The 71,396-nt window shown below is 41.7% G+C and overlaps 4 protein-coding genes across 5 annotated transcripts; 2 read left to right on the top strand and 2 right to left on the bottom strand.

Annotated features, from left to right (window-relative positions):
• The first annotated feature begins 15,544 nt into the window (after window positions 1–15,544).
• Window positions 15,545–25,602, top strand: tbx20 (T-box transcription factor 20). Of its 2 annotated transcripts, none has more exons than XM_044033294.1 (8): window positions 15,545–16,026; window positions 17,144–17,381; window positions 18,108–18,272; window positions 18,511–18,619; window positions 21,158–21,316; window positions 21,823–21,899; window positions 23,843–23,955; window positions 24,167–25,602. In XM_044033294.1, exons 1-8 carry the CDS (start codon window positions 15,897–15,899, stop codon window positions 24,493–24,495), a joined length of 1,320 nt encoding a protein of 439 aa, XP_043889229.1. In that variant the 5' UTR covers window positions 15,545–15,896; the 3' UTR covers window positions 24,496–25,602. The 2 variants fall into 2 exon arrangements, with proteins under 2 accessions (XP_043889229.1, XP_043889228.1); XM_044033293.1 differs by having other exon boundaries at window positions 23,840–23,955.
• A 10,404-nt stretch (window positions 25,603–36,006) lies between these two features.
• herpud2 (HERPUD family member 2) lies at window positions 36,007–44,379 on the bottom strand. The gene is made up of 9 exons (XM_044034562.1): window positions 44,270–44,379; window positions 42,493–42,873; window positions 42,018–42,095; window positions 41,201–41,314; window positions 40,053–40,228; window positions 38,778–38,903; window positions 38,083–38,418; window positions 37,846–37,960; window positions 36,007–36,917 (listed from the first exon to the last, which is right to left on the bottom strand). Exons 2-9 carry the CDS (start codon window positions 42,637–42,639, stop codon window positions 36,687–36,689), a joined length of 1,323 nt encoding a protein of 440 aa, XP_043890497.1. The 5' UTR covers window positions 42,640–42,873; window positions 44,270–44,379; the 3' UTR covers window positions 36,007–36,686.
• Window positions 44,380–45,241: 862 nt separating this feature from the next.
• On the bottom strand, window positions 45,242–47,964 carry pkdc (protein kinase-like domain containing). Its single transcript, XM_044033357.1, has 3 exons — window positions 47,783–47,964; window positions 46,598–46,985; window positions 45,242–45,899 (listed from the first exon to the last, which is right to left on the bottom strand). The coding sequence occupies exons 2-3, from the start codon at window positions 46,966–46,968 to the stop codon at window positions 45,308–45,310; spliced, it is 963 nt and encodes a 320-aa protein (XP_043889292.1). The 5' UTR covers window positions 46,969–46,985; window positions 47,783–47,964; the 3' UTR covers window positions 45,242–45,307.
• A 16,175-nt stretch (window positions 47,965–64,139) lies between these two features.
• LOC122774639 (globoside alpha-1,3-N-acetylgalactosaminyltransferase 1-like) lies at window positions 64,140–69,705 on the top strand. The gene is made up of 10 exons (XM_044034097.1): window positions 64,140–64,683; window positions 65,295–65,321; window positions 66,224–66,268; window positions 67,186–67,242; window positions 67,527–67,559; window positions 67,638–67,772; window positions 67,871–68,003; window positions 68,078–68,273; window positions 68,453–68,672; window positions 68,976–69,705. Exons 1-10 carry the CDS (start codon window positions 64,535–64,537, stop codon window positions 69,115–69,117), a joined length of 1,137 nt encoding a protein of 378 aa, XP_043890032.1. The 5' UTR covers window positions 64,140–64,534; the 3' UTR covers window positions 69,118–69,705.
• The last annotated feature ends 1,691 nt before the right edge of the window (window positions 69,706–71,396 follow it).

Genomic DNA, 71,396 nt, shown 5'->3' with positions numbered 1-71,396 from the left:
ACACAGTTCAGTTATTTATGCACTTGTATTTTTTTCCACGAGGAATTCATTCTGTGTTTGTTTTTTTTTACAAGTTTTAACACACAGATGAAGCGAATGTAAACACACAAACACACACGCATGGGCATTATCTTTTTTCTCCTTGGCTGCATCTTGACACGCTAACCATGTACAAATATGGATAGACCAAAGCTCTGTCAACACCATCCCAATATCAACCAGAGCACCACCAGTCCACACACACACGCACTGATCCAGACCTGTCCGGTCGGTCCACCACCACCACCACCACCCGTCCTCCTCCTCCTCCTCCTCCCTGGGAAAGGGTGAGAGGACAGCAGGCCGTCACTGTTAGCGTTACATAGCACTCAGAGCGCGCTCAGATAAGACAAGCAGAGGAGCCGACTCCTTCAAAAGACCACGTCCAGATCCTGACCGAGCCTCTGACACTGCTGACAACATTTCAGAAATGTGTGGGGTTTTCACTCCTGAGGGCCGTGTCCTTATTTTCCCATACTCCACACCAAATTTGACCTAATAATCGCAGACAGTATCACTTTACAGATTGGTCTCCAGATTATCTGCATTATTTATCAAAAAAAAAAAAATGAAATCTCTTGCATCTAAAGCCATCATGGCAAAACAGAGCCAACAACACAATGGGATTGGCTGAAAATTGTGAGTGAAAATGTTGACTGAAATGGAAAAAATGTAATTTTATTACCGAAACACTGAAGTCATGGAAAAAAACATGTTTTACAGTATATGTTTTTTTTTGTTGATGCAGTTTGCAAAAATAACGATGAATAAAGTTAAAAAAAAAAACAGTAGTCGTATAAATCAGAAGTTGTGTAAACACCACGGATTACATTACCTCATTGTGAAGGAACTGATGCAACTGGGACTTATTTCACAACGTCTGAATAATTAAAAGTAAGCAAAAGTGTCAGACTTTGTTATTTCAAAAAAATATAAGTTAAACAGCTTACACACACATTTATGTATATATATATATATATATATATATATATATATAAATCAATGTCAATCAATTCATTGTTTTACTAACCAATGATTAGTCCACTGTGAAAATGTGAAAAGTTGCAGCTTAAGACGACAAACTCAGCTTCTGAATTTTGTTTGTATAAAAAATACAAAAGTATAACTTAACGTGTGCCTTCATGGACTCGTGGATGAGCGCGGGACTGAAGAGTGAGGAGCTGATAAAGGAAAGAGGACGTGTTGTGTTCACGTGTTCACTAATTTAAGAGCTTCTCTAATTGTGGCGCACTAATGGACGATGAAGGATCGGTGAGATAGTTTATCTGTGGACGGACCTGATACACAGAGTCACACACAGAAACACCCGGACAACTTTAAAAAGAAGTCATTTCAGCTGTTTTATTTCATGGTAGAATCCTGTTTTACTTAAACATTCTTTTTACTCCGTGAACTTTATTTATTTAGTGCTTTTTCTTTGTATAGATTTCTTTCCAGTTCTCTTTTAGCACCTTGAATCTGTCTTCATGTATGACATGTGCTCTTTAAAATAAAAACTGCGGCCGGCCTCGAGCATCGATCCACTTTACCTCGCAGGTTCACTTGTTCGATCAGCATCCAAAGTAAAAAGACAGAGTGGACAATAACGTAGATTTGAGTATAATTTGCTCTCTTTCAGCTCTCTCTTGTAAATCGTACGTCGTGGAAAATTTGATTGGACTGGACTGGAAAGGAGAACGCAAAGACACACAAAGAAAAGTTAGTGTGCCAGATTACCAGCATGAGAGGATGACTGACGACTGTGTGTGTGAGTGGGTAAAGTGGGAGGGGCCAAATACATGTGGCCCCTCCCGCTTTAATATCACTTTATAAGCTATCACCTTCTTTTAAACACAGTGTGTAGCTGAGATGATAGAATATAGACAGAATATGATATAATATACAGTATGTTTGCTATAACAGTAATAAGATATTCTGTAATTATAACGATCACATTATTAAAGTGTATTACATACAACATTCAATTACATATATAAATAAGCTTGTTAGGGACCTATTGTTAATCCTCTAGATTATCATTATGGATGGCTTTCCAGCCACGTAAATGAGCGGCAACCCTCGGCTTTTTGACGTATTTCGACCATGCGTCACGAAACAGGAAGTAGAACTAATGCAGTTACAGTCAATATTTGAAAATATCCCCCCCCCAACACTGTTACCACGCTGTAGAAACTGGACAGTCTGTCGACGAGTGGTTGGAAATCCAGAGGCTTTAAGGGGCGGGTCTGATTGTGGAAAATGACTTTCACCTGGTGCTGCCTTCAAGAGCGAGTTAGCCACGCCCACACAGAGCACACAGACAGGGGGAACAGACAGACAGACATGGGAGGAGAAGGAGGGGCTGAATTTCCCAAAACTTGGCGGGAAGATGTTATAGAGCATGGGTGTCAAACTCAAATGACCTGGGGGCCAATGAGCATCTAATCTGGTCAAGCGGGGGCCGGCATAGAGGGAAAAAAGTGAAAAAACAACTATTTATAGCCGGTGGTCCATATAAGATATTCATTATGATATTAGACACTATTGCAAAGTAAAAGTGCTTGTTTTGATATAAAATGATTCACAATAAAAACATATTTATGATGCACAAAAACAGAGAATTAAATTGAAAATTTAGCAAATAATGACGAGGATAAATGGGATTAAAACAGCTTAAATATATGTCATTTCATGTTGAGTGTAATACATTTAATAAAGCAATGATTACAATCGAATGTCTTATTACTATTATAAAACATATTGCCGGCAAATACATTTAGTCTTATATTCTGTCTCTATTCCATCACTTCACACAGTGGTGGGCTGGCCGCATGTGATCGATTGGAGGGCCACATGCGGCCCCTGGGCCACCAGTTTGAGAGCAAGACCAACAAAAAAGTGGACAGTAACCATGGCCTCAAGTCAACAGGAAGTCAGCCTTTTTGGACCCCTGGAGAGTTATAGGGCCTGTATTTGCCCGCGTTGTCGTCGCAGAGTCAATCCTCTGTCATTGCAGTCATTAAACCGCTGCTGCTGCTGCTGCTGCTGCTGCTGGTAAACTCCTACAGACAGGGAGGCAGCACTGGGGTCAGAGGTCACTCAGAAACAGAAGCCCCCCGGTCACATCTATCTCTCATCACTCCGCCGTTCTCCACCTCCTCTTTCACAGCGGTGTGGAGCGATTGTCAGCAAAGTAACGACAGAGCTATTAACACGTCATTTTGAGAAAAAAATGACTCGAGCTGATTTGTTTACGTCTCGAAAAGTGAAACTGAAAACATTTTCCATCTTATGAGAGTTTGTGGAAAACAGTTATTTTATAATGTCATTTATTATCTTCTTTTTTTTTAAATCTCTCGTTTTATTTTATTTAATTCACAGGTGATTTCCTTGGTTTACACTAAAAAAAACCTTAAAGGATTAATCATAGATCAGACTGAACTGGAACTTTCTCTTTAAAGTATTACAGTATTTTTCTTGAGGAGAGTGATGCTGGTTAATGAGTAAACAAATTAAAATGGTCTATTTCAGAGGTTCGATACAGAGAATCAGACATTCTAAAGTCATTTTAAAGACACATTTCTACAAGTGCAAGCTTTTACTAGGACCTATTTTCCTTTTTAATGTCCAGGTTTTCGTCGCGACGCTTGTCCGATCATCACATCTGCTTTTCATTGACTTTATCTTTCATTTATTTGTTCTGACAACTCACCAAAGACTGTACTGAAGCTTCTTTATTTTCTATATTCTATTCAAACTTTCGACCTGCAGGCGAGTTCATGATCATTTCTGGCTCTTGAGGCTGAAGAAGGTGTTTTATTTTGTTCAGAAACGACCTTGTGAAGTCGCTGGTATACCTGTCACTAACTGACCTTTTGACCCTTTATGATAAAGTGTTTTCTTAGAGTCTCGCATGTCACTCTCGCAGTCGTCAGACAGGCGATGCTTTTGACTTTTCAGTTCAAATATTTAAACGTGAGTGAAGCAAATAATGCAAACTTTCTGGAATTTGCGTCACATTCACTGTGGAAGCGATCGTATGACTTCAGTGTTAGTCACTGGATTTAAATGCAGTATCTCTACAGACTGGATGTTTTCGGTGAGACTCAGGTCCACGCTCCTGGGACTGCGGCGGGTTCTTTTTGCAGCTGCAGCTCGGTGTTGATGTGACACCCTCTTCAGGAGTGCTAATGCTGAGAGAGCCGTTTGACAGCCAAAAAGGCCGTTTCACAGCCTCCCTGCTGCCGGGACACAGTAATGGACGGATGGATCGTGACCGAGTAGTGTGATGGAGAGAGGAGGAGGAGGAGGAGGAGAAGGGGGCGAGAGAGAGTGAGAGAAGATGTTGTTGTGGTGGCGGTGAGGTTTCCCTTGTCCCGATCCCATGGAGGCTTCCCTGCCGTGCTGTATGAAAGCTCCCCGACCAGCCGTCGTCGCGGTAACTAATTTGCTGAGATTTTCTGCTCGACTGGAGGCACGAGAAAGAGGCCCCGCCACACACACACGTCTTCTCCCCATCCCACCCCTTCATCTCTCCCTCAACACTTTCAATCGCTCCCTCTCTTTCCTCCCGTGACTGCAGTTTTTTAACCAAAAACTTTCAAACCTTTAGTTTGTTGAGATCAATAACTCGCACAGTAGTAGTGTAACCTCTCGCTTCTCCTCCCTCTGTGCCACAGACATGTCACTGTGATAATATTCCCTAATCACCACTGTGGCACCCCCACAGGGTTCAAACGGGTCATTGGCAAGAAGACTTAATCCTCCTCCTGAACTCTCACCCGCAACGGCCATTTTAATGGGGTCAAATAGTGGAAGTGGTTTACATCCCATCCTGACCACAGCCTCAACGTCTGGTACGCCGACAACTGATGAGCCGATATGACACTGAGTATCGGTATCGGTCTGATACTTCCGAGACCTGGGCTTTGCGTATCGACCGATACCTGATACCGATCCTATACACGACCTCTTTGCCGTGGCATTCTTGGAAGGAGCTTGGTTGATATCGTAGTGTTGTACGTTGTCGCTATTACCGCAGCCTCTTTGCAGATTTTGCAAAACATAGAAAAGGAAAGGAGTTGGGCTTGTAACCGGGAAGGTCACTGGTTCAATCCCGGGACAGGCTAAGGGCTGGGGGTGCCCGTGAGCAATTCCCCTGGGCACAGAAAAGTGTCCTACTGGTCTGAAAAAGGGAAAAGGTTAAATGCAGAGGTCAATCACTAATTGGCCGTGTGTGCAAAAACTACAAAAACAAACTCTTTAACTCATAAATCAGCCCCATCATCCAATAACTGATCTGATTATTTAGTCAACATCGTGATATCAGATCATCATCCCTATCTGATACCGGCCAAAATCACTCTTATGGATAATGGGGGTAAAAGAAGAAGTAAATTAAAATATGTGGCTTTGAAGGTTCTCACTCAACTAGGTCATTGCAATGTTCAGGGGTTTCCTACAGGCAACTGGGCTTGGCTGCAAAAGATATGTATAGTAACGAAGTAGAACTACTTCACGACTGTGGAGGCCCACAGCGGTCCTGACGTGCAAACCGGCCGTCCGACCTAGGTATAGGGGCGTAAGAACAATCCAACCATCTAGTAGCTTGTTCCCTCTGGACAGCTGGCGTTCAACTCACAACTGCAGTTTTAACTGGTAAATCGAATGATTAGAGGCCTCGGGGCCGGAAGGATCGCAACCTATTCTCAAACTTTAAAATGGTAAAGCACTACATAACCCAGTACTGCTACTTTTACTTTCACTACCTGAGTGGTACATTTTAAAATAAACTACTTAAGTACAAAAAAATGTTGAATACTTGAGTACTTGCACTTAAGTGCGGTGCTTAAAGAACACTTCAACCTCTACTGAAGTCATTTTTGATCGCGTACTTGTACTTTTACTCAAGTCTTGGTCTCTAGTACTTATACATCGCTGCATAAATGTGTCACTAAACATATACAATGTACCACCATGTGACAAAGGCAAATGTCTACCATGCATGTGGAGCATTTAAAAATAAATAAAGAAAGAAAATGGCTGATTGCATCAAGCACAAAATGTCTTTTTAACATCTAAGTTGTTGAAACGATGTAGAAAGACATGATGATATTGTTGGATATTGGGATTGGTATTGAGCCGACAGGAGGACACGCAGCTCTTTACATCACCCTCAAGGAATCCAGCAGTTATGGATTGATGATATCGACTGAGATGCAGCGGGAGAGACAATGACTCGTCATCAGTTTATGTGCTGTGTGAAATACGCCTCTCGTGGGAGGCAACACCTGCACGTGTGTGTAGATTGTTAACATATGCACGGGAACTGTGTGTGTGTGTGTGTGTGTGTGTGAGTGAAATATGGTGTAACTATAATCGCAGATAATTCCAGGCACTAACGACAGGAGAGCAACAATAGACCTATTCTCGGTGCTGTTTGGCTCAACTCCCGTTGTTATTGTAGCAGTGACTCTCTAATCCCACTTCTCGCAGAGTTCAGGCCATGCAGTGGCCAGTGCCAGCATAAGATTATAGTCCATAGATTCATGTTTTTAGAGTTCCGTGTGTAGCTCATGGAACTTTTAGATCTAGATCATTATTTAAAGGTATAGCCTTCGTATTGGTCGTTGTTATTGTCATCATGATCATTATTCCAGGCCTCGCGGTTGTTATCGTGATTCGCAACCCGGTGGAAACGAGGGCCTTTCTGCGCGGAGTTTGCAATGTTCTCCCCTGTGTGTTTGTGGGTATTTTCCAGGAGTTCTCCGCTCCAAAAACATGCCAATTTGGGGATTAGGCAAGTTGGACACTCCACATGGACTGAATTAGCTTAACACAACTAGCCAAAAGTTATACTTGGAGAAGTCAGCTAGCTAGCAAGCTAACATTACAACAGATAATAAATAAATAAAAATATAAGATATATGAAGATGTAAATAGGACATTTAGAAGAGAAGTAACAAGCCAAGAATGGAAAAGAGGCGGGGTCGAGGACAGACAGTATTAAGTATGCATCTGCCCTAAATCCACTGTAGGTGGTGAATGTTAGCTGTAAGGAATCTATATCTACGTACATATCTATATATACATATATAGAGATATAAATAGTGGAGTTGAAAGTGTGAGTTTCTGAAATCCAGGTCAAACTAACAAAAAGGACACGGAGGTGAAGTCCACAGTCTAATGTGCAGGGGCAACTCCCCCGTTCACCACAGCCATATTTAGAGATGTGACACTTGGCACATCTCAGAAACAGCCTCCCCTCGGGGGGGGGGGCTCAACAGGGTCAATCCGGTCTGCAGAATCACAACACAATTACAGCACTCCTTCTTAAAGAGATGTCCAAGAAGGCTGACAGTATTCCTGATGTCCCACTGTTAGCTTTTAGCACCACGTTCCCCGTCGCTAAAATCTCACGGTTGTTCCCGCTATGCTGCAAAAAGGGTTCCTGTGTCGCGGCACAAGCGCGTTATTAGCCGCCAGTGTCTGTCACGCTCTCTCTCACCCACTCTGAGGACATGACGGCCCGTGCCCGTCAATTATTCAGAAGCATGGTGGAGTCAAACATTCCCATTTAAACATCGAACACTTGTTTGACCAGCGAAATGTCCGATAGTCATGTCGAGACAGAGCAGAGCAGACGGCGGGACGAGGAGGACCACGGAGGAGACATCAGCATCACTGTGTGTTTAAAGATATACACATTATTCTTTTGATTTACTTTTCCATTCAACAAAAACCCTTTTAACCCTTAAAATTATATTGATATCACTGTTATTTATATTGTGATTGCAATACCCTGGGTTTTGCTGTCACTTCACAGCAAGAATGTCCAAGTCCTGGTTCTGCATGGTCTTCCTTTGTCTGTGTGGGTTTTTTTTTTTCAGGGTTTGAGTAAACTGAAGACTCCACTTTTGCCTCTTGGGTGTGAACAGTTATTTGTCTTCTTGTGTCCATGAAAGGACGAGCAGAATAGATCAAATGTCCATAAAATGTCATAAAATGTTAAAAAAAATGTTGATCAAACAATTCAGTTTGTATGATTTCTTCGTTTAATGGAGCAAAGAAACTTGTAAATATTCACATTTAAGAAGCTGAAAAATCAGAATCATTGTTTTAATTCAAATTTAATTCATGTAATAAGTGATCGTTTCAGCACTAATTTAATCTGAATGCACTTCAATTCCAAGAACGTTTTTTGGAAAAAAAAATTTAATTATCAAAATAAATTTGACCTGATTTGGCTTCATATCACACTCCTTATGTATAACTGTCACACTTTTATTCATAAACGACGGCATACGATGTTAAAATTTACAAAATGAGCATCAATACCAGTGATTTTGGTCCCGTTTGGTTTGTGTGTTTTTTTCTGACCGTGGTTTATGTTCATAAACATCATTCAATGATTAAACACTGTCTCACATGAGGCTACAAAGCTTGTGACGAGACAATAAGTGGTGGAATGAAGTGAAGTCTTCCTCCGTCACACAGCACCACAGTCTTTGTGGCTCATTGGTTCCTGGATCCATCACATCCTCATCCCTGTTTTTGTTCCATTTGATCCATCCTTCACCAAGGTCCGAGTTAATCCTGTTGAGTTTGGGCAAAACAGAGTTCAATCCAAAAAGTCAGAGATTAGATGAGAGTTGCCAGCTGACACCTGGGGTGGGTTTTTGTTTTTTTCTCTCTGCATGATTCGACACGGACCTCTGAACATAAACCTTAATGCATGTGTTCAAATCATTTAGTTAGCCTGAGATATTTTGCATGTTGTGTGTCCCATTTCATTCAGAGAATGCAGGAAACAGGAGAATACTTTTATAGTCGCGAGAGAATATTGTCCACGTTTGTGTAAACCTTGATCAGGTTGTAAAGAAGAACTTTATTTAAAATCTGTTGCAGCTTTCCACTCATGTTTATATATAATAATAAGAGTTTTTATTTGATTCCAGACACAGATCAGATCAGATCACACGTTAAAGCTTTGATGTCGTTCATGTCTCTGCAAACTCTCATCCACCTGCTGACTACAGTGAGTCAGACTCACACACACACACACACACACACACACACACACACTCCCTGAGGCATGCAGTGGTCGGTCTGTTGCCCTCGTTCATATGACTAATTAGACCAGCTTCACACTGTGCAGCTCCTTTTGATGCTGATCCCTGGTGCTAATTGCTGCATCAGTCTCAGGCCACGGCCAGGTTAAGTTCAAATGCAGGGCCAACGTCTCCAACTAACCCCCCACCTTCACCCATTCACCCCCAACCACCACCACCACCGCATAATCCCCCACCCCTCCCCTCACTCCTCCTCCTTCACCCTTTGATAAACAGGTTTGTCACAAAGTTTTAAAAACAAAAGTACAGAGGTCAAAAATCTCCAATAATGCCAAAACAATAACATTTTGTGTAATTTTAATACAATTAGAGTAAACTAAAAGTGCAGGAAAGAGTTGAAAATATATTAAAAGTGTAAAATAATTGTTCTTTTATAGTTGGAATTGGGCGGCTGTGTTTTATTTACTCATGTCTTCTGTTCACCAGAAGCCAACATTGTGATTCGGACATGATCCAGAATCCACCTTAGGAACGTCTCACGGGCGTTTTGTTGTGTTTTCAGGTGTATTCCAACTCCGCCTCATTTTCACCGGTGCAAGTTGAGCCCATGAACCCATTTGTAAAAAAGTCTTAAGGTTAAATATAGTGAGCAGCAGGTATTTAAAAGAACAACAGTCCAAAAACAAAACATGGTCAACAAGCAGCGGGTATACGTCGAGGAGACAAGGACAAACTGTCAGAGAACATGAGGGAAGGTCAGGTGTGTTTATAGGAGAGAGGAGACAATTAGACACAGGTGTAACACCTTTGGTGCAGGTGCAGGTAATCAAAGAGGCGGGAAACACAGGATCTCTGCACCACAGCGTTAAAGCGATACAACCATGAAGAATAATGGGTCCTTTTTTCAGTATCTCCCTCCATGAAGGGACAGGCGGCTGTGGCCCCATCAGCCCTGCAGGTGAACGCTGGCATGTATAATATGCACAAGTGCCTGTGATAATGGGGATTTACATTGACAAAACAAACCCATGCACATATATTAAATGTAGGCAAATAGTCGTTGGCGCTGCCGGCTGCTCTGTAATCTGGTGAAAAATCAGCGCGGAGGTGAAAGGGTCGGGTCACGACAAGAGCCATTTCATTACTGTGGCTCAAATGTCCCAGGATGCAATTCAATCACGGGGCGATTATTTTTCCCTCAAATTCCACTCTGTGGGGAATTGGCTGTCGTTTGCCGCTGACCTTTTTCACGCCGCGGCCATTTATCTGCAGGAATAATTGTCTGAATGGTTTCGTGGTCATATCCCTGAGTGCTGCGGCTGGTTGGTGCTGCGCGTGTGGCGACCCGTCACCTATCCTGTTATCTCACACCACTCACACCTCTGGTGTGACGCAGGAAGCGTCAGCCGCATGCACTGTAAAAACCTCATGTGATCTCATCATATAATCGCAATGATCAAAATGCATGAGTTACTGCAACTGCACTGTCTGGCAAAATGTGCACGTTCATCTCGACATTCTTTCTCCAACAAAACTTATTTGCGAAAAGGAACATTTTTTAAGGAAGAGCCAAAAAAAAAAATAGGTACAAATAAATTGGAGCTTCTGGCATATGGAATTAGATTTGTGTCAATATTTTCAAACAACACTTTTTAAGAATCAAAAAAAATATCAATTTAACAATTCAGAAATATTGTATTTTATTGTTTGAAAATCCATTTGTTCTTCACGCTCCCTCACTTGTTCTTTGCGCTCACTTATTCTTTGCTCTCCCTCACTTGTTCTTTGCACTCCCTCACTTATTTTTTTGCGCTCCCTGTTTTGTTCTCTGTGCTCCCTCATTTGTATTTTGCACTCCCTGATTTGTTCTTTGCGCTCCCTCACTTATTCTTTGCTCTCTCTCACTTGTTCATTGCGCTCCCTCACTTGTTCTTTGCACTCCCTCACTTATTTTTGCTCCCTGTTTTGTTCTCTGTGCTCCCTCATTTGTTTTGCACTCCTGATTTGTTCTTGGCTCCCTCACTTATTCTTTGCTCTCTCTCACTTGTTCATTGCGCTCCCTCACTTGTTCTTTGCACTCCCTCACTTATTCTTTGCGCTCCCTGTTTTGTTCTCTGCGCTCCCTCACTTGTTCTTTGCACTCCCTCACTTATTTTTGCTCCCTGTTTTGGTCTTGGCTCCCTCATTTGTTTTTGCGCCCTGATTTGTTCTTGGCGCTCCCTCACTTATTCTTTGCTCTCTCTCACTTGTTCATTGCGCTCTCTCACTTGTTCTTTGCGCTCCCTGACTTGTTTTTTGCACTCCCTGATTTGTTCTTGGCCCCTCACTTATTTTTAGCTCCCTGTTTTGTTCTTGGCTCCCTCACTTATTCATTGGCTCCCTCACTTATTTTTGCTCCCTGTTTTGTTCTCTGTGCTCCCTCATTTGTTTTTTGCACTCCCTGATTTGTTCTTGGCGCTCCCTCACTTATTCTTTGCAGCTCCCTGTTTTGTTCTCTGCTCCCTCACTTGTTCTTTGCACTCCCTCACTTATTTTTTGCGCTCCCTGTTTTGTTCTTGGCTCCCTCATTTGTTTTTGCACTCCCTGATTTGTTCTTGGCTCCCCTCACTTATTCTTTGCTCTCTCTCACTTGTTCATTGCGCTCTCTCACTTGTTCTTTGCTCCCTGACTTGCTGCACTCCCCTGACTTGTTTTTTGCACTCCCTGATTTGTTCTTGGCACTCCCTCACTTATTCTTTGCTCTCTCTCACTTGTTCATTGCACTCCCTCACTTATTCTTTGCTCCCTGTTTTGTTCTCTGCTCCCTCACTTGTTCTTTGCACTCCCTCACTTATTGCTCCCTGTTTTGTTCTTGGCTCCCTCACTTATTCATTGCGCTCCCTCACTTATTCTTTGCTCTCTCTCACTTATTCATTGCGCTCCCTCACTTGTTCTTTGCACTCCCTCACTTATTCTTTGCGCTCCCTGTTTTGTTCTCTGCGCTCCCTCACTTGTTCTTTGTGCTCCCTGATTTGTTATTTGAAATTTGGCACGAGTATACAGGATTAGACACTCTTCCAAAAAAAGAGACAACATTTCCAATTCACAGGGTGAATTTTGTCGTCTTTATGTAAGATGGTAACAGCTATAAGCTGGTGGATCCTCTGTCCCCCATTGTTTTCCTTTCACCACAACCTGTCTAGGCAGATGCTGCACATCTCTGTGTCAGGTTCTGTCTCCACTAAATTGTTGGGTTTCTCTTTTCTATAATATTGCTGGTTGGTAAACCAGTGGTGAGTTTAAGCCTCAGCAGAGGTCTGTTCTCTCTGAGTGCTCTTGTTTTTTTTTTTCTTTGTGACTCATCCTGTGTTCAGCAGTGAAAGGCACCATCACTGACCCCATCTGTTTTCTGTGTGTGTGTGTGTGTCTTTAAAGCCCCTCAGAGTGTGAATAATATTCAGTAAGGAGTCAATGCGTAAGTGGGAAAGCTTTTAGCACATTATCCGCCCTGCAATTGCGAGGTAATCGGGTTTCCCTGCACAGGTCTCTTATTAAATATCTGCAGCAGCAGATCTGCATTCAGAAGTCGCCTAATGGGTTTAGCTGCTCCCGAGGATCTGTGGCTCGGTGTCTGTGTGAGGCCTTGGCTCTGAGTGAGGAGGAGGAGGGGGTGACATTGAGGAGAGGAGGTGATCCTATACACACACACACAAACACACACAAAACCACACATACTGACACCTTTGGTAAATTTACTCTCATATATCAGCAAGTTTTTAATAGAGTGTAACATGTGTATGTAATACTCAAGCATGTCTCGACTCAACTTGGCGTAATACACCTTTTTTTTTTACATGACGTTTGATGTTAATCTGGTTAAGTCCACTCCACGTTTGAAAAAGGGTTCAGGTATTTTTTAAAGGGGAAATCAAACTAAATATGTGACAATTAAGTGCATAGAAGCTGTTTTTCCTGATATTTTAACCCTGCAAATGCAATTAAATGTTATATTTTATAAGTCGAAGCTTTGCCAACTCAAATATGTGGATGAGTGAAAACAATACAAGCAGATGATCCGCTTTGGTGACTCCTAAAGAGAGAAGCCAAAAGTCTCTGATATCAACACCAGAAAAAGTTATTTCCAACATTTAACGCTGACTCTTCTCTAAGTGAATGGTTGTAGAGCAATATCTTTACCTTTAATGGTGGCTGTGTCACGTTTTCACAACAACTGAGGACCCAGATTTTGTGAAAAAAACAAAGGAGTCTTTACTGAACACAAAAACACAGGGAAACTCAAATCAACCAATGAAGACACTGCGGAGGCGGGTCTACTCAAACACTGGTGAAAGTAATAACAAGACACAGGTGAAACACACGAGGGCGGGGCAGACTATCAACACGGAAGACAGGAAGTGAAACAAGGTACACACAAACTACAAAATAAAACCTGGGGTGAAGAAAATAGAGAGTGCGCGGGAAATTAAACCTGGAGCAGCCGGGAGTCATGACAGGCTGGAATATTAAAAACCACCATCTTCTTGGTCTTGCTGATGTTCACCTCCAACTTGGAGGTGTCACAGCACTCCACGAGCTGCTAGAGGGCGGGTCCATGCTCCATGCTGGGCGGGGGCCGCACGGGAGAACTGTATCGTCAGCAAACTTCACCGAGTTTGAATGGACATGGCTCTACAGCTAGTGTTGTGTACTCCACAACTGTAGGGGGAGCTCTGTCAAGAAAGGGTAACCAACATTTTGGTTCCATGCCCTTGATCCCTGGTGCGGCTCTTATGAAGACATGTGTCATGTTTTGCTATTGCAGACTCTTGGTCATTGTACACCATCAGTCGTATCCGGGAAGAGAAAAGATTCCCCCTCTCTCTCTCTTGCTCTGATGTCTAGACTGGATTCAGTCACTATCGCGTTAAAAGAACAGGAAATGAACATTTAAATCACTCCTTTCTTTTTCTCTCTGATATGAGTGAGTGAGTGAGTGAGGACACTACATGTGATCTTTAGAACAGAGACTGAAGCTGTAAACCTACATGACAGACTCTTTGTGTCAGTCAAAATTACATTGTCAGTACATGTTATTATTCAACGTAAATCAAATGTTTTAATCTTTTTTTTTACACTTCTCTTTTATAATTGAATTATACTTCATTTTGTAAAAAACACAATACATGTTATGGATTCATTATCATTTATTACTATTATTATTATCATTATTATCATTATTATTATTATTATTGTTGTTGTTTTAAAATGCATTTTATTAGTTGACCTGATAATTAAACATGAAACACTCTGGATAGTGACTTATATTATAATGCATATATATATATATATATATATATATATATATATATATATATATATATATATATATATACATACATATATATTTATATATGTATATTACTAACTTTGAATTAATTTTGCAGCCAGTGTTCTGATACAGAGGTCAAGGAAGTCTTTGTCATGGAATATTAATATTCAGTACAACAGTATAACAAGTATTATGTTAATTACTACCATCGTTGTTCTATTACTGCAGTGCCAATACTACAGTTACTGCAGTATTATTACCAAAGTGGTCAGATCGGGCTTACTCCAAAATTTTTGATGCAAGATAAAATTGATGCGGCCAAAATTGCATTAAATGCTAAATTTTAGATTTTTTTTCTAGACGCACTATAGTTGTTCCAATTTGAACCAATCTCGTACACTTGTTTGATTCCAAACACATTACTTCCATGAGCTCCACCCACCCAGAAGTCGGCCATTTTGGAAAAACCAAAATGGCTAGTATACACATTTGAATGAACTCTTTGTCAAACTCGGTTAACATGTTCTTACATTGGAGCCCTGGAGGTGACATAGACTTTTGACATAGATTTTTTTTCTTTCGAACTCCCGTGAGATAATAAGCGTAGTCTAGTAAAGTGTGCGTACATCTTATTATCTCACCAAAAGTTATCAATGTCAAAGCGCTCACACAAAGTTGACATTAAAATGGCAGGAAAACCACTTTAAAATGTCGCTTTTCCACTTGAAAGCTTTAACATAAACAGAACTACATGACATTTCTCACAGGTCAGGGAACTGCTGCGCGGGGACGCGCGGGCCGATCATCACTGCGTGCAGTTCATTCTATTACTCAAGTGTATTATCACTGACATTCAAATACAGCGTTTACTGCAATACTATTTTTAAAGTACGCACTATAAGAAATACAAATGCTCTCTCTCTTTCTCTCTCTGGATCTTTGACATGAAGAATAAAAAAGAAAAAAGAAAACCTGTGGTGACATGAAGTTCTCTAATTGGCTGCTCGGTATCAGAGCCTCTGTGGGAGCGTGACGTGGAGGTGGACGCAGTGATTGGAGGCCACAGTGGAATTATAAGGGGAGGGCGAGGTTGAAGAGTGGAGCTTCTCAAAGAGCAGCCGGCAGATCTGTCTCTGTATCTGTCACTGCAGGACACACAAGTTCTCCGGACTCTGTCCTCCTCCTCCTCCTCCTCGTCCTCCTCACCCTTTCTTCATTCATGCATTCACCATGAATCCAGCAGGACAACAGTGACACGCGTCTCCACAGCTGGTGAGCGTTTCACCGGTGCAGCCGCGGTAACAGTTTGTTTTTACTGCGCTGTTTAAAACAAAACAGAAAAAACCTGGAAGACAAGAAAACAGGCGGAGCTAAAGGTTTCTGAAGGATTTCACTTTTTAAATACATACATATATATATATATATATAAAGTATTATTTAAAGAGGAATATTTTTGGTGCGAGTCTTTTGCCGCGGACATGGAGTACACGTCATCCCCGAAACCGCAGCTGTCATCCCGGGCAAACGCTTTCTCCATAGCGGCCCTGATGTCCAGTGGGAAGCCGAGTAAAGACAAAGAGACGGAGGAGAGCACCATCAAGCCTCTCGGTAAGAATGAAAAGTTACAAAAGTTTCATTTCGGGTTTTGATTTGTTGCACGAGAATAATCTGCGCCTTTTACGCAAAGGACAGAGAGTCCCGAGAGTGATGGACGTGTGACATCATCAGACTGTGAGAATGGCAAGGGTGAACTGTTTGATGAAAAACAAAGTAAAATAAAAGTATATTCGTATCAACACAATCTGCATGATTGCACCCTGTCGTGTTACCAGTGGTGTGCGTAATTGTGCGTAAAATCGAAACATGTTTTGTCTCATTTTAAAATGCGAACATATGCAGATGAAAATGACGTTGTTGGTAAATTATTTTGGAATTATGCTTTTTTTTTTCTCAGTCAGTTTGATTCAGATTTTTTTTCACATCGTGTCAATTTCTCTCCGTGTGACTTTATTTAAAGGACGTTGGGTCCGATTTGGCACTGACGGGCATTTTCTCAGCTTCTGGTTAAGAACAAGAGAACATAAAATGTGTGATGTCATTTTTTTTAAAACGACAGAGAGAAAAATGTATTTTTTTATTTTATTCAGAAGGAAATACAGTAAAGTATCTTCACTGAAAAAAATACAGTTATTTCATTTGGTAACCAATTCTAAACTCTGCAGCATTATTATTATTATTATTATCATTATTATTATTATTACCAGTTATCAATCTTTATCTTCACTAATAAAGGCTTAAATCATTTAATTAATTCAAAAAACTGGATAAGCTGGCTTCATATAACCTGCTAACTTTAGTTATGGTTATATTTATTTTATTGTTTCCAGCGTTGACTACAAATAGAAATATAATCTGAGACTTTAAATTGTAATTTTCTGAGTCAACAGAGCAAATGAACAGCGTTGTTTTGTCACTGCACTTTAGGCCTACTTCTATTTAGGGTTTATACACGTGCACATTTACGGTTTACACCTTTATTTATTTAGATATTTTACAGTGCGCTGTTGTTGTATTTGTTTATATAACGACAATAAAGTTCTTATCTTGATTATAAAGTGGTCTTAACTAAATAAAGGGAAATACTGTGTGTGTATATATTCATTTATTTATTTTTGTTGTCACACTCTCTGACATGTTGCTCTCCCCGCGTGTCAAACACCCACAGAGCAGTTCGTGGAGAAGTCCTCGTGCAGCCAACAGTCTCTGGCTGAGCTGTCTTCGCTGGACGGACACGCGGACTTCAGTGGGAGCGCGCCCGCCGTGTGCACGGAGCCGCTCATCCCCACCACTCCCGGCATCCCCAGCGAGGAGATGGCGAAGATCGCGTGCAGCCTCGAGACCAAAGAGCTGTGGGACAAATTCCACGAGCTCGGCACCGAGATGATCATCACCAAGTCTGGAAGGTAAGAAATGTCTCTATTTAATATTAATTTCAACTTTAATTGAATAACTTTTTTGTATTTAATTTAATTTAATTAAATTTAATATTATTTTATTATTATTATCGTATTTACTTTTATTATATTTACGTTTTGTTTGACATTATTTAATCTTGTTTTATTTATCTTATTTTATCCATGTGGCAACGGTGATATATGTACGATATATTATTATCAACAATAAAAATCCTTATTCTGAATATTTGAAACAAAGGTTGAAGCTGAATCAGAATCTGCATCAACACCTGTGAGCGGCTGCTGCACGAACATATACATTAATATGGGATTAAGACGGAAACTCTCAGGTATCCCGGTCCAATTTAGCCCGGACGTTCAGTTACCACGGAGCGGGTATTGTCTGCAGGCTCAGAGCCAGATTAGGATTAATCCTCACTGATTAATCTCGCGACCAGATCTCATCCTCGTTTAAAGCGTGGTGGCCCTGACAAGTATCGTCGGCGTCATCTCATGACGTCATCGTTTGGCCGAGACACTTTCGTTGCCTGGAAACATCTGAGACGTTCAAATAAAAGGAGATATTTAAGAGTTTCATTGCTTTAAAAAAAAAAATACAATTCTTTAATTATTTATTTGATTATCAGTTTGCACTTTCATTCGTTTGTTTGTCAAATATCATAGTTGTAATACTACTACTACTACTAATAAAAATAATGCTGCTTCCCCACTCAGGAGAATGTTCCCCACCATCCGTGTCTCTTTCTCTGGCGTGGACCAGGACTCAAAGTACATCGTGTTGATGGACATCGTCCCCGTGGACAATAAGCGGTACCGGTACGCGTATCACCGCTCCTCGTGGCTTGTGGCCGGCAAGGCTGACCCTCCTCTTCCGGCCAGGTACAGCGGCCTCTCTCTCTCTCTCTTATACACTCTTATACCAAACATGATATTTATTTAATTTAGAATTTCATGATTTACATTTACATTCACATTTACATCCATTTCCATATTATTTAATCTATTTTTTAGTATTTGGTAAATGACTCTACATGTGCTGCTGCTGCTGCAACACTCAAAGTGTGTGTGTGTACGTGCGCGTTAATTGATACCTTGACCTGTGACGTCACTCCGGCAGGTTGTACGTTCACCCGGACTCGCCGTTCACGGGAGAGCAGCTGATGAAGCAGATGGTTTCCTTCGAGAAAGTCAAACTGACCAACAACGAACTGGACCAACATGGACACGTGAGCGCGCGTTTCTTCATTTGTTCTTTTTTTTTTTGTCTCGAGACACATAACAAAAAGAAATATTAAAAAAAGAAAACACCATCAAAAAAATACAAAAACTTTTTTGAAATAAACTTTTGGATTAATAAAAGTTCAATAACTAAATTCTATTTTATTTATTTTTAAATAGCTACAAGTAATTTAAAACATTCTAAGAATTTAGTTGCACTAATTAAAGTTAATTTAGCACTTAACTTACAAATGAAGTTGCTCTCTGTCTGAATTTTGGCCGGCAATCATCTATAAATATTTGAAAATGATTTACTTTAAACAAAAAAAAAAAAGGAAAATACATTCATCCTTATTTTGAAATAAAGTTATAATTTAGTTTTTTTTTAAATTGAGATATGTCAATAAAAGTGAAATTAGCACTCTCAATTTAAAATGTAGTTACAGATAAAGGTGTTTTATGCCAAATTAAAATTAAATCTTTAAATCTTGTTTAAATGAATAATATAATAATACATTTGAAGTAATTTATAAATGTAGTCGTCACAGAAATAGACGTCTGTAAATATTTTAAAATGTGATTTACATGAATAAAAGTTAAATAACTACCCACAATTTAAAAACTGTATTATTGCTTCAGGTGCTTCAAATCTGACCTTTGACACAAATAATAATACTACTACTACTAATAATAATAATAATAGTAATAACAATAATACTACTAATAATGATAAAATGTTAATAAAAGTGAAGTAACTTTTTCCACGTCTACATTTGTATTTTTGCTTCAGGTGTTTGATTTCACACCAAGTATCATGAATAAATATTACAAAATATATAAATTTAAGACAAAATCATGTCGAGTTTGACGTGTTATATTATGTTGTTATAATTATTTCATCCTACTGGAGCAAATTACTCTTTTAATCCCTCTTTCATGACGAGTTCAAACAGGCACAAAACCACATAACAACCACCACAGCACAATCACACATTCAAGGGTGGGTGTGTGTGTGTGTGTGTGTGTGTGTGTCTAAAAATAGCCTCTTGGGATTAACACTCATGTAACCAAAGCAAAAACATGTCTCAACAAATAAAAAAATACTGGTTATCACTTATTGTATTTTAGATGTTATTTCTATTTAACAAACAAATATGAATATTTTAACTAATCAGATTAAAAGAAAATGCACAAATGACAAAACATCTGTGTTACTGCAGAATTATATATAGTTAGTTATACTTTTTTATTTTCTTTTAATTATAACACGTCTGCCAGTATTTCCTATCTTAATTTAAAATGAACTGCATTCATTTGAGAGTAAATTGTAGCAATATGACAACGCATTGTACATCACTGCATTTGTAGCAGCGGGCTAATTTCAAAATGCTAAAGAAGGAACCTAAAACATCTGGATTATAAAATGTACAAAACTACGCTCTCTATAGATGTGTCGTCTTTTCATATAGATAATTAGGCACTGTCATTTTTAAATGGTTTGTCGTGCAAAACATTTGACAGCATTAAAACAAAAAATAAATAAATATAAAAAAGCAATTGAGTCAGAAATGAACTGAATTTCAAAAGCAAAGACGTTTAGATTAATAAAAGCTTAATCCTTAAGAGTTCCTTAAATAAAACTCACTAATTTGTTCCTAGCGTCAGAAAATGACACCGTCCCAAAAACTGCTGTAAAGAAATATGTATGAATTTTTTTTTATATTTATTTTTAAACTATACATCAGCCTGAAATATACATATCAAATATTAATAGTATTTAAAAATTGTTTTTAAAATAAAACATTGATTTTGATGCATTGGTTTTTTTTTGCAGTGCCAGATTCTTTCTTTTTTTTTTTTTTAACTAATTTGTTCCTAGAAATATAACGGCATCAAAATCAATGTTTCTGCTAATCCTTGACCCATCTCAGGGTCTAATAATAACTATTATCAAATTCTCCTTGAAATGTATTTTATTTTATGTATTTATTTGTTTTTGTTTTTTGATAGAAAAACAGCAGAGTTGTGAAAACAAAGTGGCCTTTAAAGGGTTAAAATGTCAGAAAAAAAGATTGACTCGTTTAAAGTAAAAAAAATAAATAAAAGCATTTAATGTTTCTACAGCTGGTTTTGGGAAGGAACAAATTAGTAAATTCTTGCGTAGCTTAGCCATTTTAGGCTAATTCAAGTAACTGAGATTACCATTCTAAACTTTACCAGAAATGAAGATCCTCTGGAAAATTTGAGCTGCATTCATTCAACACAGAAAGGAGATGTCCCCAGGAACTCTTAAGGGTTAATAACAAAGCCGGACTTGATTTATTAGCCCTAAGTCAGAATTTTGAAAATATAAGAATATTGTGATAAGAATATAGTTGGAGTAATAAAAGCTAAATTAGCACTTTTAAATTAAAGATTGCTCTTTGTGTGAATTTTGGCCCAGAAATGTTTGTCGCAAACATTAGACGGAGTATGCTGCAGTTTTTTGGTTGTTTTTCTGGTCTCGCTGACCGTCGCCGTCTCTCGATCTCTCGTCTCCTCTGCAGATCATCCTCAACTCCATGCACAAGTACCAGCCGCGGGTCCACATCATCAAGAAGAAAGACCACACGGCCTCGCTGCTCAACCTCAAGTCTGAGGAGTTTCGCACCTTCGTCTTCGTCGAGACCGTCTTCACCGCCGTCACGGCCTATCAGAACCAGCTGGTGAGTGATTGACAGCTGCTGGATCTCCAGATTTGTGAAATTGACAGTTCTCTCTCAGCCTCATGCTGCCTCACATGGACTTGTGTTTAATATGAACTAGCACACATTCCAGTAATGATGCTGCAGATAGAGGAATAACATTTGTGTTCTTGAAAAAAGTGACTCAAATTTTACCCAAAAACAACAAATATTTTTTTTATAGTACAATTGTTATTTATTCTACTTGCAATGTTTACAGTTGTGGTAAAAAAAATGACGGATTAAAGGAATAATTCGAAATTCACAGTCTCTGCCACAACAAGTTTATTTATACGATTTTATACAAAGGTAAACAACATCATTATGACAACGGTGCCTTACATATTACATCTTTAATATCAGTGATTAACGATCAAACACGTTTAGTTTTAAAGGACTAAAAACTTTATGTGGTCGTCCTCCGCGTGTCAAATGTGTTTCAAAAAAAGAGGAGGAAACTCACTTTTGCTGTCTCTTTTTTTTCCCAGATAACTAAACTGAAGATCGACAGTAACCCGTTTGCCAAAGGTTTCCGGGACTCGTCGCGACTCACAGACATGGAGAGGTACAGGGGATTCTGTTGTTTGCCTTTGTTTACCAACAAACCTTTACCTTGTCTTTTTCCAGTCCTGTTGCTTCCTTCTCCTTCTCTTTCCATCCTTCTTTTCTTCCCCTTTTTGTTTCACCGGCACAATTTTCCTTCATCCTTCCTAATCTCCTCAATCCTTCCTCTTTCATCATCTGTTCCTTTTGCCTCTCACATCGTTGTTTTCTCTCTTCAAATCTCTCTGACCCTCTTTTTTCCCCCTTACACATCATTCCTTTTTTTCTTCCTCGTTTCTCCTCTTATCCTTCTTTTACCACTTCTCCTTGTCATCTCTCTAGACGTGCTCTTCCCTCCCTCGTCCTTTCATTCTTCCTCTCCCTCTTCTTATTCCCCCCTCGGCTTGTTTTTTTGGTTGCAATTTTATTAATGGATTTTGTGCAAGAATAAGAAAGAAAAAGAGGAGAAAGAGAGAGAGAGAGAGAGGGAGAGAGAGAGAGAGAGATACAAATCCTCTTCCAAAGGATTTTGAAGAACCTGCCAAAACACACACTTCTCCTAATTCCTGATTCCGGCACATTCAGCCGAATTCAGCTGACAAAATCAAACCATCTGCTCCTTTCACTCAATCAGACATCACACCCCCCCGCCCCCAAACCACCTTTCCCCAAACACACACCCGCCTCCCTCCCTCCTCCCCCCCCCTGTTTCTTCTTGTGTCCCTCTTTTTGAGGGCTGTGAATTAGACCTGATCAATTGATCTTCTGGGAGCTGCAGAAATCACATTAGTCTGGAGTCGGCCACTGCACTAAAACACACTGTAATTCAATTGGCCGCAGTGACTGATTGAAACCAGCTTGCTCCGCGCCCCCCCCCCAGCTCCCTCCAGCCCTGCTGTGCATTGTGGGAGTTTGCTGTGGCCCGCAGGGGCCCCGACACTGATAAAAACACACACATTTGTACTCCTCTGCTGACAGATATTGCACTTTCCTAACCTAATTGGGGCTACAGAGGGTGGTGGAGGAGGAGGGGCTGTCTCTCACACACACACACACACACACGGTGAGAGAGAGACATGCTCTGTCCCACTTGCGACAACAATTTGTGTCACTGTGTTTGAGCAGTGCTGTCTGACAAGACTCAAATGAGCTAATGCACTTTGTGGAAGGAACACACACACACACACACACACACACGCCAAAATCTACATCAACATAAATATGAGACACGGATTTGATCACTGTGGGATTATATATAAACATCATTTTCCTGACCAACATAATTGCAATTAACAATGTTTATTCTATTATTTCTGACCTAAATATACACACACACAAACATATATATATATATAGATATAGATATACATATCTATGTATATGTATATATATATATGTATGTATATATATATATATACATAGATATGTATATGTATATACATATATATACATACATATATATATATATATATATATACATACATCTTATTTAAGATATATATACATACATATATATATCTTAAATAAGATGATGACAAATTTGAATTACTGGGGAAAGAAAAAAATGCAGGCGCCACCATGTGGTCCTTCCAAGTAACTTAACATACTAACTAACTAACTTATAAAAAAAACTTAATAATTACATTTCGCCACTAATCATCCCACCACATCCCAAAATTAAAAAAGAATGATTCTATTGCTTCAGATAAGTATTTATATCTTAAAGTCCTAGAAAGTATGTTTTGTTTATTATTATTAGAAATTGAAATCATTTTGTCCATAATGGATACAAACAGTCTTTTGAGCGACAAAGATTCTTCATCATCGTTCTCCATCGCGTTCACCTGCAACGTTCAACTTCCGTCTATTGTCATTGTCATCGTTGTGAGCGTGGTGTTACATTATGACCATCGTGGAAACCGAGGAGATTTATTTTGGGGCTTCTCTCTTCGGCTTTTGCTGCAGGGAAAGTGTTGAGAATCTGATCCACAAGCACTCGTACGCCCGCTCGCCGATCCGAACCTACACCGGCGACGAGGACAACCTGGGCGAGGACGGACACTCCGCGCACGCCAGAGGTGAGCAGCAGTCACAGCGTCAGCATTTTTAATTCTTTAAACGGTCAAAGGTGCAAGAGTCCTGACTCAGATACTCTCTGTCACCACTGGGCAATCGTAGGAGGGTTATTAGACGTTGATGGTTGATATCTCAAGCTCACGGATTCCTCTGCACACACATCAAATACAGAGTTATAGAATGTCGCTAACATCTGCCCTGTGTTTCTGGCAGGCTCAGCGTTCAGCGCCTCAGAAAACCTCTCTCTGAGCTCCTGGGTCACCACCACGTCGGGCTTCTCGGGCTTCCAGCACCCGCAGTCCCTGTCAGCAATGGGCACCAGTGCCGCCTCCCTGCCGCACCCCATCCAGGGCTCCCTGCCCCCCTACAGCCGGCTGGGCATGCCGCTCACACCCACAGCTCTGGCGGGAACCATGCAAGCCAGCGGGCCGTCGTTCCCCTCCTTCCACATGCCCCGCTACCACCACTACTTCCAGCAGGGGCCCTACGCCGCCATCCAGGGACTGCGCCACTCCTCCACGGTCATGACGCCCTTCGTATGACTCCACACTTAAACCTTCCTCCCGAGTTACAAGTCACTTTTCCACAGCGGCTCCTCACTCCTCATCCAGTTTGCGCGTTGCCTCTGGTCTTTGTAAATAGTTCACCTCAGTGGGTGAGGTAACGGACACTATGAAGAGGAAACTGCTTCCTTTTGAGCAAATCCAGGAAAAGGACTGAAAGACCCCAGGACCTGGTCCAGGTTTTGTACAGACTCTTTGGTGACGTTGAACAAACTCTAAACCCTAATGCGAGACGACAAAGGGAACATGCTTGAGCTTGACCCTTGAGGAAGTGGATCCTCCATTAACACTCACTTTACCAATATTTAAAACGACCACACACCCTTTCTTCCTCTTTAGACTGGCTACAGGGTCTCAAGTGAAGCTTTAAAGATCACTCAACCTGTGTAAGTGATCATTACTGGAGCTTCATGCGACCCAACACTTCAGCATATCATAGAGGCAAAGCTGCCATCTCAGCTTTTCTAGAAAAACCAGCCACGTGTACAATATGACGTTACAACTCCACGCTCTGATGGAAACATGTTAAAAAATGTGTTGTACAAAGATGAAAAAAGCTGCATTTACTCATAGGAAAATTCTCACTGTATAGAGTGTAAAAGAAAAAAGTTTAAAAAAAAATCATAGGACGCATGCAGACCGCAGTAGACAGACACACAGCGTGAACTTCATACGCTCAAATAAGGGACAAAAATGATCAACTTTGACCGGGGTGAGAGATTTCTGCTTATACTTTAAAGGTCCAGTCAAACAAGCATTTTCAATTACATTAGAAAAGACGTATAGCCTTTTTTTAACGTGGGATTAAACCTCAGTGGCCGACATTAAATATTATTAACCAACAGCAAACACCAAAGAGCATTAACTGAGCATCCAACGCGGAAGAAACTACAGCGCTTAAGCTGTAGCTAATTCACTGTGTTGGACCATGAACATTTCATTTACAAGTGTCGCGTTAGCAAGTCTTCCCTTCCTTTTGTTAGCAAAACTAGCTAATATTGCTAGCGGTGAGTTTGCTTGTTTTTGCCTGGATTAAGATTAAACCTTGTTCACAAAATGACAGCAGGAAGGGGGTGGGGGGGTGGGGGGGTTTGTGACTCCTAGCTTGTTAGCATGTTAGCCGTTAGTTCACAAGCCCGACCAACCCTTTGAGCGACTGCAACTTAATATGTAACTCATTTGACGACATAATGACGTCAGAGGTGACACTTTAAGTTTGAGTTATTCATTCGGTTGTCGACACGGATTCTAGAGAGGATTCCAACTCAACATTTTACCAGCAGTGAGACTTTAGCGTCATTCACACTTTAGCGCCATTCACACCCCATTTCCATCCGTTTTACGTCCATTCGTCCCACACGCCGTCTCCGTCACGTACCTCTGTGTGTTTTGCGTTTTGGTACGGACATTTACACGATATCATCAACAAGCTAGCGTCAATTAAAAGGGATTCTTTATTACTGTGCTTGATTTCGTGGCATTGGAATGTAAGACCACTTAATGTAAGTCGTCCAATGAATGGGGACTATGACTCGTCGATGTTGCAGCATTTTCAGGTATTTCTGTACGTGTCTGCGGCGATTTTTGACTTTTAACTTGTTAGCCCCACGAAATACAACCGCAGCGCATCGGGAAGTGAAGGCGAAGCTTGATGCTTCTTCGTCGATTGCGTGACTGATTGGATTCTATACTCCCCACAATTCGCGTCAACGTAAGCTCCCCCGCTTGGCGCACAAAAACAGAAAAAATGACAGAAGCAGCACAAGTGAGTCCTACCTTTACATGAAGTCCACATGGAGACTATGCAATCACACCAATTAACTGGAGAGCATTAACGAAATAGCTCCTATTGCATGTCCTATTTTGAAATTGTAAGAAAAAAATCCTAATAATTTCAGTCCAACCGACCGCAAATAAAATGCAAATAAAATACAAGCATGTTTCCTTTATTACGTGAGAACGAAAACATGAAAGAAGCATCACCGCAGTCAAAGTTCAAGGATGAGATTCAATTCTTTTTAAGCTCTAAAGTTACCAGTATTAGTGCTGACGTTTAATAATCCAGTTTTATTTGACCTGCACAGTTGGAGTTGTTTGATGATAGTCGCTGGTAAAGAGTTGGGTTTGTGTGTGTGTGTGTGTGTGTGTCTCGTATGAAGAAGACTTTGAAATCATGAAAATTGGGGATTGGGGGTGAGGTTTGGCGACAACACCTTAAGGAATTCTTCTTTTACTGTGAAAGTACCAGTGTTAGGTGCATTCAGAGGTGTGTGTGTGTGTGTGTGTTTGGTGCTTTCCTGTGAAACAAACACTGTTCAATGTTAAATGGTTTGATTTGTGCCACATTTGTAAATCAAAGGAAGAACATGGATATAATGACATTTATCTCTTGTGTTTATTAAGCAAAGACAATGACTTGGATCCATTTTTGTCATTTTTTTTGTCTTTTACTGATGTACAGCCTGAACTGAGAGTTTCCATCTTTATTTCAAAACTATATGCACATTCCCGACTCACCACTGCAAATTTCTTTTTTTTTATTTTATTTTATTTTATGTATGCCATAATCTGAATACAACTCCTGACGAGATTGTGTTTTTGACGATTTTTAAGTGCAATATATTTATTTTGCTCTCTGGAAAAAATACTATGTAATGTACTATGCCGCATTAAAAAAAAAAAACAAAAGAAGAAAAAAAAGTAGATATTTGTAAACCCTGAGAAATATACAGTATACCACCACTGAAACACTTTGACCTTATTTGTTTATTTAACTGACTGACATCACGTGTGCTTCTCCTCCTCACAGACGAGGAGCTGGGATTTCAATGAGCAGATATTCCTTCCTTCTGCGATATCGTTTATTTTTCATTGCGTATCTTCTGATTCATGGGATACATACAATCTTTATGGAGCCGGTGCAGAAATAAACTGCCTCAACGTTCACTGTCACAGAAAAAAAAGCCTCGTCATGTAGGTTTTAGATGTTTCCTTGCTCCACCACACCTGATTCAAACTAAATGGGTTTAGTTACCAGTTAATCAGGAGTGTTGGAGCAGGGAAATATCTCAAATATGCCGGGCAGTCGGTCCCCAGGAGCAGGATTTGCATGGAAAACACCACCTAGTGGACAAATGCCTCACATTGCAACGACATAGTGTAGAATTAACTTATATTTAACGTACTAAACCTTGTTTCATCTACGTAAAAGTCCTACAGTATACCATATGAACAATGATTTACCGTATAAAACAGTGCTTTGCAAGCCTGAATATTCCTACAGTAATCTTTGTTGCGTAAAACGAGATTATTATTTTTTTTCCGATTTAAGGATTGTGGAAAACACATCGGACGACTTTTTTCAGCCCCAGTCCACATTATTTCCCTCAATCAATAATCTTCATTTTAAACAGTGAATACACCATTTTAATGTGAATGATATCTTCAGATCGGTTTCATCTGTATGTGGAAAACGTTAATAAATCACGTTAATACACGCGGACACTATCCACGACCACGACGCTCTTTCACACCGGTGCACAGGTTCGAGCATGTGGAGTCGAGACGAGACACTTTCATGGCTTTTAAGCCTTTGATTTCAACGTGTTCGCTTTCCTTTTCAGCCACTGACATTTCCAGGTCAGTAGCCAGGTCCACACGTCTGCTTGACCCCATTAATATCCATCCATCCATCCATCCATCTATCTTCTACCACAGGGGGGTTGCTGTGCCAATCTCAGCTGACATAAGGCGACAGTTCACCAGTCCACACAAACAAACATTCACTCTCACACTTTAGAGTGTTCAATTGACCTAATCCTGATATTGCATGTTTTTGGACTGTGGGAGGAAGCCGGAGAACCCGGAGAACCCGGAGAACACCCACACATACACGGGGAGAACATGCAAACTTCTTGCTGTAAAGGTTAATATCAGTTTGTGTAAATGCAGATTTCTGATATGGATCACTTTTGAAAGACAGTGTGTGCAACATTGTGCATCCACCCCTGTGTGCACGCAGCAAATAATCGGCACAAGCACAAATGTTTGAACACAACGCGGCGTGCACTGTGACGCCCCTGTCCCTGCAGCGGTGTGACCACACACTGTGAAGGTTTTCCTTCACTGCTGGACACTAAATAGGAGGAGGCGTGTCGTTAGGCAGATGCACGGCACCTGGTCCGGTTCTCCTGTTTTGCATCCACAGCATTTGGTTTTGCTTGGATTTTGATTGTGTGCTTTATTTAGTTTAGATTTCCTTTATTTTTAAAAAAAATAAATAAATGTACAAATACAATTTGAACTCATGCATTGAGAGCAGAGACACTTTCATTTGACGTGTTTTAGCAGGAGAAGCAGCATGGATCCCAAAACTGGGGAAGCGAACAGTAACTTCATCAAATCATCAATTTGATTATTTATTTATTATCACCTGCCCAATGGCCCATTCTTTTACTTTCTTTAATTTCCAAAAATGTGAAAGAATAAAAAGGTTAAGAATGACAAACCAAAGTCCTACATGAGTGAAACCACCTTGGATACATTACTTACAATGTAATTGATAAGAGAAGTCTGATGTTTTTACATTTACATTTCAGGCATTTTATTGGAGCAACAGAGGATTATGAGCTTTAATATTATGGGCCAGCGCGGCGCTGGACGAAAAAAATAAAATGTGAAACCCGGAGTAGTTAGAAACCTAATCCTGGTTAGCGCTGAATCACTCGCACGTTCTGTCTCAATCGGGGGGAAAAAGAGGATCGAGGACAGAGAAAGAAATAAAAAAGCATCTCCCATATCTGCACTATTGACTCGACCACATGAAGTAAACACCGAGCATGAACACAGACGCAGTCGTCTATCACCGGGACCATCACCCGCCACCACAGACCAACTGACGGATCGATGGCTGGACGTTAGTCACCGTTTCACCAGGAAGAAGGCCCCACTTCTGCCCTGATAAGAATCGGTTACATCCTTTGAGAATAAATAAATAAACAAATAAATAACATCCATTGCGGCTCTGATTGGATTAAAGTGAGAGGGGAAGGGCAAGACAAGCCACTGTGAGCTATGGCCTCACAAATTGGAGCTAACAGTCGGGCCAGAGAGTCCATTTTGGGGCATAATTTACACGGTGAGGAGCATGAGCTGAATCTAATGTCATTTCCATCAATTTTGCATTTTGGCCCTCCCCCTTCCCTCCGGCTTTTAGCGGTCGTTTGAATCGTCTGGCGGAGGACAGTCGTCGAGCATTACAATGTCAGAGACGACGTTTAGCACAGCAGCCGAGTGAGAGGTGCTTCTTTACGGCGTGGTGACTGGCTGCGGCGCGGCAGAGTGTACCCATCCATGCACCGTCTTGCAAATGGCTAAGAATATGCTAAACAGGGTAAGCGCACAGAATTGCCCCAGACAAGCCGCTTAATGGATGTTTTATCTGCAGGTCAAGAGTCTCATCAGCTGCAATCTCCCCTGACAAGACGTGCCAAGTCAAATTTAGCGATAAAGCGCTTTTAACAAACAGGCCACAAAGTGCTTCAGGGTGGACAAAGGACACGGTTCCGTGGTGAAATGTGAAACCTGTTGGCAAACAATGGGAAATCGTTTTAGAGGAAATACACCTTGAAAGGACAAATGGAGACGTCAGTGCTCTGTGACGGAGTTCAGGCTGAATTCACGTCCTGCCCCCAAAATCTTTGGTTTTCTGGCGGTGATAGCCGTTGGAAATGTTTTAATAACACAGTTACGAGGTGACCTACGAACCAGAAACAGTCCTACATTTAAAGGTGACATAGAATGCTTGTATCACACATATATGTTAGTTATGGAGGTCTACTTACATATATGAACTTGTTTTCATGGTTAAAAACCTCCTAATCGCTGCAAACGAGCCGATCAAAATATCTCCTCACCGACGCTCTCGTCAGCCGCGCTGTTTCAGACCAAAACCACACCCCTAGAACGTGGACTGTGTTGTGATTGGCCAGCCAACGAGAGCTTTCACACTGTCCTGTGATTGGCCAGGTACCTGGAAGTGACGTAATAGATAGGCCAGCTCTCGGATACACAGCTCCCCCTCTGGCACGGTGGATGCTCTGCATCTCAGCAGCTACAACGAGAGTAGTTCTTCTTCTTCTGCGGTTGAATGTACGCAACCGGATGTGCCCGGACTAGTGCCCGCACCAGGAGGCGCTACGGTGGTGAGAGGAGTGGTGAGGTATACTGATGACATCATCAACATACGGAAGTGCCCAGGAAAACAATAAAACCCTATTTTCTGAGCAGTGGCTGAACTGTTTGTTCTGAAACTTTAGGGTTTCATAAACGAGGTAACGACGCAGATACACACACAAACGCAGCGTTAATTGGAGCTTCCGGTCTATGTGGCCTTTAAGTACAATACTGAAGGAGCATTTCCCTTATTTGACTGCTGTAGTCGCTATGGTTACTCGGACTTAAAACAGAACTTTGCAAGTCCTTAAGGAGCTCCATATTCTACTGCTTTTTCCTCGCGGTAGTAAAAACTCTTGGCCGCAAATCTTCGAGACAAATCTTGTCTCGGTGAATCTGCCTATGTTTTTTTTTTTTATAGTATCGGCATTTTATCCACACAGAAACTGCGCTTTGGGAGACCTGAGTGGGAAAGTCTCAAAAAGCCAACCTTGTGTTTTCATGTAGAGAATCAATGTGCTACGATGATGTCATAAGCCCATCTGGAGTTAACTTTCATTTTCTTTCTTTCCTTCGTCGCTCTGACTTTATTCATTCTGTCTCTTGTTTCTGTGACAAAGAGATAGATTGTTTAAGTTTAGTTCCATATCCGTGTGGATAGAGCCTAAAATACCCTTTTCTTATACTTGGATATAGAATTATTTATTGTGAAACATAGTTACAAGACGCAGACGCCCCCTTGTGGCACTTTACGACTATGTTCGTGAAGTAGGCAGCAGTTAGAAACTTGCTTTTCATGTGACACTTGAGAAACAGCTCCAGAGATTTTCTGTTACAGATGCTATAGGGATGCTCAACACTTTAAGAGAAGGTGCTTTGAATTTTGGAGATGCTTTCTGCCAGTGGTTAAATCCGTTGCTGGTAAATGTTGGCTCGAAATGAAATCTGTGCCCTTCCAGCCATGAATACTGATCCATCCAACGTTTGTTAAAACTTCTCTGCTGATTCCCAAATGGCCGTGAGGGGTATTTTTGAGCCCTATTGAGGATGGTTGCTGATATCACCTGCAGCACAAACCGGAACGTTAGCATCCGCAATGGAAACCGCAGCCACCGGCGGCGACTCTCCTTTGTCTTCATGCCCCGGATTGTCTTGTTCCTGGGGCTCTGTGACCATTTGGGTGTATTTTACTTTGTATTTGGTGTATTTTAAAGTGTATTACACTTTACTTTGCTAAATTTCCAAAACTCGCTATCAAAAACAAGGTGCGTTAAGGTCACCAGAAGGTCACCTGTTTGGGCCTCATGTTTTTTTAGATTACAATAATGTAGAAGACTATTCAAACCTGACATTAAAATATAAATATATTATATAAATAAATCACAGACATTTCTTGGGGCGGGTGCTATGGCTATTATAGGGGGAGCTACAGCACCACCTAGCTCCTCTAAAAACGGTACATCATCCCATCTGTCCTTCCTTTCTTCCTTCCTTCCTTCCTTCCTTGCATTGTCACACATGACAAAGCAGAACACATTTGAGAAGCCGGCATCAGTTAATGACTAGTGTTTATTACGTTATTATCAGGCGATAAACTCTGTGGCAACACGGTGGCACAAAATGGGTTAAAAGGGTTATTTTTACTCTAAAATGATAATAGACTGATGGAAACAATCAATTTCTCTTCAACATTTTACATAATTAACAAACAATTATTAAGCCCTACTATTATTTTTGCCACCTACACCTTTCCTGTGTATTCTTGATACTCTTGTTTCCAGTTTCCTCACTGTGACCACGGCTATACATGCGGCGCGACGCCATAAATCACCCCACTGCATCCCGTCCTCACAGGTGTCACGCGCGCTATCTGTCCCCGCTGTCTTTTCTCTCCTCATAACAAACTCGGTCCATCTCCTCGCCGTCCTCTGTGGCAGGTGTCCAGCCCAACTGTCGCGGCCGCAAAGACAACGAGGCCTGATAGCAGGGAAGCGGGAGCGGGCTGGCTGCATAACAAGGACTTATTATGATGATGAAATGTACTACAAGGGCCCAAACACCCTCTTAAAGAAATCTCTCCTCATGATAAGAGGAGTCTAACCCTCGCCCCAGAGCTGCGGGGAGAAATTGAGGGGACGTTGGGGGGGGGTATGGGCACCCTAACCTGATTGGATCGGTGGCTCGGAGGGGGCGCGTAACGAAATCAAATGGCCGTCAAGCTGCTGTCATGCATAATTAATTGGGCCTTCTACGACCAACTACACAAAAATCCATGGTCATTTGATTAGGGGGTTTTGGAGGACTCTCTGAAGTGCATCGCTGTCTGAGCCGCTTCCCCGCTCACCTCTCTATCTGTGAGGACAGTGTCGGAGCGGCGTTACCCCGCCCATTCAAACGCCGTAACATCCAATGGGGACTAAAAACTCAGACTTTCAAGAAGTTCCCCCACAAAAAAAGTCAAGGACAAGTTGACTCTGGGACTGTTAGTGGTATTTACTGACAGTCGTGCAGATGCAACCTTGAGTTCTCGGCGGGTGAAGTCACTGAAACTCGGTGTACCGCGTCACTGTCCTTCACAACGACACCTCCCTCCCTGATTTGCTCCACCCAAGCTGTGCAGGGGCCATTGTGTTGTTTGTATATTAACCCTTGTATGCATGACCTACCAATACCTACACTCTTCCATGAGTAGGATCAATGCGTTTTTGCAATAAACTTAAGAAATTTTGGTTAAAGACGATGATTTTCATTATATTGTGGTCAACAACAGAGTGATTTATACTTACTTTATACCCTTTATACTGACAGTCACAGTTCCTAGGAGACGCTTGGGGTCATTTTTGACCCTCGCTTATGGAAAAGTGGGGTAGTGATACAAAAACTGCAATTTCTGCAAACAGCCACATCTTTTATGAAGGAATACCCGGAATATGAAAATATAAAACAGTTTAATTTCAAAGATTTTATAGTGTTAACACGGGTTATGCATCTAAGGGTTATGACTAGCAAGACAATGGCCCAAATCCCATTTCTAAATTTGCCCTGAGGGGTAAGTGGTTAAAAATGAATTATACAGGATTTTAACCAGGTCAATGGTGGTGGTCTTTTAGCAGAAAACCAGCCTTGCAAGATCATGGCATTGGCGGCCAACCCTAAATCAGAGGTCTCTTCATGCACTGAGGAAATTTGCACTTCCTCAGTGTTTGCAATTGTTATAAAGGCGTTAGCTCAATGAAAGATGTCTGTTGCTGGTTTGTTTTCGGTGGGTCAATGGCTGTTCTTCCGTCGGTGTGGACATCGCTCCACGCCTCGCGTTCGTCTGCTCCATTCGTCTGCTCCTCCGCCAGGAGGGGGTGAAGTGAGTGGTGAGTTTTTACTCCGTAGAGAAAAGGCGAAATACCGATCAGGCACGCAAAAGTTCCGTCTTTAAGAACGTCATAAGTCGTCACTTAACAATGTTTTGCAGGAGATTCAACACTGTCATTGTCAAACAGAACGCCACTGCCAGTTGTTACAGCGCTATCATGGAGTAATAACAGATAACCTGAATCCAGAGTACACAAGCAAATGTCTCCAAGGGCCGGACCATTGTTTCGGTATGTATAGGAGACGAGCGTACACGTGGACGTGCAAAATGGAGGGGCAAAGGGTGAAATGGGCGTGGGCCTAATGTCGTATTCACACCAGCTCTTCTAATTCCAATCCTAGTTTGTATGCTCGGAAAGTCCGGTTGGTTTGGGTCAGGTGTGAATGCGCAACCGAACCGAATGCGCACTTGAAGTGAACCGAATGCTGGAAGCAGACCACAACGCAGGGCATTGTGGGTAAACACAACTACAAATACGCGCGTGTACAACGATAGGCCGGGAGAAACGTCTGAGTCCGTTGTTGATAGGATTTAATGCAGCTCCATGTTTTGCTCTGATTTGGCGGAAACAGAAGTTGTCCTGCATTAAAACAGCGGACCAGCGGGTTTTCTTGTTCATCGTTGTCTCGTCTTCTCCTTCAGTAATACACGCTCAGCGCCGCCGCAGGTGAGGAGGGGAACACGTTATTCAAAAGGTTTGTTTCGTTTCACTAAAGTGTGAAAGTGTGAAAGCAAATTCAACCCCCGATTGAACCGAGTCCCCAATCGCACCGAGTCTAGCGGAGACTATTAGGTGTGAATACGACTTTAATCTGTGTGTTCTGTCCCAGCACTTCTCACAAGATGCCGGTACTCTGGATTCAGGTTATCTTTCCAATTAATTGTGGGCCAGAATAATCCTTTCCCGGGATGCAGGTGTTTTTAATTGTTTCAAATATTCAAAATTGTTCACTTCTATGTTTAGTTATATCAGTCTTAGTATAAATAATACATTTATACTCACGTCTTACCACATTTGTGTCCTGGGGCAGGGTTTCTTAAAGGATTCCCTGCTCCAACACACCTGAATCAAATAAATGGGTCGTCATCAGGCGTTGGCAGAGCTTACTGACCATTTGAATCAGGTGTGCAGGAGCAGAGAAACATCTAAAACATGCAGGAGTGGATCCTACAGGATCAGGACTGAGAAACCCTGTCCTGGAGGACGGCATAATAACAGGACACCAACTAAAATGGACTGTGTGCTTGAGGTTTAAATCGATGTCAAGGATAACCTAAATATAAAATTGGCAAAAAAAAAATGTTAACCAGGTTCACTGTTTAGTTGTTTTTAAATGGACTAAATATTAACATAAATTGTTTTGCGTTAAATTTAGAGTTATTCATTAAATAATACCCACAGACATGCATATGAATAACGCGTAAAGAGTAAGATTGAAGCTCATTTTGGAGGCTTTCAAAAATCAAAGCTCTTTTGGCTTTGGCGTATAAGCTATGACTAATATAAAATTAACTTGTATGCCTAATAACATACAAGTCCACTGGCCAAGTAACTCTTTAACTTTTAATATGTGGTTATTATACAAATACTGCTATAAATGTTATTATTTTTATTCCTATTACTAAAAAGGCTTAAGGCTTCATTTGGAATATAAGTTGCAATATAGATCGTTATAAAATACAGAGATGATAGCCACGTATACAGAAAATACTGGTGTCTTTAGAGCCAATCGTACATAACATACAACAATTATGATTATCTAATTCTGTAAAGAATAAAACGAGGCACCCTCACTGACCACGCATGGTCAGAACACTGTCAGTCCAAGGCGCTCTCTGAGACTCTGTGACAATTGTGTGTGAATGCCGCCACCTGCAGGACATAAGAAAAACTGCAGACTTCGGCACAGAAAGGGAAAAAAAAACAGCAGACAAAAGTCAAACTGCAGCAAGATTTTTTTTATTGAAAAAGCATATACATATATATATATATATATGTTCAGGAATTACAGATGCATATACTTACATGTGTACATACATTAAGTGAGAAAACAATGTGCTTCAGCAGCCGCACAGTCCATATGCACATCGGGTGCATACATTAAAGTGTCTTCAGGGATATAGTTTCCATGGTTTAGACACGTCTCTGAAGGGAAATTCCCGTTTTTTTTTTGTTTTTTTCCCACAAACTAACGTCACATGTCTCATTTGAAAGGTTTAAGAAGTGTGACTTTATCACTGCTTTGAATGGAAGACATCTCACTCCAGCAAGTCACTATATTCACTATCAAAAAAACATAATTGCTGAAGCATTTACTCCAATAACATAACATACCATGACATTTCTTCTATAAATGTTCATCTGCTCCCCCTGAAACACCTCACACCACTTCTGTATTTTAAACAACAACATTTCTAACCGCCTCGTCGCGGTCCCGTTTGTTGGCAGCATGTTGACGGTTTGTAGCCGAGTAGCTCGGGTCGAATCTTCTGGCTTAAAAACTGTTCTTTTGAATCAGTTTCCAAGAGATAGTTGTTAAGATAAATGGGGGTGGTTAGGACAGTGAAGAGGAAGGTGGGAATTGCTTTAGAGTGACACCTGCTGGTAAAAGGAGGAGGGGGGGTCTACCTAGTTTGCCGGGTGAGGTCGTCCCTCTGGGATGAGCGAGGTGAAGAAGGTGCTGAGGAAGGACCACGCGGTGGTGAGGATGTTGGGCTCAGGCAGAGCAGCAGCAGCAGCAGCATCATCAGCAGCAGCAGCAGCAGCAGCATCAGTATCAGCAGCAGTCTGGTCCTCAGGGCCTCCACCTCCTTCCTCACTACTGTCATCATCCTCTATCCCCTCATCCATCAAACGTTCCTGACACACATAGGGACACATGGAGCTGTGGTGAGAAGAAATCACCTAACCTTGCAAACTGTGATTGGAATAAAACTGATGACCATCTGATTCTAGCTGCCTGACACACAAGGAATAAAGACTGAATGATTTAATTTTCCAAGACGATTTAATAAAGCCTCGAGGTTTAAAATAAGGTATGAATGTAGACTATTTTCAGATATATTAGATACATCTCAATATATATCATTAGATAACATGTCATTTAGCAGACGCTTTTATCCAAAGCGACTTACAGTAAGTGCATTTCAACATTTGGGTACAAACAAGAGCTAGAAGTAAGTAAGTGCTTCAAGTAAGCCAAACTATAAAGTGCTAGTCATAAGTGTGATGTACAAGTAAGTGGGTTTTTTTTTGTCGTCGTCATCGTCTTAGTCGAGGTAGAGTCGAAAGATGTGTTTTTAGTCGGTGGTGGAAGATGTGGAGGCTTTCTGCTGTCCGTATGTCGATGGGGAGCTCGTTCCACCATCTGGGAGCCAGGACAGTGACCAGATATATAAATATAAATATGGGCACAGGCTCATGGAACGAGAATTCTAAAATACTAAACAAAATAACCTAAAAATGCAGTAACATCTGCATTCTAGCCGTTTAGAATTTGTATTAAACACACACAGCTGTTACCCTTCGTTTTCGATGGTGTCACGTGTAATTCTTTCCTAATGCTTAATAAGCATGTGTACGAAAAAGAGAAACCGCTCATAAATATGGTCAAATTCTACTGTAAAACAAGGAGGCGTTGTAGAAGAGTTCTTGTATCGATATCACGTCTTTGAATCAATACTTAATACGATAGCGTTGGCAAATGCCTCAATATCAGTAGCGCGAAAGCTTTGAAAACCAGGAAAATATCATGAATTTGTAGTTTGATCGACATTGTGCGTCTCACCATTTCCTGTATGTCCTGACGTCTCTCTGCTTCCTCCTGAGGAGGCGCGGCCTGTTCTCCTCCTCCGAGGTTCTGCTGCTGATCCAGTCTGAAGGGAAACCAACCGGCTTGGTGCCTTAAAAAAAACAAAAAAAAAACACACAATCACAAATGTAGACACGTGTGTCCAAACGGTCGCACACTGGGCGTAAAGCTCTCAAACTCACAATGCAGGGACCACATATCTCATTTACTCACAGATATACAAGGAGCATGGCGCCGATCACCATGACAAAGCGGCTAAAGGAGGAGTAGAAGTAGACAATGCTGAGGAGGACGCCAGCACGAGACAAGGTATATAACCAGTCCAGCCAATCGCGGTTCAGCTCGTCGTCGTTTAACACAGCGCCGCCCTGTGCGTTCATCTGGATGTTGGGGTTGGCCGGCGGGTTGTCTGGTAGAGGGTTGGGCGCCGGGTTCGGCCCCAGCGGCGGCTGCACGGCTTCGTTGGGCCGGGCGGCCTGGTGGGGGGAGGGTGAGGGAGAGGGGGGAGGCGGGGCGCTGGGAGGCTGAGACGCGGCGACTGCTGCTTGGCTGAAGAGAAGAGGTGAAGAAGAGAAGGGACAGGGGGAAAGGCATATTAATAAGAAAACACGGTGGAGGACGCTGCAGTGTCAAAACAAAAGGATTTTACAAGTTTGATTATGATTTTAAACTCTGAATATATACTTTAAGGTTAAGTTACTTTTAGTTTAGTACCTGGTACCATGCTAGTGGAAACGCTACTTAAACTGTGCCGTGGTGTGGCGAAGCGAAATACGCCAATAGTTTCTTCATATACACTTGGATACTAAGCGTGAAGCAGCTGGTTGTCTATATGCAACTAGACCACCTGGATGATATCTACACCGTACAGTTCTTCACCACAGTGCTAAAACCATTTTAAGACTTACTATTGCATGTAGTAATGGCGTGCGTACATCTGCTGCCACCACAGCATCTGCATGGGCATGTACATGGGGTGGGGGGGCATGTTGGCGGGAAGGCCGCCTTGCAAAGGGACCTGAGCTCCATCCGGCCTGTAGGAGAATGACACGAACTAATGGCATCAACATTTCCTGACATTCCCATTACAGGTACAGCAGATATTTCTAGCATCATGTAAATGAAGTAGGGATGCACCGATTGATCGGCCAGTGACCGGAATTGGCCGATTTTCACATGACTGACCGGTCAAATGCACTTGTGCGCGACATGTGCATTTTCCACACGGCAGCTTTATTCTACAATATTCACATCGACCATACCGAAGACGTAGACAGTACAACCAGCACCAACTCATTACCGAGCTTTCCTTCTTGGGGATGTCCATGGAGCAGGAAGCATGGTGAACGAGGCGGCTCTGCCAGGCTATATTATTTTATTTTTATTTGTTATTTATTCATTGTTTTAATACCATTACCTGGCTCTTACATCTGTTTTCATACAGAAGTTTACTTTTCCAAAAATGCTTTTTAAGTTGAAAAGAATGGTTATTCCATAACACTGCACTTTAAGATGTGTGCACCTTATGTTAGTCTTGAGGAATTTATCCGTTAACCTGTTCCATTTCTTTTAACAGAGATTACATGACTGAAAGTCGGTTGTATTTCTATGTTAGAATGTTATATTAAAGAAAAGATAGAAAATAAATCTGTGCTGTAAAGTGGTTTTAAAAAATGTAATTGGAATCGGCTAAAATCTGTATCGGCAGGTCAAACTCCATGAATAACCGGGAATCGGAATTGGCCCAATAAATGGCAATCGCTGCATCCCTAATATGAAGTGATCTGGCCTTAGACTTTACATAGATGTAGTCTTTGGGTTTGAAAAGTGAAGCCCAGGAAATAGGACAGGGGAAGCAGTTAGCCCCCAGAGGGTGACTCAGCTGTATTTGAATGGAAGTCTACTGGAGTTAATGGCCTCAATCCGTGGTTTCAGGAGAATAGACAATAAATGATGGCACACTGTGAAAGTAAAGATTATAACAAAAAAAGGTTGGACAATAAATGCAATAGAAAACAAACTGTGGATTGACCTGAAAAGAATACACACTTTTTCCAGCAATACTGCTTAGTGAAATATATTTGACACTACAGTCTTCAGGTTTTTTCAGGAAACTGAAAGAGTAATAAAAAAGCCTTGTATATCGTGTATATTTTTGTGTGAATTGTGGCATTAGAGCTTACCACTGGGCGACACCAGGGGGACTCTGAGGGTTGTACGGGGTGAAGCTGCCGCGATATCTCAGCCCGTCAGGACTTCCAGGGACAGAAGGGGTATAAGAGGAGGAGGAGGAGGATGCTGGCTGACTGTCCTGATTTGGTGTGGTGGCCGAAGAGGAGGAGCTGGCACTGTCTGAACCCTGAGACAAACACATCAATGGTCACCATTCATGAAGTAATCAATCAATTTGTGATTTTTGTTTTTGTATAGGTGTATTGAGAGTGTAGGAAAGGGACTATGCAGTCCCTAAGTTAGGAGTACATCATAGAGACCTACATCCAAAATACTCCCTTTCCACCATGAAAACACCAGGACTGCTATTTATTCTGAACGGGTTAAAACTAAGACCTTTGGAAATGACAACACAGCAAATATCAGCTGTGAAAAAACAGCTCCTTTAACACTTACTGCCAATTATAATTACACCTTGTTGTCTATCTAATAAGAAAAATCCCTCCTATGACTTTGCTCGATTGTTTCTCATTAGAAATCCTTTCTGAAACTAAGATAACAGCTAAAGAGGAGAGAATCAACTTCCTGTTCACACTGGTGTGTTCATATTCGGTGTACTAGAATGGTCATGTCATTTACTCTTTGTTTTACAGGAGTCTTGGCATGGACGCAGATTATTTTTTTATCTAAAATCTTGATCTACTGTCTTCAAATGAAAACATAGTAGTATGCAGGATGCAGCCTTAGATACAGATAGTACAGTGCATGCTCTTCAGGGAGTTGGACTTTGATGAGCACCTGTTTACCCCAATGCGTGCGTTTCCACTAATTCTCTCACATTTTGACGTTGTTACTCTTCTATTTGAGAATGGATTTGTTAATATTTTGATATTCTGTGGAAATGGCTGGAAAAACAAAAAACGACAACTGGAGTTAATTCAAACTTGAAGTTATACGAAGCAATATCTTTCAGAGAAGTTGCAAATGGACATTAATTCAGCCCTAGCTGTGTGTGTAAGCTGTTGGCACTAAATGTGAAGACCTATTTCAAGCAAGTAAACATTTGACTAATATAACGCTTTTCCTCTTGTAATGCATCTGCAACAGGGAATAAACTGTTTGAGGCCTATGTGTGGGAGTGCTGTGCCACTCTACTCACGCTGGAGCCAGAGGCAGGAGAACTGGGATTGGCCATGGAGGGGCTCCGTGGGACGGGCGAGCTGGGGGGACTGTGTGAAGTGCACACCAGGTGCATCATGTGGTATCCGTCCTGCTGCGGGTCGAGAAGATGAGCCAGAGATGTGGGAGAAAGAACAAGCAGAGGATGAAGAGGAAGAGAGGAAAGGGATATTTATGAGAGAGAGAGAGAGAGAGAGAGAAAGCGAAAGAGAGAGGATTAGTGTGAGAAAAAAAAACAGATTTCAGAGACAAAGCTCAGGCTTTGTTGATCGTAGATCAACTATTGTTTCCCAGGCAGCCTGTTCCAGTCTCCCAGCAGTTGCACACATTCAGGGACACACACTAGGCTTTCTGTGGTCTCACACGCACGCACGCATGCGTTGTAGTTGGGTGTAGTTTCAAGTTACCATGAAACTAGATCCTCATTTGCTTAATTTACTGTCACATGCACAGAAATGACTGTAACATGAAATATACCAGCAAGCTCATGTTTTCACAGTGAAGGAAAACCACACATTTTCACTTCCACACTTGTCATGTGAGCACAAAAAGGAGCAGTGACCGAAATATAAGACAAAACAAGAGCTTGATAATTCCTTCTTCTTGTTATTATTGCTGTTATTATTTTTTAAAAGGTTAAATATTGAATCCATTCATGTATATTAATGAACAACAGCTTTTAGTATGTACTAGGAAACTTGTAGGGCAACAAAACTTTATCATATCCATGCGAAAAGTTCCAAGTATGCACAGACACAACAAACAGACTCTGCAGTTATCGCCGCTTATCACCTCACCTTTCTCAGCACCTCTCTGAGCTGCATGTGGTCTTGAAGGAGCCTTCCTGAGTACACCAGCCGCTGGTCTTTAGACAGCTACAACACAAACAACCAAAAATTATATATCTATGTAGACAATTTGAAGCAGCATAAATGTGTATTTATGTACTTATGTACTTAAAACTCAGAAACAGCAACAGAAAAAAAGCATCTGGGTCTGTCAGCCTTTTGCTTTTTGTGTTCAGCTAAGAGACTGATTATTTTAGGCAGAGGTAGCTGTTCCACTGTATAATCCAACACCAGCTTACATCCACACAAGAGTCATTACTTTAGTCATGTGCTAGGAACACACTAAGTCTTCTTCTGAGCAGTGGAATGGATTGAACTGTTTACTTTCAACTTCTTTTCATGTCAATTTTCCTTCATCCAAAGACTAATTACAACCAAAACATCTCCAACAGAGTAAACTATCTATTGTGAGACTTAAACTTACCGGCTTACTGGGGTACACATTGGTGATGTGGCTCTTCAGCCTCTCCACAGTCCAGTTGAGGAAGCAGTTAATGGTCTGGTCTTCATACTTCTGGTTGGGGGCCTTAATGACCAGGGTTACAGGACTATCAACTGCCCCAGGGTCCATGGCTCATATTACTAGAAATGTGGGCTCTGAAGAACCTGAGCTTAGGAGAGCTGCGTTTCACAACTCAGGACTCACTTCCCTCAAATCTTCATTTTGGACATAAAAACAAACCAAAACAACTAAAACTGTCCCTGCTACACCTGGGAAGCTAAACCTCTACAACATCTGCTGCATCTGTAAAGCTGTGGTGGTTTTCCCAGTACATTCACAATCAGTCTTCTGTCTTCTGCGTTTCTATGGGAAAAAAGCAGAAGGAACATGTGTCTCTCACAATGACGACTGGCTTCACGCGCCACCTCATCTTCCTTTCATATGTGTGCAGCAAATCTGAGGTGGACTGCATCATTGTCACTGACTACTTAGGTAATCAGTGACAATGATGCAGGTAACGCAACAGTAATTTATTGAACTGGCTAACCTAGTGCTTTCATGTTCTTCCTTAAAATGAAGGCAGTTGTGGTGTTCCTTCATGTAACTGGTCTATATGTAAGAATATGAAGTGACAGAAACTTTTCTAGAGAAAGAAGGACTTTGATCTGCAATGGGAGGCTTTGAACTGCCGTGATAAATCACTTATTAGAAGAGGAAGATGAAGAGTGTTGGAAATCAAGATCTTTGAACTGTGATTACACCTCTCTGTGGACAACCTGTCAGAAATCATAATAAAAAGTCTGCAGTGTGACTAGTGGGAATACAAAATGTGAAAACATGTTTTTAACTAAACGATGCAAATTTTTGATGGCAGTTTTTACAGGTCCTGATGTGCACGCCAAGTTTGGTGAGGCTCCCAACAGTGCGGGCAAAGAGTAAGATGAAGGGAAAGAAAAGGATGATTTAAAAAACAAAAAAAACAATAACCAGAGCAGATAATACATATCACAATAACTTTTTCTTTAACATCAATGTGATAAAGGTTTCGTATATTCAATGGCTATGCACTTTTAGTGTTTGACAAGTGTTTGTTGTTTTCGGTCTATAATGATGTTTAAAACTACAATTAAACTTTTACCTCTCTGGTATTTCATTTAGATAAATATCAATATTAATTATATGAATATTTATGTGCAGAATATAACATTTTGTATCATAGTCATGGTCTTGGCCATAACAACATTTCCTGATTCCAATTATTGGAAGAACAGAGAAAACTAATAACTTTACAGGAAATCGTTACTAACAGTTCCTCTACACGCATGAGAAAGTCGGTGGGGGGGCGACAGCAGGGTGGGTTTTTGAGTTCACACCTGCGCTGTTACATCATCACAGAAACCTGTCAAAACAGCTAACTTCCTACTAATCGACCCGAGTTAATCTAAACCAGCTCTAACTCAAGTGACTCGCCTGTTCACCAATATAAACCAAATATCCACACACAGCAAAGTACACTGTGTAAACAGTGTTGTTGTTTAAAGGGGTCCGTCCAGCTCTGTTTATATTCTGACCGCTGTCGTAAAGCCAGGCTAGCAGGGTTAGCTCCTAGGCTAGCGGTGGCTTCGCCGACGTTTGCTCGGAGCTCGGGTCCGCAACATCACAAACCGTCTCGGCGGAGATTGACAGCACATTTACAGGCATCTCTGTGGGAACCGCCACCGCCACAGTAACACTCCACTGAGCCTTTCTCTTTCCGTACCTGTTTGTTCCTCCGGCGCCGTCGTGTCTCTTCTTCGTACCAGCCAGCCAGCTAGCTCAGCTCCTCCGTCTTGTTGTTGTAAATGTCGTCGGGTGTGAGAGCGGAAACACGTCATCCTCCTCTTCACAACAGCCGTCAACAAAATAAAATACAATTAAATACAAAACATAAATGAATAAAATAATAATTTATTTATTTACTTTAAGTTTAAGATTGGTTTGAAAACAGTTTGAAAACAACCCCTAATAGACTCTTACCCAAATTCAAATAAATATGCCACACGGTTGGTGTAGTGGTTAGCACTCTGGCCTTTGCAGCAAGAAGACCTGCTTTTGGATGGAGTTATGTTCTCCCTGTGTGTGCACGCAGGTTTTTCTCCGGGTTATCTGGCTTCCTCCCAAAATCCAAAAACATAATATATGCTATTATTATACTATATACTATATAATATAATATAATATATATATTTATAATATGGGTATAATAATATTTCCAATTAAAAATGTGAGTTCTCTGCCATTTTATCAATCAAAAATGCAACATTTCTTTTTTATTTGCAACTTAAAAATCGGCAATTGTTCATCTACCTACTTAGACAAGAACAAGAGTATACTTTACATTTACTGGTAATAAATAATGTCCGATAATAGTCATTTTTAAAAACCATTACAGAACAGATTTTTTTGATTGGTTGAATTTTTTTTTATCATGTATCACATTCCTTTTTTATCTATACTTCATTTAAACTCACCTATACCGCTCACGCCTTTCCCTGTATATAAAGCAGTCTTGGGTTTTTTTTTGCACTAAAACCCATTAGTCATTTTGTTCATTGATTTTCTTTTTTGTCATCTCATTCATATCTTAGCTTTATCATTTTCACACATATTCAAAACAAAATATCAACTAAGTTATTATTATTATTACTATTATTTTTAAATAAACATTTTTTAATATTATTAACAAGAAATGTAAGCAGTCTTTTCAATTTTATTCATCCAGAACATGGTTTGATAAACATGTTTAACTTTAACATGTTTACTTTTTCAGTTTGCCCAGCACCTCCCTGGTCAACTGTTTACTGTAGCAGTTGATCTTCCAGTGCCCTGGCATCCATCCCAGCAACATTCGGTGGAAATCTGTCCATGCAAATGCAAACATCTCCCTCCACTCCCTCTCCAGGGCGGCAAAGTCCACCTCCTTTTTCACGGCTAATTTCAGCTCCGTGAAATAGTAGTCCAGTAAGCTTTGGGCCTTCTTCTCGCACTCTCTTTCGTCCATGCAGCTTCCTAAAAAATACACCACATCTTTCATTCCACAGCCCCCACCGACATACTGAAAGTCTACGGCAGCTACTTTCTGTCCACTCTGGGAAAAACAGAAGTTGGCCAACTTGGCATCTCCATGAACGACAGTCTTAAAACGACATTCGTTGAGAACCCTGTCAATGTCGCCTGCAGCTGCTTTGAGCTCTGCGTCGTCCATGGCCTCCAGCTCATCTGGACGAGTCTCCAGGTGCCAGTAGGTGCCGACAGGCCACAGTCCCTCTGGTTCCACACCCAGGAAGAGAGCGTGGAAGTGGGCAAGCCAGCTGAGGCAAGCCCTCATTTCCCGGTCCTTTACACTGGTTCTACAAGACGAACAAAAAAACATCATTTATCCAGCCCAATATCATGTGTCTCACCTCTTCATGAATTACAACTGCCACTCCTTCACTGGATCTGCATCTGTTTCATTTTCATTCTGTTCTGAAACACTTTGTATTTTTTACATGCTAAAAACACTCAATGCTGATATAGTCATCTTTATTCTGATGTCACTGACACCCACAGTCAAATTAGTGGTGGAGATGAGTTTGCGGTGTTTAAATAAAGGCCAAAAGCTTGAAAAAGCTGGGATTTTTTGATACTGCTCTACAGCTTTATCTGTTAATTAGGACAATAAAAAAAACATCAGCATGTACATATTTATTTAAATTCAGCTATTTTAAAAACCTGAGAGAGTTTATGGCACTACAGTGTTCACGATTTAGTGAGATTTACTGCCATCTAGTGGATAGACTGCAAAGTGCAACAATGTTGTGTTACTTTGTTTTACCCATCACTCAAACATCTAGGTGTATTTTCTTCAGTTTTCTGTTGTTTTATTCATTTTAATTCACGAGGAACATAATTTTTTTTTCCTATTTCCTTCACACTGTCTCAGTTAAAAAAAGAAACACTTATAAACATATAAACACTAACACTATAAACATGAGGTAGAAACAACCGGAGAAATTGCAGGTGTCCCTAATGAAATCAGAGATTTCTCTAGTATTCAGTATCATACCTCCTCCTGTCATATCCAGCAACATCCAGATCCTCCAGCACTATCAGCATCTCGTCTCCATGGGAACAGGCAGCCAGGCAGGCAGGGATGCGACAGTTTGGACTGGTGGAATAGTTCTGGTACCAGTGTGTCTCCACCTGGTAGGATCTGACTTTACGTGTGTGTGACCGGTCTGTGGTCCAACCACACGGGTGCTCAGCCTCCTGTGGAAACTTGACGTGTTTGACGACCACAGAGGGCCGCTCGCAGCCCTCCAGGTGTAACCTCACTATCTCCCCATAACCGCTCCACAGGGACTGGATCTTTGCTCCAACACGCAGGGATGAGGCCCCACACGCCTGCAGGATGAGATCCTGATACTCCTGCTTCATTTTTTTCCAGGTCAATACTGAAGAAAGAGGAGGCACAGAGTCAGTTCCAGACAGGCACCTGCATTCATGACCTTGTTATTTTTGAGGACTATCAATGAGAGAGACCGTCCGAAGGTTTATTTGAAAGCATCTCTCTATTATTTCAAGGAACATCCATCTACCAATGAAAGGTGAAAGGTGTATCGTCTCAGACGGAGGAACGATTGAAGGCAGACTGACTGCTAAATTAATCTGCAATTATTTTTTATAAATTACGTCATCAGGGGCCTGTTTCAGAAAGCAGGTTCAACAAAACCTTAACTCTAGGTTGACCAATTCTGAGATGTCAAACTCTGACTTTTCGGTTTCAGAACAGCTGATCAGCATTAGTTCAATCAACTCAAAGAGTATGTTCACTCTGAGTTAAGCGTGTGGCGTTGGGAATGAAAAAAAGCCATCATCAATGGAGCTCTGATACTACGAATCACCATGGCAACGGGTAAACAAAGAGCTCTCAGCCCCCCTTAATGAGACATGAGCTCCCCTGGAAACATAATTTGTGAGATTTTTTTTTTTTTTGGGGTTGTTTTTGATTGATTTGATTCAGATGTGATGTGAATGAAAAACAGTTTCTCTCATCTTAGGTTCAACTAACTCAGTTTTCACTAAACCTGCTTTCTTAAACAGGCCCCGGTTGTAGACACTGGCTGACATTTTATGGACCAAACAAGTTACTCGATTGAGTGAGAAAAGAAAACAATAGTCGCTAAGCCTCCGTATGCTAACTTCCAGCAAACGGAGACTAGTATGGTGCACATTTGATGTCTTGTCTTACCTTGACCTGACCACCAGAACTTCCCCGCAGATGTTTCAGTGATGTCAAACACAGCGGGATCATCCAGGGGGGAAAAAATAACATGTAGTGAATGTCATTATCCAGAAAGCAGGAAGGACTACCTCGCTCCTCCAGCCCTCCGTGTTGGGTGTTCGCTCTGAGTGACGGAAGTGACGTAGGTGCTCCGTTGATCTGCCGGAGGTGACGTACCATAAGTAACGTAGTTTGCCGAACAGTGCCCCTTGCGTGAAGGAAGATATTAAATATATATATATAAATGAAATAAATATCATGAGCAGCTCCCGTCAGGAGTAGCGTCCAGCGGCAGCCCCGGAGAATAACACCCTGGCGTGACAACCATACGTCGATGTCTCGTCCGCGCTGCTGGCCAATGGAGTCGAACCATGGATGTCGGACGTACGCACTGGCGGCCATCTTGCCACAGTTAGCTCGCTCACCCATGTTGCCAAGTCAGTCCATAATTTGCTCAACTTTCTACCGGTTTTCAAATGGTTTGGTTTGTTATATACGCCCGAGATGTAGTTATGACACAGCATACTTATGAATAATTATGTTATGTTCCAAAAAAAAAATAGAATAATGTTCTAAAATAGGTAAAAGATTTTCCTTATACACCAAGAAATGCTGCATGTTGAAATCTCCACCCTGTACAGAGATGTAGTTATTATGACACTGCATACTTATGAATAATTATAACCATGAACAGAACAGATAGGTGCAAAACCCTGGGTGTAGCTTCAATGTTCACACATGTGTATTCATTCCAGTGTATGAGTGACAGAGTGTTTTTCAAACCACCTCAAATAATGTTGGGCTCTTAGACTACTAACACCATCATAGACCTTTCTGGGTACCACCAAGATAAAGGATTTAATATAACAAGCCATATGATGCTCTCATTAGTTTGCAAATGCAAATACTAACAACATCAGACATGAAGTCCATTGGCAGGTTGTCTTCCGCTCTTCTAGAAGTGGTTGTGCTTCTTGTTGCCACCGACTAAAATAAACATAAGTAAAGAATTTTTGAGTGTTTAAAATGTGCTGTTTTAAAATACATTATATAACTTGCAGAAACAAAAAAGGTGTGACATTTAATCACTTATTTATATTGATATATCAATCTTATACACCTTAAATTAATGATACACATACCTTTTGAAGATGAGCTGGAAAGTTGAAAATGGTTGGCACAACACCATCTTTAAGACGGACAGTCTGTCCCGTCCTGTCAAAGTCCTCCTGAAGTGCTTGCTGTGGAGCAGTGTCCTGTCAGAGGCAGCATAACTGGCCCTGGGTGGGTTCCCACTTCCTCCTCCTCTCTCCGGTTTAGGGAAACCTTAAAAACGTGAGAAAAGGACACAAATAAAAACCTAAATTATCATATTTTGGGGTAATTAGCCTATATGTATGTATGCATGCATGTATGTACTTTAAGAATAAGATAGCCACACTAAAAGCCATAAAAAGGTGTCCAAAAGAAACATTGTGATTGTGTAAGCATATTCTAAAAAGCCTTGTGTCAACAACAATCTTGCCAGTCAGAGCCAGTCAATAGTAGCCAATAGTGTGAGTGATGGGTAAAACAGTCTGCAGTCTAACCACTAGATGGCAGTAAATCTCACTAAATCGCGAACACTATAGTGCAATAAACTCTGTCAGGTTGTCAAAACAGCTGAATTTACATTTACATATTGTGAAAGAAATTCTGGAGTCATCAGTGTTCAGTGAATGATCTCTTTACTTCATGCATAAAGGAGAGACCCTGTCACCAAGAAGGTCTGAATGTTCTCTCTCGTTTCTCAAGAAGGCTCTACCATTTATACAGAAACATCAAAGTAAAACAAAAACAGACACAAGAAATAACGTTTATGACCCCATTAGATGTTACCTAATGTTTACGACGACTAACAGATACCATTATGTGGAACCCTTACGTTGACCCTTCCTTATCATACACTTTCCCCAGCCTCCATTCACAGCTTGACTGTTAGTAGATAGTTATCTTAACCACTACAGGAAACAGAGGAAAGACTGGTTATTTCCCACAATATTTACATGCTGAGGACGGGTTTAATTTGGGACTAATTTGACTGTGGGTGTCAGTGACATCAGAATAAAGAGGACTATATCAGCATTGAATATTACTGGAACAGAATGAAAATGAAACAGATGCAGATCGAGTGAAGGAGTGGCAGTCGTAATCTGATCTTTCATTTTCATTTGTTCTCCATTTAAAGTCAAGCTCAACAATTTTTCTATGGCCAACACAAAGCCGATTTCTGAGAAAATTGTGCAGCCGATGACCAACAATTGATACAGATACCTTTGGCCCATATATTTATCAGATTTTCCTTTTTTTCTCCCTCCATCTGACAATATAACACTTTAAGGAATACAAATAACACAAAAAAATTGCGTTGCTCCTGTTTCCAGTTATTAGACAACACTAATAATCTGTCTCTCCAATCCGCATTTGTGTCTGCACTTCTGTGTAATCTATAAATACATGAAACAGGTCATCATGACACTGAGAAATATAAATATAAAAAGGTTTTGGTAACTAAGCATCAGCTATCAAGTGAACAAAAATTCATCATTTTTAATAATTAGCAGATAAATAGATGATAACGCAGAGCTCAAAGCAGCTGCAGGCGACATTGACAGGGTTCTCAACGAATGTCGTTTTAAGACTGTCGTTCATGGAGATTCCAAGTTGGCCAACTTCTGTTTTTCCCAGAGTGGACAGGAAGTAGCTGCCGTAGACTTTCAGTATGCCGGTGGGGGCTGTGGAATGAAAGATGTGGTGTATTTTTTAGGAAGCTGCATGGACGAAAGAGAGTGCGAGAAGAAGGCCCAAAGCTTACTGTACTACTATTTCACCAAGCTGAAATTACCCATGAAAAAGGAGGTGGACTTTGCCGCCCTGGAGAGGGAGTGGAGGGAGATGTTTGCATTTGCATGGACAGATTTCCACCAAATGCTGCTGGGATGGATGCCAGGGCACTGGAAGATCAACTGCTACAGTAAACAGTTGACCAGGGAGGTGCTGGGCAAACTGAAAAAGTAAACACAACCAACCAAAAACGTCAATTAGCAGACGTGCGAGCGTGGAAAGTCAGACAGCTGGGGCCTGCAATTAAAATATCCAGGATATCTCAAAAGCGAGTCTTACCATAGGTTGAACTCATCCTGGCTTAGTCCTCAGTAATTTATCCTGGTATCACAGATTTACTGTTGCAGAAATGGAAAAGACCTGTGTCACCAAGCAAAAAACAGCTCATAATGGAAACTTGTGAAGAGATTAAACACTTGAGACGTAAAACATACGATACATTCGCTTTTAATAAGATCGTAGAAAAAGTCTGGCTGAACGGTGGATGGACCGAATGCATAAGTATGCCCAACATAAATACTGTTGTGGGAACTTTTGTGAGTGAGATGAAGCACGAGAACTGAGTCGGATGAATACAAGTAAGTTGATTTAATCTGAGTTGCAACCAGAGGAGCACAGTTTACAGAGTCGAAGAGTCTGCAAAGTGAACAACACTGAGCAGAGAGAAACAAGGCGTATATAAACATGTCTTAAGCAGTATGTGTACGTGATATAGAAGAACAGGATGTTCGTCAGATAGAGTAGTTGTCTGATATGATGCCAATAAGCTGTTGTGAAAAACTAGCAGATATCAGTAGTGAACAGGGAGTTTCTTGGGTGGACAGGGACCTTGAGATAAAATGGGAAACTCATAATTGCCCGCTACACCTCGTGTGACCCAAGAAACAACTATCCACTGAACCTTGTGTGACCTAAAGAAACGTCTGTGTGCATGTAATATGCCATTACATTTCCCCCCTTTTTATCCTTAAGGATAAACGAGGAAGAGAAAAACAACCAATAAAACACAATCAACAATAGAATCACCAAAATATGCACACACAATATAACACAACAAATCCCAGATGACAATCAAATAGGAGAAAAGAACAGTATTCAAAAACTTCAGACTGACCATTCCAACTGGTTTACGATCAGTCAGAACAGAATACAATTCAGTGGAAAAGCTTAAGGTTAAAGTTGCAAGCTGTTTTTGTGGATGAAAGCATCCTGTGTAAGGTTCAGTTTTTGTGTATATCTATGTGTCATAGCGTTTTTAGCATTCTAGGGGTGAAAAATAAAAACGGTGAAATGGTGTAACACGTTTAGGGTGTGGTGTGGTGTAGGTCTTCTTGCGCCCACGAAGGTGACACAGAAACTACGTCTGCACGCCACTTGTTGTCTTCTTTCTTCGGGCCCTTGGTCGCCTGTGTGCCTGTTGCGAACGCAAAGTCTTACTTAGCAGCCTCCGGAGTTTGTAGTTTTCCAGGAGAACCAGCAGGGGGTGCTGGAACCTTTCTGCAGTGGCTGGTGTGGATCCAGGTAGCCCGCTCAGTGACCTTCACAGCAGTGTGGGTTGTCAGCAGGATCTGGAACGGACCTTGTCACCTCCTGTTCCTCCACGACTTCCTCCTGACCACAAAGTCACCTGGTTCGAGCTGGTGCAGGGGACCACTGGCTGGAACAGGGAGGGCTGCGATCACCTGTTTCTTTACATCAGAGAGCTGTTTGGATGGATTGGTACAGTAGGTTAGTGTGTTGTGCTCACAAAGAGCTGTTGATGGGGGTGGAGATCGGGGAGTTTCCACACCTACAGAAGGAGGAGTTGCAAAAGGAATCTCAAAGGGGCTTAAGTTAGTTCTGTTTCGTTTTCACATTCTCATATACATAAGCACTAGAGGAAGTGCTTTTGTCCATGGAAGACCTGTGTCTTCACAACACTTGGCCAGCTTGTTCTTTAGTGTTCCATTCTCCCTCTCTACTACACCTCCACTAGCTGGGTGGTAGGCACAGTGTGTTCTCAGGTTAATGCCTAAGTATAGGCTCAGTTCAGTGATAGCTGAATTAACAAAATGGCTACCATTATCACTGGAGATTTTAGCTGGAATTCCCCATCTGGGAATGATTTCAGTAAGAAGGGCTTTAGCTACTACTGAGGCAGATTGTTTTGAGGCTGGGAACACTTCAACCCATTTGCTCCACATGTCTACCATCACTAAACAATGAGACTTTCCTTCTGATGGAGTTAGTTCTACAAAATCCATCATGACATGCTCAAAAGGTCGAGTTGGTTGAGGATGAGCAGCTTGTTGGGAAGGTTGGATTGCCCTGCCTACATTGTGAGTAGCACAGATAACACAGGCTTGGCAGTGTTTTTGAGCATAGGCAGAAAACCCTTTTGTGAACCAAAATGTATTAATCATTTGCTGCATCCCTCTTTTTGATGCATGGTCAGACCCCCAAAGTGTACGGGTTAGGAACACTTGGTGTTCTGGCATGAACAGCTGCATTAACTGCTTTTAAGTCTTGAACAAATCGCCACTCTGGTAGAGATGGTGGTTCTCTAGCTTTTTGAACTGGGTGCAGACAGGTGAGTCATCGCATGGGATAATAACACCGGTTTCTGATAATGATTTAAAAACAGGTTTAATGCTGTCGACGGCTTCCGGATGCAGAGGTTACTGAACTCGTTTTGGTCTGTAGTCAGACTTAGCAGTGACTATTACAGGTTCACAATTTTTTATGAGACCTACATCATATTTGCCTTGTGCCCACAATTTGGGTGGGACTTGTGCAAGGGCTGGATGGATCTTTTCTGCGGAGAGCATTTGGTGTATGTTTTCGGTTTTATCAAGATTGTGGTCTAGCAAGTAGACAGATTTCAGAGTAGCCACAGTTAATTTGCATGCAGTTTTGAAAACACCCCCCTTTGGCGAGTACTGCCAACATTGCTGCAACAGCTAGATCTTGCAGATACATGTTGCACAACATCCGAAGGATTCGGCCTCTCCTAACCCAGAAGGCGGCACAGGTTCTGGTCCAGGCTCTTGTCATCTCACGCTTGGATTACTGCAACTCCCTCCTGGCTGGTCTTCCTGCATGCGCCATACGACCTCTGCAACTCATCCAGAATGCGGCAGCTCGACTGGTCTTCAATTTCCCAAAATTCTCCCACACTACACCGCTCCTCCGCTCCCTTCACTGGCTTCCTGTAGCTGCTCGCATCCGCTTCAAGACTCTAGTGCTTGCGTTCCATGCTACAAACGGATCCGGTCCAGCCTACATACAGGACATGATCAAAACCTACACCCCAGCCCGCCCACTCCGCTCTGCATCGACAAACCGGCTCGCTGCCCCCTCACTGAGAGGATCACAGAGGCACTCGCAGAACTCCAGACTGTTCACTGTCCTCGCTCCCAAATGGTGGAACGATCTCCCCATCGACATCCGGACAGCTGAAAGCCTCCACATCTTCCGACGCCGACTAAAAACACATTTCTTCCGACTCTACCTCGACTAAGACGACAAAAAAAAAAAATTGTATTGCACTTATGACTAGCACTTCATAGTTTGCTCTACTTGAAGCTCTTACTTACTTCTAGCTCTTATTTGTACCCAAATGTTTAAATGCACTTTTGTAAGTCGCTTTGGATAAAAGCGTCTGCTAAATGACATGTAATGTAATGTAATGTAATGTAATGTGGGTCAGGTGTAGATTGCCAATCTTTGAGCTCAATGCATGATTTTGTCCATGGACCTAAATCTCTCCATTGATCAGTTTGTCCTTTGGAAAGAGAAATATGTGGATGTGAATTGTTAATCAGAAAAAATCATTGTTGTTCAGCTGTTAAGCTGACAGAAAGTGCACATCGTAGGTCTGTTCAGTAGAGAGAGTCATTCAGTAGATTATCGTTGATGTCAGTCCACCATTCAGTTTCATAGTCTCTGTCAAGGTCAGTTGTCACGTGTGACGTGCAATGGAGTGTCTCAGGCTGCATGAAAGCTGCAGTTGGGCTAACCAGTGCATGTGCACATTCAGTTAGAGATGGAGCCAAAACACTCTCAACTTTCCATTGGTATATGTAGAGCAGCGAGGAGATTAAATCAGGTTGATACTAAGCCAGTATATAGGCTTCAGGATTGGGTGGAGTTGTTTGTCTCACAGCTTTAACTCCTTCTGGTGTCGAAATCAGGTCGATGCCAAAAGCCATCATCGGGTCTCGTCCTAACAAGTTGAATGGACAGACTTGGGAAAGCAAAAATGAGTGCTTTACTTTAGTAAATGGTTCAGGATGAGTACACGTAATTGGAGATGTATAGTTTTTTTTCACTGTTGTTCCACATGCACCAATGGAATACATGAAATTGCCACTGAGTTTGGCCTCAGGTATTTTAACACTGTGCGTGTTACACCCAAGTCAACCATAAATGTAACATCTTTTCCTGCAAGTTTCAAAATCATAGTGGGCAGTGCACCATTGAGTCATCATACATGGTGTATGTTCCTATAGGTTTAAACTCAGTTTTTCTCCGTAAAACTTCAATAGTATCTGTGAGTAGTTGTTGCTGTTGCTGCAGTGTAAGCGTGTGAGTGGTGTGTGTGTGTGTGTGTGTGTCATTCTCACTCCCCTTTTCTGAAGGTTCAGGGTAGGCTGTCTGGGTGACGCACACATCCGGTCCTCCCCTCCCTCGTCTCTCAGATCAGTCAGATGATTGTTGCCTATGGTCATTTCTGCCTCTAGGTGGAGCACCTCTTCCTCGGCCTCGGAATTGTGTGCAATCCTTTGCCCAATGTCCTTTATTGCCACACAGGAAGCACACATCGTAACCTGGTGGCGGTCCCATTCTTGGACCTGATCTCTCTCCTTGCCATGGCCTGCGTCCTCTCTGCATGCCTCTTCCTCTTCGTTGTGAAACACCGTAGTGCTGAACTGGAAGTGGTTGAGTTGATGGTACTGCAACTTGTTGAGAGAGCAGAGTTAACATAGCTCTGTGTTCAGTGTCTTTTCTTTTCTTTTTTTCAGCGTCTTTCTTGTCCTGCAGGCGTTTGTATGCATGGTCAGCATGTCTCACAGCATCAATCATGCGAACAGAAGGGTCGTTCGCGCCTACGCACAGGTCAAGGGTGCACTGACAGACTTCTGGCAGCAGGCCAGTGAGGAAGCTGGTTTTGAACAGGCTCTCGTAGGGTGTGGTGTCATTGCCTGGGAAAGGATCATGACGAGGAATGCCACCGTTTTCGTCAAACCCCTCTTGCAGGCGGTGACTGTAGTCACGTGGTGATTCATCTTCCTTCTGACAGCAGGCATTCACTTTAGCGAGGTCACAGTGAGCAGGGAAAACCTCAACCAATTTCAGTCCTAATTGTGTGACAAATTCCTGATACTGTCTGTCTGCTAGATCAGCATTGTCGTTAGTGTCCCAATTTACCGTTTGTGGTCTGTAGTCGCCATCTCTTAGGAAAATGTTTTCAGTTGATTTTTGCTCAACGATCCCCCTTCTGCGAATCCATGATTTGTTACCCAGTAATTCAAACATTCAACACTTTGATCCCCATATTTTTGTTTCATGGCCAGAATAATTGGACTGTCTGGATCATTTTCCGCTCGTTTACTTCCTTGGGTACCCATGTTTCCTTTTTACCAAGAGTCCCTGACTCTTTAGATTATTTACCTCGTATAGACCCTGTCTACCGGTAAGTCCCTGACTTCTAGTAAATAATCCTAGGTGTAGGTCTTTGACTTAAGCCATTACAATACTCACAGAGCTTATTTGAGCAAAGTAACCTTTTCTTGTGCTGTTCTATACTGTAAACTGAGGTTGGATACATCTGGATTTCATGTAAATAACATTAAAATCATGTAAAATATAAAAACATATCCTGTTGTTTAACCGCAAAGAATAAATCGCCATGGTAACTTATGCGCCAATGCTTTCGTGCAACCGAATTGAGGCCAGGATAAGCAACATAGCCCGGCTTAATCCCTTATTCTAGTTTTGTGCAATAGGCCCCAGTCTTATTGAAGTGTCTTTTGTTAAGAAATACCGACGACGATTTGTTTGGCATTCCCATGGGGCAATTTGTGGGGCTCTCTAAACCCTCTTATCAACACTAAACCTGTTGCTTTGTATTGATTTCTTTGTGTTTTTAGTTTTATTTATTTTGCACAAAAAGGACAAAAGTATGAAAGAAAAATACAGTGCAGGGGAAAAAAAACACACATTAGTTACATACATATACATATTTGATAACAACAATAGCAAAACATGTGAATACAGCATACTATGTAATACATTTCTCTTAATTAAATTAGATAATACATGGGGAACAGTAATTAACAAACAGCACGGAGCGACCGCACAGAGAAGCCCTCCAGGCTGATGAGAAGCCCTCCAGGCTGATCACACACACACACACACACACCTTCTTATAAATGGACATTAGCAGCCGCGCTCGTTCATGCAGCGTTTGCCGCAGGGCGAGTGCGAAAAGGAGCCGGCCAGAAACGAGAACATTTATTTGGTTCCGGGCCTAATTGGCCTAGTCCACAGTCAGTATGACCATGGGGATGACAGAGGTGGGTCTTGATCAAACCCCCTCTGTGATGTGTCCCTTTCCATGGGCAAGAGAGTGGACGGTTTGTTATTTATTTTGTAAATCTGTCTCTGTTTGACCACTAAGAACATGTACTTTGGTTTAGAGTCTGTCTTGTTATTTATGTATTAATTATCGGTTATATGTTCCCCCTTAAATGTAAAATGGTGCTGGCCACCTGCTATATGTTTGTGTGTCCAGTCTATGTTGTTTGGTTTTGTCTTGACCCTGTTGCATGTGAGCACTGTGACTCTGTATTGGATTATGAGCAGATTGGGAATTTTGTTATCGTTTTTGCCGACCTTTGAGTTTGTGCCGAATTTTGATTTACTTTTGTTCCTTTTTAATTTTATTGATTTATTTGAATTTACCCATGGACACTTAATGCTTGATTTTTTTTCCTCCCTCAAGCCTGAATAAAACTTTATGTCCATATTTTCACTCTGCCTCAGATCTTTCCTGGCCAAACCCACACCCACTCGACAGCGCACCCTCGGCTACCATCACACCATCCCATAGTGTAACACCCCTGAATCTTATAGAAAATAGGCCTGTACAAGAGACATTTTAATATGTGATGTAATGTAATGTAATGTTTGAATACTAACCCAGAGAGAAGTTAGCCTAAACAAGCAGACCAGTCTCACTATAGTTTCCTCAGTTCTGACGAGATGTGTCCACTGACCAATCACAGCCAAATCAGTGGCCATCTTGTGACTGTCACGTATCATTGCATGCATGCATTGTTGATGAAGAGAGCGGTAGTGTGCATAGGAACAAAAGGCACAAACTAGAGTGAGAAAGAACATGTCATTGATGAGTAAGGGGAGAACCACTGAAGTATGTCCCTGCGTGTTTAAGTACACAAAAACCTGCGTCGCTTGCTTTGCAGGTTTTTCTGAGTCAGAGATAAACTAACGAAAGCACCTGCAAAGCAAGCGACGTTTGTGCAATGTATGCAAACACACATGGACACGCTCCCATGTTCCCTTCCTCATCAACTACATGCTACATGCAACACACTATTCTGAGGATCTAATTCAAATAATTATTGACTGAAATGCCATTTTAAAACACATCTTGGGTATTTTCACAATACCCAATTCCTCTGACATCATAATCAATCTAGGCTTTTTTGACCAATTTGTTACGTGTGTGTTCTTGGATGTCGAACATATTAGAAGAAGAAGAGAGAAAAAGAAAGTACATTGAAATACTGTGAGGAGTGTAACGTGCATCTTTGCCCGGACAAGGACAGAAATTGTTTATGTGCCTATACCACAAAATGAAATAAAAAGGCTGTAAAAAAAAACAAAAAAAAAACTGTGTTTTAAAAAAATTAAAAAAAAGAAGAAAAAAAATCTCAAACAAAATGATAAATATTTAATTTTGGGGGTTTTGTTTTAATGTTTAATAAACATCTCAGTTTCTATGTGTCAGGCTTTACGGAGTTAACAACTAGTCACAATTAGATTTGAAAAGAGAGTTTAAAGGTTGCAGTAAAAACCAGCCGGCATATCCACGTGTTTGGGCTGATAATATGGGTCCCAAGCCGGTTTGTCCACAGGTTCCACGATGGCCCCGTGTTTGCCCACATGAGCTTCACATGGGGAATTTCAGTACCTAATTCATTTGTCAAGACCTTCTCAAAATATTTTAAGACCTTTATCGCCACTACAAGCCGTAATCAGCAAAACAATGTATTTGAACTGTGTCAAACCACAGGTATACATTAAAGCAGGGGGTGTCAAACTCATTCTGGTCTGGGGGCCGCATACAACTTAATCGGATCTCAAGGGGGCCAGACCAGTAAACTCATTCCAAAATTACATAGAACAATAAGTCCACTTTTTTCTTTGTATTAGTGCAAAGAAGAAGAAGTCAATTATAAAAATCTTTATATGCAATGAATTGTCCTTTTACTAAATATATTATGAACAACAACAAGAGTTTTTAAGAAAAGTATGTGCAATTTCAACAACACTTTCACCCAGTTTAACATTTATTTACGTGCATTATGCATAAAAACTGATCACAGTGATTGTACAATGTTGCAAAACATTTATTGACAGTGTTGTGGAAGTTAAGACACTGTCCTGCACATGAACTGACTCCACACACTTAAAATCTTAAGTGGCTGTTTTAAACAGACATTTGATAAAGTCAATTTGTCCCCTTCCTTGTTAATGCATAACATGTATACATTTAAAAAAAAAACATACAACATACATAACATATATGGCATGCACATACTGTTGTAAATCTGTTACTGACTAGCACTGACTTTCACAGCAATTACAACAGCAAATATTCACAGCTGTTAGTGCAATGTTGACAGGAGCATTCCATAAGATTTAGTCTTGCTCAGTATTTGCCCCTGAAACGTGGCATCTTTTAGCCTGCACAAGTGCATTAATATCAGGCATCATGTCCTGAGCAGCAGCCACTTTCAGAATCTCATTTAAGTGCTCATATGTGTGAGCTTTGAGCGCAGCTTTGTTTTATTAATGTTCATTACTGAGAAAACCTGCTCACAAAGGTAGGTAGTCCCAAACATGGACAACATTTTTGCAGCCAGTGCTGTCAATTTAGGATAGCCTGGTTGGAGATACTTGTAAAACGTGTCCAAGCCCACAGAAGCAAATTTGTCCTTCAATTCTACATCACACTGCAAATCAATGATTTCAAGTTGCATGTCAACGGGCACATCAGAAGCCCTGACTGTGAATGGTGAGCGAAAAACTGCGAATTCTGTCTCGAGTTCGCTAAAGACCTGAAATCGTTTCTCAAACTCCCTCAGCAACCCTGAAATCTTGTCTTTGTACTGTTTCACGTCGGGATTAACGCTTGCTGCGCACGCATCTCTGAGACCGGGAAAATGAGCAGGGTCACCGCTTGCCATCTGCGTCTCCCATAACGCGAGCTTTAACTTGAATGCACGTATAATGCTGTCATAATACTGTGTTACAATTTTTTTGCGTCCTTGCAACGTTTTGTTCAGATTATTCAAGTGCTCGGTAATATCAACCATAAATGCAAGGTCCTGCAGCCAAAGTGGGCACTGTAATTCCTTAACAGGTTTTCCTTTTTTCTCCATGAATTGTCCGATTTCCCCACGTAGATCAAAGAAGCGCTTCAGCACAGCACCTCTGCTTAACCATCTTACTTCAGTGTGGTATGGCAGACCATGGGTAATGTTACAGTCACTGAGAAGGCGATGATTGAGACCTCTGGCTCGGATGAAATGAACAGTTCGGACAACCACCTCCATGACGTGATCCATTTTTAACGCCTTGCAACATAATGCCTCCTGATGGAAAATGCAATGAAATGTCCAAAAATCACCCCCTCCATTTGCGGCTTGTACTTTCTCTCTGAACTTTGTCACAGCACCTGCCTTTTTCCCGATCATTGACGGCGCACCATCAGTAGCCACGCGCACGGCGCGGGACCAGTCCGCCCCGACTCTGTCCAGCGCTCCAACAACGGAGCGGAAAATGTCCTCAGCTGCTGTGGTGTCGGTCATAGGCACCAACTCGAGAAACTCCTCTGTGACAGTCAAAGTTTCGTCAACTCCACGAATGAATATGGCCAGTTGAGCGCCGTCCGTAATATCAGTACTCTCATCAGTTGCAACAGAAAATGCCAGAAATGACTCCGATTTGCGTTTTAGTTGGCTGTCCAAATCTGCCGATAGTATTTCTCGTCAAGCTAATATTGGCAAAAGCTTGTCGCTTCTCAGGACACACAATTTCGGCAGCCTTCAGCATACAGTTTTTGACAAACTCCCCCTCACAGTATGGCTTTGAGGCTAATGCTATTTGGCTTGCAATTACGTAGCTGGCTTTCACCGCAGCATCACTGACCTCTCGGCTCCGGGTGAAAACAGATTGCTGTTTCCTCAGACCCGCCAACAATTCATTTACCTTCTGTTTTCTCAGGGCCACACGATGGTGTAGTGGTTAGCACTCTCGCCTTGCAGCGAGAAGACCCGGGTTCTAGCCCCGGTTGGAACAAGGGCCTTTCTGCATGGAGTTTGCATGTTCTCCCCGTGTGTGTGTGGGTTCTCTCCGGGTTCTCCGGCTTCCTCCCACAGTCCAAAAACATGCAATGTGGGGATTAGGTAAATTGGACACTCTAAATTGACCATAGGAGTGAGTGTGAGAGTGAATGGTTGTTTGTCACTAGTTGTGTGCGGCCCTGCGATGGACTGGCCAACTGTCCAGGGTGTACCCCGCCTATCGCCCGATGTAGCTGAGATTGGCACAGCACCCCCCACGACCCTCTGGTGGAGGATAAAGCGGTTAGATGACGATGATGACTGTTTTCTCAGTTCTCCGTGCAAGCTGTGGTATTTTTCAGCATGCTGAGTTTCATAGTGGCGCCGAATATTGTATTCCTTAAGCACCGAAACTTGCTGCCTGCACACCAGGCACACGGGTTTCCCATTCACCTCCGTGAACATATAGGAAGAGGTCCATTTTTCTTGAAAAATCCGACACTCTGTGTCCACTTTTCTCTTTTTTGACAAAGACATTTCACTGGAGAGGGTGCCAGGGTCAACAGAAAAAGCGGGTAAAGCGATAGAACTGACTAAAACACAGTGCCACTAGTGGACAATATAGGAACTGCAAATTTCAAAGAAAATGAAGTTTATTCTTATTTTTTTTCAATAATGCAGATTTATCCCGTGGGCCGGACTGAACCCCCTGGCGTTCCCGGGCCGTACGTTTGACACCCCTGCATTAAAGGGACTCAAAGTTCCAGACTTCTCTGAGGATTTTTCAGTCAATATTAAACATCTGAATTCCAATTGTTAGACGCTTATCATGTAAATAAATGGTTTTAAAATCCAACTTTATATCTATAGCGCACAACCATACATAACTCATAAGCTGGAAAGGAACAAAGCTCGAACAGCGTTGATGCCCATTGAGACTTTGCCCATCTTCTTTCTGCAATATAGACAAAAAGCCTCCCAGTTGTTCTCAGGCTTCAGCCAATGCTGAAATTCAGGGATCTCCAACCAGGAGTCCGCAAACTTACATTTAACAATAACAAAATCACTTGTGTTCTGCACTTAACTTAAAAACATGGAGAAGTGAAAAATAAACATACAAAAGAAAAATGCTCCATTTAACTTGTTGAGCGAAAGAAAGCAAAATCAGTTTTTAGTCTGGTTTTCAACATTCGAACATAAATTAACTGAGAATCAACGTCGAGCGAGTTTTCCACTTTGTTCCTCCTCGAAACATAAATTGCTAGTTTTGCTTGTTCAACAGTTGACAAGGTTCAACAGTTGACACTTGGCCTTGTTCTTACTGGTGTATTTAAAACCTAAAGTGAAAACATCAGAGTCTCAGTGAATAAAGAAAACAGGTGAAACAGGAAGTGAAACAAAGGAGTGAGTCTGACACAGTGCAGGTAACAGTGGAAGACTGTTTCTCTCTGTGGACAGAAAGGATATGTGTTAGTGACATTTGGGTTGATGATGGAAAAGAAGGCGTTCACTGCTACAGCAGCATGAAGAACCCTCCACTGTAAGTCTGCTGCTTTTTTAGTTAACGGTGGTGTGTACTGTGAGCTCCACTCTGGCTTTAGATCCTGTGTGAGAGACAGGTGGTGTCTCCATGGAAGGTCCACTCTGTCTCTCAGGTTTAAAACCTTCACCATTAAATGGTACATGACCTTCCCTGACACACCGCACATGCTGTAATTGTTGGATTTGTTCATCTATAGCAAAATGTTTACATCACACTTAAAAACAGGTGAGATGATGAGTTCAGGGAAAGGGTCTGTGAAGTCCAGTCCTTCAGCAGGAGACTGACCACACTGACCGACCTGGTCTCTAGACAATGGGCCAGGCCAATGTATTGTCCAAGCACGGGCTGCAAACCTTTGCCACTTGAGTGTCTATCAGTGTGTCCTCGTTTGTGTCCCCCTGTGTGTCCCTCAGAGGAGACCTGTGAGTGTTCCTTTAACATTTTCTTATTTTTTGTAGTGATTACTTTAGTTTGTCTGTATTTTTCCTTTTAACGGAACATTTGACAGATTCCCCCCATGGAATCATCATTATAAACATCATCATGATCCAGAGCTGCCTCTGCCACTCTGGACACTGTCTGTCCTCTGAGTACAGAGGACTCGGCCTGTCCCGCCTGTCCACTCTGGACACTCTCCTCACCAGTCTGCCCGCTGTCCTGTGTGTGTGCCGTGTTACGCTGGGCCTCCGTCTGTGTGTTCGATGTGTGCGTCTGTGGTTTGTGCATGGTGTGGTCAGCATGTCCTCTGAGAAGAACTTCCTGAAGTACTCAAGGGGTGGCATGACACCATGAGATGGGGAAAGGCCTCCCCATCAGTGTGTGCATTGTGGGGTGTTCTCCATCGGGGTAGCTGTGGGGCATTAACCTCCTCTTCTGCATTCTCATTCTCAGACTCAGTCTGGGTCTCCTCATCAGCATGGGCACATACACCTTTAAATTACAAAGCAGGGAGTACAAATTCAAATGTGTCCAATAACGCCCTTCATCCACTGACACACACGCACACATGCACACACTTATTTGCTGTGCTGACCTTTGACCCTGCAACTACTGTAACTAACAGTGTCTCAAACCTGATGTGGGGATCCACTCTATCTCCACTGTCACTGCCATTGTCATTGTCTGAGGGAATGGCCCGAACTCCCAGATCATTCTCCCTCCACCCATAAAACGTTCTTGCATCCATCTCCTGTAATTGTTAATAGACGGTAAAGTTAGAAACATGATCGTCATTATTTTGCAACTGAGAACATATCCGCACTGTATAATGAAACTGCCTAAACAAATACTCTTTTACATGTACAAGTTACTGCTAATTTAAATGTGTTAAAAAGTGATATTCAGCACACCAGTTTGTAGCAATGTACACGCTGCAGCTTTGCTTCCTGAAACGGCTGCCCGTCCTCAGACACATGGTCACATGCACTTCAAAACCACTTACTATTGGACACAATAATAATAACTGTGGAACAGTGTGAGGTCCTTTTATTGCCTGACACCCTGTATATGTTAACCTTCATTTTCATCTCTGTCTCCTGATCATCATCAGAACCTGCACGTTCTTGTCGGTTTGTTCTGTTCTGGTCGCCCGAGTTAATTGAGCTGCAGTGAGCAGTTTAGTAAAAGTCTGATCACCGAGGAGTGAACATTATCAGCAGAAGGTAAAGACACACCTATAGCCAGGTGGTAGGTGTATATGCAGAATCTATTTTGCATAACATGCCCAAGTTTACAACCTGCTGGGTCACAAGGAACAAGCTCAGTGCTCTATTTGCTTTGCATCTGGATTATCTGGATCTGCAGTGTGAGATGAATTTGTTAAGCATCAAAGCTGTGTCTGGGATTTTTCTGTTTGTTCTGCTGCTGGGGTGAGTACTGAAGTACTAATACTACTGTTAGAAAAGTTCTTATACTTACTAAATTACTGCTAGGTTTAAACTTTTCTGCGAGAGGCTGTTTCCATGAGCTGCCAGGCTACCCGTTTTCTTTCCAGCTCAGTTCTTAACAAAGACTTAGACTTCGCTTTAAATTCTGAAGGTGATTCACAGCCAGTCACCGGTAACAGAATGAAGCAAGCTGCCAGGGAGATGAAAGAAACAAGACAAATGTTTACACAAAGAGAAAAACTTGTAAAGCTTTTAAGAGCAACGATATTATCTGAATATATTTTCTTTTTCTCATACCCACTGTTACTACCATTGTCCTAGTACTAATACTGCACTTAGAGGAGTACTATTACTGAAGGGTAATACTACATTAATTGCATTTGTACTACAAATTATTGAACTGCAGTACTAATACTGCAGTTGCTTTCGTACTATAATTTGAATTCTAATATTACAATGACTGCAATACTATAACCAGTATTGCAGTCATTGTACTATTAGAACACAATAACCTGTGTTACTGCTGTTACCGCAGTGCTGTTGCTGCTGTAATTAGTACTACCAATACTTAGTACTCTTGTTTGTCTCCACAGAGTCATGTACAACTTCAACACCAACAGGTAAAACACACACACACTGGTTTTCATCACTTCAGAGGACATTGCATCATTTCCTTAGTTAGTCTAATATGGAATTAGATTTGTGCCAAAAGAAACAAACAAAAATAATTTCAGAAATAAAACTTATAACTTTTAACTTATAAATAATTTGTCAAATAGTGTAAATTATTAACATTATTTTTTTTACGGTTCCCTCTGCTTCTCTCTCTAAGCTCATACTTTTGCGCTGTCTCTCGTCTTCGGTTTGCGCTCCCTGATTTTTTTCTTGCAGTTTTGGCACAAACCTCTCGGGTGGGCGGGGTTTTTCAGCAGAGCGTCCCCATTGGCTAATTAGTTTTTGACTGACACGGCTTAGTAGGCTCAGTGTCCCAGTTACGTGTGGGTAGCAGTCTAAAATTTGACTTTTGGACTAAAATGCTTATTAGTTTCAGTCAAATTGAAGTCATTTCTATATGTGATACTTTTAGTCCGGTTTATTGTCAAAGGTGACAGAAACAAATAAAGTTCAACTGAAATGTCTCAAAAAGCGCCGCCGTCACTCTGACGGCTGCAGGAACACGGTGGATGCAGCCGCCTCTGCTCCACTTCTCTCTCACTGGACCCAGCCTACTGCAAGAGACCAGAACCAGGTTACGAGCGTGCTTATATAGCTGACTGATTACCTGATTCCGTCCAGCTGTCTGATCACCGGCTAAGCCACTCCTCCCTCTCCTCCAGCTCTAACCACACCCCACTGCTATAGTTTTAGTCTACACAAGTTGTGAAAATCAAATTTGAATGCACAGGAAAACAAGTCCAGACTATGTGACGCTGTAAACAAATTCAGATTCCCGCATGAGGCGTAATACCTGGAACACACACACACTGGCCTGGTGTCATTGTTTTTCTTTGTTTTTTCACAGAACATTGGAGCCCTCTGAGAAGACCGAGGGCACATCAGTGGACGGGTCAGTAGCTATGTTCACGAATGGACATTTTTCATTAGTGGGTCAGTGCTGCTGCCCGTCTGGGCTTCTGTAGCCTGCAGTGTCCCTCTGCCCCGCAACCGAAACATTTGAGGGAGATGTGACGTGAACTGTATAATCATAATCATCTACTCTGAACTTCAGAGCCATATTTAACTCCGATCTGTTGTCCTTGAGTATCATAAACACCTGTCTCCTGAAACGTGCTTCAGATCTACAGTATCATTTTAATCGCAGTTCCTTCATCAGAGCCTCATTACTTATGAACGGCGGTACGTTTAATATAAAGATTTTTGTAGGACCTGCTGAACTTGAAAAACTGCATGCGGGAAGGCTGTAGTCACCTGCTCCAGTTAGACATTGTACACGGTTGCCTCCCATTCCATTTTGTGGTGAAGTCCTCAAGCAGCAGCGATACAATGAGTGGATCGGAACTGGGCCGGTAACCTGAGAGTTGCTGATACCCCCTGAGTCAACCTGTCCTCCAACTGAAACGTTATCATGGGAAGTTTTTGGCCAACCCCTGATTACGGCCCATAGGTTCGACCACAGTTACTTACTGGTTAAGTAAGATGTGTACACGAGGTTCACTATCACAAATTGGTGTGCAAAAAAGCAAACCCCAATTATAATTCATCTTCTTCAGCAAAAAACACATGCCAACAATGCTTCCCCCTTTATTCTCACTGGTCCAACAACCTCACATCACACACCTCACACTGTTCACAATCAGGAAGCGATGATATAGAAACTGTGCGCCGCTGTCTCTCCACATTCAGTCAACAATTCCAACTACGGCGGCATCACAATTAGTTTTGTATCTGTTGGCTTGGTTCAGATAGATCCATCCACTCTGACTGATGCTCTGGTTTGTGTATGTGTCTGTGTGTCATCTGTAGATGTGCTGCTAAAACCATTACTTTTTGCCCTGAAGGCCACCTGAAATCCCCTGATCAGTAAGTGCAGTATGCTCATATTCATCCTTTTCATCTTCACTAGAGGAGGGAAGTGTTTGCAGTATTAAGCAGTTCAGACTTTTTAATTCAGTTCAATCGTATTTGTATAGCACCGGATCGCAACATACATTATCTCAAGGCATGGTTGGGGGACAGAGGACAGGTGGGGGACAGAAAGGGGAGAAACAGACACCTGAGGAAAATCAAGTTGCAGGGATTATTATCATGTTTCAGACTGTTGTGTGTCTTTTGCTCATCAGCAAACCTTAATGTTTGTGTTTCAGTTTAAAGTACAAACAGCCCAGCATCATCCATGGGTGAGTATTGCTCAGTGTCGTCATCCTGACTGGCTGTTTGATGTTGTTGATGACATCAGCTTCTGTCTTTCGTCATAGTCGTACCAATGTAGTGACGGTGACTCCCTGGTTGGCTCCTGTTGTCTGGGAAGGATCTTTCAACCCCAATCTGTTAGACGCCATCTACAAACCAAAGAACATCAGCATCGCAGCTACTGTGTTCGCTGTGGGAAAGTATGATGTCACAATGCTCTGCTCTGCATGCAACCATGAATGCAACACTTCTAGTTTTACCTTTAACCTGGAGGTGACCCCTCTCATCTTCTCCACAGGTACACCATGTTCCTGAAGGATTTCCTGGAAACAGCAGAACAGCACTTCTTTGTAGGTTTCACTGTCCACATGCACGTCTTTACCGACAAGCCAAAGGAAGTGCCCAAAGTCAAAATGGCTGCTGGCAGAAAGGTAAAGGACTTCAGTTTTGTTTCCCTAACCTTTGTTCCATCATGTTTTAAAGACATCTTCTTCTCCGCCTCCAGTTGACGGTGCATACCGTACCCAGTGCTGACCGTTGGCAGGAGATCTCTGCACGCAGGATGGAGATCATCCAGAAATTGATAGAGGAGGAGCTTCAAGACAACACTGACTACATCTTCTGTCTGGATGTGGACTCCAAGTTCTATGACCGCTGGGGGACAGAGTCGTTGGACAGACTAGTTGCTGTGATTCATCCAGGTCAAAAGAGAATTATTTCCTCTTCTTTATGATAAAGCCAAGGTAACAATCCAGGAGACAGCACCTTCAGTCCACCGGGTCCCAGCCATTAACCCCCATGACACAGCAGTCTGGTGTTTCTTTATCTTGATCTTCCTGGTTTTGTGAACGTTCCCCTTTCTTTTCAATTGCATTTGCAGGATACTACAAAACCAACCGTGATGTGTTACCCTATGAGCGGCGGCCGTCCTCCAAAGCCTACATTGGTCTCGGGGAAGGCGACTTCTACTACTGTGGAGGGGCATATGGAGGCCAAGTACAGGAAGTACATCAGCTCACCAAAACTTGCAGCGAAAACTTTAAGGACGATGCTAAAAAAGGCATTGAGGCAGCCTGGCAGGAGGAGAGTCACCTAAACAGGTAAGCAGAGCACAGACCATCTGGGGGTTTTCCTATCACTTTCAGCTAGCTGGCTAATCCACGGTGCCCCAGTCTCAGTCTACCTCATCCATTCTCTTCAACTTCATTGAAAGTCACATATTTCTAAGAGAAGGCTGTAGAGTGTGCTCGTGCAAACCATTCTTTTACGTCCTCTTGTCACTGTCTCACCACATTTTCTCTACAGACACACCCTTTACTTGACAAGCCTTTAGATCCATTATTTCCATGGCCTATGCTTCTTTAGCCAGTCCATCAAACATTTATTTTCCTCTGCAATTTTAGGTACATGTGGATCAACAAGCCCACTAAGCTTCTATCACCTGAGTACCTGTGGCAGGACTTCAAAAGCAAGGAGCCTGAAATTCACACCATCAGGTTCTCTGGAGTCATCAAGAACTATGCTGCGATTCGACCCAACGCCTGAGAGGGTTGACAGCATGCCACAAATGCAACTGTTTGTGTTTCATATTATTAGGTCTGATCCAAAAGGACTTACTTAGGCTGCTTAGAAATCACCCAGAATGCTCCACTGGGAACATGAAGGAAAAAAAAGGTTAATAAAGATGAAGCAGGAATACATTGTCTAAATGGTTAGTGTGTTATAATGTCAGCCTATATTACTATTAATTATTCTTGTTCAGCTATGTAACAGACAGAGCTTGGATAACTGTATTTTATTTTCATGTAACCCTCTCTGGAGTTCATTTGGTATTCCTTGTTGAATTCACTGTTGACCTCAGTTTTAGAAGCAGGGAGAAACTTTAACGATATTTTGTAAGTAAATGTAAAAAATGATGATAATCCTGTGTTGCTGACAATTTCAGGCTCTGATAATCCCTCCCTCGAAGAAAATCCAGTTTGCATATATGGGGTGGATAATTAACCTTTGCTTTTTTTTTGCTTTAAAATACATACATACTATTTCTATGGCAGTCTTTAATAGAGTTTATGCAATAGAGTGATGCAATTTATTTACAACCTGACTTTGCAAATAAAATAACAATGGATCAAATTCAATGTTGCTGCCCCTTTTTGACACTCCCAGGATGGGATAATCCCTTTGGAAAATAATTAACTTCTAGTGTTTTGTTTTTTTTGTTTGTTTTTTTAAATTAGGGGTTAAAATTCAGAAAATGTTTCTGTCTTTATTTTTTTTTTTTTGTGTCCGAGGGACTCAGGTGGATTACTTTTTTAAGGGATCATCAAAGGATAACTCACTCATACGGAAGAGGATTAGGGCCACACAGGAAAAAACAATTTGAGTTCTGACTTTAAACTTTAAAGTCAGAATTCTGATAAAACTCAGATTTCTGACTTTATTCTCAGAATTCTGACTTCATTCTGACTTTAAACTCAGAATTATGACTTTATTCTCAAAATTCTGACTTTTTTCTGGCTAAACTCAGAACTCTGACTTTATTCTCAGAATTCTGACTTTATTCTGACTTTAAACTCAGAATTCTGACTTTATTCTGGCTAAACTCAGATTTCTGACTTTATTCTCAGAATTCTTACTTCATTCTGACTTTAAACTTAGAATTCTGACGCTATTCTCAAAATTCTGATTTTTTCTGGCTAAACTCAGAACTCTCACCCTTTTCTCAGAATTCTGATTTTAGTATGACTTTAAACTCAGTATTATAGCAGCTCAGCCTCAAACTTCCGCTACTGAGGTTTCTGACTCCGGATGACCTGGTTGACGCGCTTTGCCTTGGCGATCGCTCTTTTGTACTCTGATTGAATGTCCAGGCTGTTTGTTTAGTTGCAATATATTGGTTTATTGCTGTGCGTTTCTTTGCATAATGAAATTCCTTCAAATAATCCACAAACATTCACGAGTAGCGCCTCCGCGGTACAGCGGTCAAAAACCGTTTGCCCTTCCGGTTCACAAACCTGACAAGGACAGTGATATTGCCACCTATATACACACCTGAGCTCCCCCTCTGAGAGCACAGCGACCCCACACACACATTGAGTGAATTACACCAAACCCTCATACCACAATTAAACACATTCGGCTTCTATACACCGGCCCCTAATTGTTAATGGCAGCCTGACATAACAATTCAAACACAACAAGACAGGAGCAAATAATGTGTTGATACAGTTACATTAAAGTGCAGTACAGACAAATCTATATTCCATGTACCAAACAAAGTTTCGTCACTGGCCTTTCAATAATGTTGGCCCTTGTCTGTAACCTCACGGAACCAGCCCTTGTTTATCTGGAAAAACCTCCAGAACCCTGCCAAGCAGCCATGAGTGGTTCCAGGCCATAGCATCCTCTGAGAGCTTTGATTGGCTCTCTGTCTGTCTGTCCACTTCTGTTTTCAGCTGCAGATTCTCTTGCTGCAGAAGCCGATTCTTCTGAGTCTCCTGGTTTAATTCCTCCTTCTCCTTCTGACCACGCCCTTCATGCTCGTCCCAATTCTCCTTCTGCTGCACCAAAACACAATACTTGTTGTGCAGCGTCCTGTGTTCATTCTCTAGTGCCCTCTGTTTGCCTTTCAACGATGCATGCTGACTGATCAGCTGCTCATACTCGTACGCTTGCCTTTCCTGAACACTCAGCAGGCGTTCGTGGTCACTGAGCACACTTTCTCGAGCCCGCCATGCCTCCTCACGCTGTCGCTGCCATGACTCTACCTCCGTCTCCAAGGCTGTGACTTGACCTTGCAGCACAGCATTCTGGGCCGTCAGAGA

Source organism: Solea senegalensis, linkage group LG9 (genome assembly GCF_019176455.1).
Source record: "Solea senegalensis isolate Sse05_10M linkage group LG9, IFAPA_SoseM_1, whole genome shotgun sequence".
NCBI classification, from domain to species: domain Eukaryota; kingdom Metazoa; phylum Chordata; class Actinopteri; order Pleuronectiformes; family Soleidae; genus Solea; species Solea senegalensis.
Note: the sequence above shows the minus strand (reverse complement) of the source record. Positions and strands in the feature narration are given on the sequence as shown.

What these genes read in the sequence shown, in the direction of transcription:
- tbx20 (XM_044033293.1), top strand. Translation starts at nt 15,897, where the DNA reads ATGGAGTACACGTCATCCCCGAAACCGCAGCTGTCATCCCGGGCAAAC. An exon ending in ATCATCACCAAGTCTGGAAG is followed by an intron (nt 17,382 to 18,107) that starts GTAAGAAATGTC and finishes TTCCCCACTCAG; the next exon opens with GAGAATGTTCCCCACCATCC. An exon ending in ACACTCCGCGCACGCCAGAG is followed by an intron (nt 23,956 to 24,166) that starts GTGAGCAGCAGT and finishes TGTTTCTGGCAG; the next exon opens with GCTCAGCGTTCAGCGCCTCA.
- pkdc (XM_044033357.1), bottom strand. Translation starts at nt 46,968, where the DNA reads ATGAAGCAGGAGTATCAGGATCTCATCCTGCAGGCGTGTGGGGCCTCA. An exon ending in GCTGGATATGACAGGAGGAG is followed by an intron (nt 45,900 to 46,597) that starts GTATGATACTGA and finishes TTCGTCTTGTAG; the next exon opens with AACCAGTGTAAAGGACCGGG.
- LOC122774639 (XM_044034097.1), top strand. Translation starts at nt 64,535, where the DNA reads ATGCCCAAGTTTACAACCTGCTGGGTCACAAGGAACAAGCTCAGTGCT. An exon ending in TACAACTTCAACACCAACAG is followed by an intron (nt 65,322 to 66,223) that starts GTAAAACACACA and finishes GTTTTTTCACAG; the next exon opens with AACATTGGAGCCCTCTGAGA. An exon ending in ACTGTGTTCGCTGTGGGAAA is followed by an intron (nt 67,773 to 67,870) that starts GTATGATGTCAC and finishes TCTTCTCCACAG; the next exon opens with GTACACCATGTTCCTGAAGG.
- herpud2 (XM_044034562.1), bottom strand. Translation starts at nt 42,639, where the DNA reads ATGGACCCTGGGGCAGTTGATAGTCCTGTAACCCTGGTCATTAAGGCC. An exon ending in CTCCTGCCTCTGGCTCCAGC is followed by an intron (nt 40,229 to 41,200) that starts GTGAGTAGAGTG and finishes TGTTTGTCTCAG; the next exon opens with GGTTCAGACAGTGCCAGCTC. An exon ending in CGCCATTACTACATGCAATA is followed by an intron (nt 38,419 to 38,777) that starts GTAAGTCTTAAA and finishes TCTTCTCTTCAG; the next exon opens with CCAAGCAGCAGTCGCCGCGT.